Below are 56763 nucleotides of genomic sequence, written 5' to 3'. Positions count from 1 at the left end.
TTCAGCCCGAGACAGTGCATCCCTAACTGTAACTACCTGTAGTAACCTCTGGGGCCTTTTGGGTTCAAAATGTACTGCCCGCCCTCCACTCTGATGTCTTGGTTTGTGGAAGTGAGTGCATCATTAAGGGATGTGCAAGTACTGAGTGTGATGGGGCATTTTACTTCTAGCAACTTGTTATCAATGATACCATCAGGGCTTGCTGCCAGCCATGGGTCTCCTTCACACACCACCAGCCCTCTGTCCATCACTATGCAGCCCCTCTCTCTAATCTGCTCCTTAGAAAGTCTCTCGCTTTCCTTCCCATACTTTGTGGCCACACTCCCCTGGAACTTTGGGTAAAGGTGTTCATTAAGAAACTTAGCCGGGTCAGTTGCCTCACGCTGAGGCACCTTGCTGGCTGTGCTTGCTGTTATGCGCAGCTTGCGTGCATCATGCCAGAGTGGTTCTATGCTCTGTTTCCTTGTGTTTCTCTCTAGTTCCACCACTTGATTTGGGTTCAGTTTAATGAATGCATCATAAAATGCTGTGCACTTTAGACAGCTCAGACCACTACCATGTTCATCGTGGGGCTGAGCTAAGCTGCTGAACACATTGAAATCCTCTCCCTGAGCATCCTGCTCTCCCTGACTGCTGGGGAAATCCTGACTACCTGTCTCAGAGGCTGTGTCTGTCTCACTGCTGTCACACATGACAGAAAAGAGAGCGCAGTCTGGCACAACTTCCTAAAAGAAATGGTGAAAATACCTTACCTACTCTGCCATACAGCATATAGTACTGAGTCTTTTACATTAGACCAACTGGTTGATTTGTTAGAGATAGAACTTAATTTCAGGGCTTTAAAAAGCTTTTTTGGTGAGCCATCTGAGCCATTTAGAGTGGGAAGGCAGAGGGGAGCTTGTAGCTTGATCTTCTTGCCAGGTTTCAAGAAATTGCCCTGAGCTACTGGTTGTGGGTCAGCCTAAAAGGATATTTGAAATATACATTATACACTAATACACATTATAGTAAAAACAATTAAGGAAAATACACATGATATCTGTAATGTTGTATGACTCCCATTAAAAAACAGTATATAATGATAACAATTCTTATTATTAATCAATATAATAATTGCTAAACTATTCACCTTCTTAGTTACCCGTGACCAAACACTTGGTTTTGAAGTGATAGATGGGCTACTCTGGAGTCCATCCTGGACACACTGCTCCATGGTAACCACACCTCTCCATTGCTGCATAGATCCAAACAGACATTTTATCAGCGGGATAAATGGCAGTATTGAAAAAGCTTATCTAAGATCGAAGTCTTATATTAAGATCTTTCATTCAGATGCATGTATGACCCTCACAATGTAAGAGTTCAAATATGTAATTTATGAAGATGCTGGTTATTGTTACGTATATTCAATATATTCACAAAATTGAAGAAACATAAACAAAAGTAAATACTGCATTGATGACCTCAAACAAAATGCAACACTTAAAACAAACAAAAGCAAAACAACTGTTATATAGCGATTCAGATTGAGAATGTATTTCTATTAATCCATTCAGTTATGTATTGGATTTGTTTCATGTGTTTAGAAAAAGAAATAAGCCCTCACGAAGGTAAAAATACCCCTGAAAATCAAATCCATGAGGCCAGAGTTGCATAAAAATGTTTGAGGTGCTGGCGATGCAGCCAACAGATGTTATTTTTAAAGAAGGAGGTTTTGTTTTACAGACTATGATGAATTTACACCACTAATATATGCTTTATTTGAGGGAATTCTGACAGATTATAGTACAGCCACCCATCCGCAATCATAAAGGTCCCACCACTCTGTGTTACCAACCACAGTCCTCTTAAGAACATGTCTGGCCATTGAGGTATCGCTGGAAAAACACTAGGAGCTTGTTATTCATAGACTCACAAAGAGAAACGGGTATACAGTCATTGCTGGAAAGTCTGTTCCAACTAGTAATTTTCTTACCCCGGAAACAAACACAGTCTGAAGAAATCATTGTCTCTCCGTCTCTGTCTGATATTTAACATGCATTACACAGACAAAAAGTGCTGTGATATAGTTTTTGAACAAGTGTCACTGCATTCTCTGCAATATTTTGTAAGGATAAGGATATACGTATGTATAAATATACATTTATATTCATTTCGGACACACTTTTCTCCAAAATGACTTAGAAACATCTGTGCAACCTTGAGTTCTAAGTATAAATGTGATTTTTAATAGTTGTACTTAATTTGGCACAGGTGTATTAAAGTTAACTAAAATGAAAACCATTTGTGTTACTTGAAACTAAAAATGTAAATAAAAATGAGTAAAACCATAAACAACAACAGTAATTAAATTAGCAAAAGCACAAAACGAAATGAATAAGACTTTAACTTAAAATAAAAAGGGAAAAAATATAAAAATGAAGAAAAAAACCTATAATAGTATCTCAGTAATACTAAAATAACACTGATTTGACTGTATTTTACTATTATTATATTATAGTTTCAGAGCTTAATGATTTTTAGCATTAACATGCAAAAACTTTCTTTTCCATAAAACACCACATAGCCATTTCATAAACATTAAGCTTTATTTACAACGTTTCAAAATCACACCAAAACGGACATATTAAACATACATTTTCATTTTAATTTGCACCTACGGATATTTTATACATAATGGTCTTAATATTTTGTGTAGGATATATGCAAACAATTTCCACTAAATTTTTGCAAGTAAATTTAGCAAATAATTACAAAGAAATGGCAAGTAACACATTGAATTAAATCTGAAATAGAAAGACTGAAATAGTATTTTCTTGTAAAACATACATCAATAATATATTTACAACTTCATTTTTAGCGTACGTCAAACATTATAAATTATAATTTTAATTTGTGCCTATGGACAGTTTGTAAATAACGTTCTTAAAATGTCGTGAAGGTTTTTAAGGTTGACGAGAGCTGTGATCTTGTAGAACTGAAATCATTTTTTTTCTCTGTAAGTTGCTTCATCAGCTCTTTGACCTTCTTCCTGAAGTTCTTGCCTACGATCACGTAGAGTATCGGGTTCAACACGCTGTTGCTCAAAGCCAAGTAGGTGAATATCTGATTAGAGATGTCCACTGCAGTTATAAAGTCGCATCCGCTGAAGATGCCAAAGCGCATCAGGATATCCATGAGGGTCACGAGGTGGAACGGCACCCAACACAAGAGAAACACCATCAGCACCACCAGCACCAGGACGGTGGCTTTCCTTTCAGTGTTTTCCGCATTGAAGCGGTCGATGACCTGCTCGCGCAAAGCTCGGATGATCTTCAGCGTGCAGTAGGAGATCACCAAAAATGGGACGATGAAGCCCAGCAAGATGAGAAGAATGTCGCACATGAGGCCGATGTTGGGGTTTGGATAGTTCAGAATACAAGCCGTGATGTTCAGCTCCGGGATGAATTGAGTGTCCCGGAAATGAAGCGTTGGGATGCTGAGGATTAATCCGAAAACCCAGACGGCGATGCAGTTGAGTTTGGCGCACCGCGGTCGCCTCATTCTACCGCGTGACAATGCATGGGCCAGTGCAATGTAGCGGTCGGCGCTTATCAACACTAGTAAGTAAATACTGCAAAACATGTTCATTCTGATGCCTGTGTTGACTAGTTTGCACATGATTAAGCCGAATCGCCAGTTAAACCCATCGATGCTGTTGATGGCCCAGAATGGCAAACACACGACCAACAGGAGGTCAGCAGCCGCCAGGTTCCCCAAGTAGATTTCCGCCACCGTACACGCTTTCTTATGCAGGCCGAAGACCAGCAGGACGAAGACGTTTCCCAGGATTCCCAGCACGCAGATGGTGAACATGAAAGTAGGCTGCATGACGTACAACCAGTCCCACATTTCCCAATGCGGACACTGGGTGTCATTGGTGAGGTTGTTCCCGGAGACGTTCGTAGGGATTGTGGAAAGGATGGATGATGTTGTTACTTGTATGTCGTGCTCCATGTTTCTATGGATATCTGTGGAGAGATGTTCAGTGTCAGTTTAAGTTTAATCATTTTAAATAAAGTCTCTTCTGCTCACCAAGGCTGCATTTATTTTATTTTTAATGAAATATTATTACAATTTAAAATAACCATTTGTGACCCTGGACCACAAAACCAGTCAAAAGGGTAAATTTTTCAAAATTGTGATTTATACATCTGAATAAATAAGCTTTCCATTGATGTATGGTCTGTTAGAATCGGACAATATTTGGCCGAGATACAACTATTTGAAAATCTGGAATCTAAAATACATTTGATTCATGCTAAGTATAGTTAAAATCTATTAACATAATTACTGACAGATAACTCGAGACTTACTGTTATAAAAATTAATTCAACTTTATTTAGCGTACTATTTGTGCACAATGCGCATTTCTTAATATTAAGCCTAAAATGTGTTTTAATGTCACTTTTGAAGAGAATTGTATGATCTTTAAATAATATCAGTCTTTTAAATGTTAAATATTTAAAGTGAACCTGCACTGTAAAAAGTGATAAGTTGACTTAACTTTAAAAAAATTGAGGAAACCTGTTGGCTTAAAATTATCACGTAAATAATCATTTAAAAAAAAAAGTTAAGTGAACATGACAATTCACTTAACTTAATTTTTTTTAATTATTGTTTACTTGATAATTTTAAGGCAAGGGGTTTCCTAAATTTTTTTAAATTAAGTCAATTTATCACTTTTTACAGGTGAAGTATACTTGCAATAGTTCCACTTTAACACAATCAAATATACTAAGCATATCATACAAATAAACTTGAATATCTTTAATTGAACTTCAGCACTACTTCAGCACAATTAAAGTGAATTAAGTACAACATTAGTTGTTCCAATTTAGCAGACTTTAAGTTTACCAGTTTAGTATACTAAAAGTACAATTGCAGGTCATTTTATTAAGTACATATTAAAATGTATTTTTAGTTTACTTAGCATGAAATAAATGCATTTCGAATACATTTAAGTGTATTTATTTTTCACTAGAGAAATAATCAAAATATTGAGAAAATCGCCTTTAAAGTTGTCCAAATGAAGTTTTTAGCAATGCATAATGCTAATCAAGAATTAAGTTTTGATATATTTTTTGTAGGAAATTTACTAAATATATTCATGGAACATGATCTTTACTTAATATACGAATGATTTTTGGCATAAAAGAAAAATCAAAAATTGACCCATACAATGTATTCTTGGCTATTGCTACAAATATACCCCAGCAACTTAAGCATCATTACTCCAGTCTTCAGTGTCACATGATCCTTCAGAAATCATTCTAATATACTGATTTGCTGCTCAAGAAACATTTCTGATTATTATCAATGTTGAAAACAGTTGTGGTGCTTCATATTTCATACAAAGAATCATTTGTAATGTTAGCTGTCGTCAATAAAAAGTGTTACCCCCAGCTTTTGAATGGTCATTTTTGATGGTTTTCAAAAAATATTGGGCAGCACAACTGTTTCAAACATAGATAATAATCAGAAATGTTTCTTGACTACATCACTGGAATGAATTGCATTTTAAAATCTACTCGCATAGAAAACAGTTATTTCAAATTGCAATAATAATGAACTATTTGACCGTTTTTACTGTATTTTTAATCAAATACATGCAGCCTCAGTGAGCAGGGGCGGGGCGGGGCAACATCGACGACGAACCGGCACAGGATTGCAAACACAAGGAGATTATAGGTGCGTTCGACTTGAAGCACGGCTACAGACGGCGATCAACGAGAGTAGCCGCTTGCAGTCAGGGGCAGAGTTGAAAACGGATATGTCAAGCTGGACACTTTCTGCTCCCGTTAGTGACACTCACGTGGTGTTTGCATACTCTATCAAAGATGAAGTGAATAAAATGCAACATTTGTCAAATACACAGACGTTTCAGAAACGTTTTCATGAGCAACAGAAACACTTTTTATATACTGCTTAATACAGTGCCATCTGCTCAAGAATAAAGTTCAACGTAAACTATTTAAATACTAATAAAATGGGTATGTATGCTTTCATCAGTGTTTTATGATAAACGTGACTCAATATAACATTGCGACTACAGTAAAAAAGCTTGTACTGCTCTAAAAACAAGATTTGTGAGCTGTATTGGATTTGAAGACGTTAGAAACACACGTCATTGTTGTCATGTGGTGAATTTGGCCAATCGTGAAACAGCTGTGTCGTCATCAGCGCTCCTGCAGTCGCTCTGGAGAAACTGCGCCGGCTGAGTGAGCCGGCTGCTCTCGTAACGCTCTCGCGGTACTTTGATGCCACACGTGACAGTGACGTAGCGTCGGCGTCGCTTCAAATCGGACAAATTTTCTAACTGGCATGCACTGCTTCAAGTCAGCCGCCGATCGGTCTGCGAAGTGCTGCATGAAGTCGAACGCACCTAATAAAGGGAGCAAATGAGGAGGGTAACGAGTAAACACAGGTGGGGCAAATTAACCAATAATCAGGAAACAAGGTGGGTGGGGTCAAGACGATTGACATGAGAGCACATGGCACATCGAACCAAACAAGACAAGCCATGTGCTCACACAAAACTAAAACACAAGCACACGGCCAGCAAAATAAAATCACTAGTCATGTGCAAAACAGGACACGAACATGCAGCTAATGAGGAGACTCATAAGCTGCATGTTCACAAAATATGACAAACATGAAAGCAGGCATCCAGTGAAAAAACACAAGCAGAACAAGACAAAACAAGAGAAAAAAGCATGCGGCCGAAACCGAACCACATGCCGAACAAAACACACACACAAAGGACAGAGGAGCACACGGCCCGAGCGAACTCGAAATCGCACGCTCCCACAGCGAGAACAAACCTGGAGCGTGAGTGTCCGAACCCTGACACGAAACCAGAACCGAGGCCGAACAAGACGGGAGTGCCGGGATCCAAACACCACGACCCAACATGAAACAGAGCACGCAGACAAGAGAGTGCGCAGCTTGAGCATACTCGAAGCCGCACGCTCACCAGAAAACAAGACAAGAAGGGAGTGTCAGGGCTCCGTCACAAAACCATGAATAAACTACACCGAAGTGACAGAACCCTGACAGTTTCAAACCCATATGCCATATGTATTGAAAGGAGCAAAATATTATGTTTTCACATAAAAATGAAGCCGTGATTTGGAACAGCTTGTGGGTGAGTAACTCCTGGAATCCTGGAAGTGGCATCTACGGTATGAAAGCATTGTGTAGTTGCATAATATTTCCAGTGTAATTAGGGAAACTGTCTGTCAGGCTGCTGATTAGCTGGAAAAAACAGCAGGGGAAGGAAATGAGCAAACTTACAAATTTTTTTTTTTTTTAATAGCTTCACTGATCAGTTAGTCAGAAGTTTGAACCTTTTTAGTCAGACTTTCTAATCGCCGTTAACCAGGGGCCAGTTGCATAAAAGGTTTAGTCATCTATTTTTTTTTTTTCACTGATTGACTGATTACACTTTAGCTAAGACTATCTTAACATAGATGCTACAGGTTTATGCAGCTGGCCCCAGCACTAAGTCTTATTTGTGTCTGTTTATCTCAGGATGGGAATTATGGGACTGTCTGAAACTGCTAATTAATGCTTGAACTAATATACAGAACCATGCAGACGTTTGGGGTCGGTATGATTTTTTATGTTTTTGAAAGTCCCTTCTGCTCGCCAAGGCTGCATTTATTTGATCAAAAAACATTGAAATATTATTACAATTTAAAATAGCTGTTTTCTATGTTAATATATTGTAAATGTTTAATTTATTTCTGTGATCTGCAGCTGTATTTTCAGCATCATTATTCCAGTCTTCAGTGTCACATGATCCTTCAGAAATCATTCTAATATACTGATTTACTGCTCAATAAACATTTCTGATTATTATCAATGTTGAAAACAGTTGTGTTGATGAATATATTTGCGGAAACCATGATATTTCAGGATTCTTTGATGAATAGAAAGTTCAAAAGAACAGCGTTTATGTGAAATAGAAATCTTTTGTAACATTATAAATGTCTTTACTGTCCCTTTTGATCAATTTAATGCACATTTACTAATGTAGTAAATACATCAGTAGTTAGTCAGTGTGCATATGTCCATTTGAATTGATGCTCACAAAGTCATGCTCACTATTGATGTAACCATAGAAACAACTAGCCGCTTTAGCACTTTACATTGGTATTGTTAGCAAAACATACTGTATATATCTCATTATTTATCACTTCATTGTTGATTTGCATAATGCAAATATATCACAAAATGTATTTGAAAAGCGATAAAGAAACATGAAACAATATTAACAGCTGACACATTTATCTTTTCAGGCATTTAGATCGATACAAATAAACCTGACAATAATGTACATTTTGTTTAAGTTATTACAAAATCTGCCAAATATGTAATGCAGTTTCAAAGTGAATTAAAAATGCTAAAACTGCCTTTCTCTTTAGCTTTTCTTTTTGCTTTCCCCCCATGTTCTTCTACTTCGGTAGAAACAGAACATGTTGTTTCAGGACATTCCTTAGAACAAATGTTGTAATAGTTTTTGGCTCTTAATCATTTGATCTGATTAAAATCAAAGAAGAAGAATGCAAGTTATCCAGTGCAGTGGACACATCTAATGCTCACAGGAGGTAAAATGATCCATTGTTTGGCAGACATCAGCTCTACACGGTTTTGTCATTGAAATAGTGCTGTACGTACCTCACTCTTCCAAAAAAGTGAATCCAGATGTGTGGTTTCTCCCGCGGATGTGCAGTTTTCCTGTGTGCCGTGCTTTAGTGAGCTCACGGCATGGCCTGCTTTTTAAATGAGTGGGAGATCCACATTACTCTGATGTCAGACCTGGTCTCCACCCTCCGGCCTTTCCCTTCTGTTTTTACGGGAAAACTCAAAGCAGCTGTCTGGATTGAAATAAATAATACAGCAGGTTTCCCTTTATTGGTCAATATCCAGACAGATATGAGAGTCCAGGGGTGTTTGTGACCCCTCAAGTCTTTCTTTATTGGGTTTAAATCTTGCTTGGCTTGGTTTATTTGTCCATTTTAATGCTCTGAATCAGAGAAATAAAGTCATGACCTTGTGAAAGTGTGTTTATAAACCCACTGACATCCCAGCTGCTGCTTACATCATTATGGAGGTGAAAATAGAAAATTTAGATTTTCAAGTGATGAATCTTTGCCAGAAACTAATCTTCTGTTTTTGCATTGTTTGCTGATTTTACTTTTGCTGTTCAAAACTGAGGTAAACATCTCTTTTAGAGTCAGGGACTCTAATAAGTATTAAACTTCATCTTTAAAATGTGATCAGGCTTTTTTCTGACAATTTTTGCCTGGCAGTAACACAGGTATTTTACACTGTAATTATTTTTTTAAGTTTATTGACATTAATGGAGTAAGTTTTACAATACAATACCATTTCAGTCTTTCTACTTCATAATTTTCTGTTCAATAAAATGTTACTTGCTGTTTCTTTGTAACTAATTGTGAAATTGACTTGCAATTTCTTAGGGGAAAAAAATCTTACAGCATAGCAACACCCTAGCAACCACCCACAACCTACTGAAGAGCATGTAAAAATGTTTCTTTATTTTCTTGATGATAACAGACAAGCACAATAAAGCTGATTGTCTTTTCTGGCTAACGGAACATTCGCAGATTCCTCAAAATTCCTCAATTTTGAATAACATTCATCAAGTAACATTAACAGAAAATTAATTCAATGTTATCCGGTCATGTGTCACTTTAGTCGTGTGTGTGTATGTATATATATATATATATATATATATATATATATATATATATATATATATATATATATATATATAGAGATGTTCTGAACTTTATTGTCTTCATGATGAAAGCTCAGCTCTGATGGGAAGAGTTTGTGTGGTGCAATTCCAATGCTGTTTCCATTTAAAAATCCCAGTGGAGGCAAGTGGACACCACAAAGCCATTATTAAGGCTGAGCTGTGCGTTTACAGACCTCAAGATTAAAATCACTTCTCAAAAGTGTCTTATAGCCCCAAATAAGAGTGTCATTTAGCACTTACTGAACACTTACAGTTATTGCTCTGTTGAGGATATGCAGCTGTCAGACGTTACTAATGTAAATCACACTAATGCTAATGGATCTCTGATAAGGGCTCATTATCATTATGCACATTACTGTATTTGATTTGCTATGTTCAGAAAGGGCATACTGTGTATACACTGTGTACTATATTTTTAAAATAATATATTATGCAGTGATAAACACTGAAAACTGATGTCAAGTGAGGACAAGAAGTTTGGCATTTTTATCCGATTTTGAACAAAACTGTTTTGGCAGTTTGAGCAATAAATAGACAGTTCAAAAGTTTTGTAACATTAAAAATGTCTTTACAGTCACTTCTCTTTCAATCACTTCAGTGCATCCTTGCTAAATAATAGTATATTAATTTCCATAAAAATGTGCACCAGAACAACTGTTTTCAACATTGATAATAATCAGAAATGTTTCGAGCAGCAAATCAGCATATTATACTCATTTCTAAAGGATCATGTGACTGAAGACTGGAGTAATGATGCTGAAAATACAGATTTGATCACAGGAATAAATTATATTTTAACATACAGTTGTGGTCAGAATTATTGGAACCCTTGGTAAATATGATCAAAGAAGACTGTGAAAATTAACCTGCTTTGTTAATCCTTTTGATCTTTTATTTAAAAAAATCACAAAAAGCTAACCTTTCATTGGATAACAAGAATTTAAAATGGGGGGAAATATCATTATGAAATAAATGTTTTTCTCAAACACACGTTGGACACAATTATTGGCACCTTTTTATTCAATACTTTTTGAAACCTCCATTTGCCAGTTTAACAGCTCTAAATTTTCTCCTATAATGCCTGATGAGGTTAGAGAACACCTGACAAGAGATCAGAGACCATTCCTTCATCCAGAATCACTCCAGACCCTTCAGATTCACAGCTCCATGACGGTGCTTCTTCTCTTCAGTTCACCTCACTCATTTTCTACAGGGTTCAGGTCAGAGGACTGGAATGGCCAGCAGAAGCTTGGTTTTGTGCTCAGTGACCCATTTTTGTGTTGTTTTTGAGGTTTGTGTTTGGATTATTGTACGGTTGGAAGATCCAAACATGGCCCATTATAAGATTTCTAATAGAATCAGTCACTTATTGATTTTTTATCTGTTGGTATTTGATAGAATCCATGATGCCATGTGTCTAAACAAGATGTCCAGGACCTCCAGCAGAAATATAGGCCCACAACATCACAAATACAGCAGTATATTTCATTGTACACATGGGGTACTTTTTATCCCTGTGTTCACCAAACCCATCTTGAGTGTTTGCTGCTAAATAGCTCATATTTTAGTTTCACCTGACCATAGAAGTCAGTCCCATTTGAAGTGCCAGTCCTGTCTGATAACTGAATATGCTGGAGTTTGTTTTTGGATGAGCTAGGAGAATTTGTCTTGAGATCCTCCCAAACAACATGTGGTGATGTAGGGGCTGTTTGACAATTATTTTTTAAGGTTTTCTGACCCCGAGACTCAACTATTTTCTGCAATTCTCCAGCTGTGGTCCTTGAAGAGTCTTTAGCCACTCAAACTCTCCTTCTCACCGTGCATCAGGACGATATAGACACACATCCTCTTCCAGGCATTTTCATTACATTTTCTGTTGATTGGAAATTCTTAATTATTGCCCTGATGGTGGAAATGGGGATTTTCACTGCTCTAGCTCTTTTCTTAAAGCCACTTCACTAATTTGTGAAGCTCAATTATCTTTTGCTGCACATCAGAAATATATTCTTTAGTTTTTCTCATTACGATGGATGATTAAGGGAATTTGGGCTTTGTTTTCCCTCCTATTTATATTTCTGTGAAACAGGAAGCCATGGCTGGATAATTTCATGTTCATAATCACCCTGGAGTGCTCAAAATTGTGAATATGAATGGGAGTATACTTCAGAGATATTTTACTCTTAAGAATTTCTAGGGGTGCCAATAATTGTGTCCAACGGGTGTTTGAGAAAAACATTTATTTCATAATGATATTTCCCCCCATTTTAAATTCTTATTATCCAATGAAAGGTTAGATTTTTGTGAATTGTTTAAATAAAAGATCAAAAGGATTAACAAAGCAGGTTAATTTTCACAGTCTTCTTTGATCATATTTACCAAGGGTCCCAATAATTCTGACCACAACTGTATATTCGTATAGAAAAGTTATTTTAAATTGGAATAATATTTTACAATTTTACGGTTGAACTGTATTTTTTGGTGAGCAGAAGAAACATCTTAAATTAAAAATAAATAAATAAATAAAATCTGAATTGTTCCCAATTCCTGACCAGTAGTTTAGATCATCCCAATGTGCCACACATGCAAAAATAGCATGTTTTGGATGCATATTATATACTGCAGAATTCTGAATGGTGCATGTGTCCGATTTTTTTCTGATAATAGGACAATGTCTGGGTGAAATTATGTGGTTCAGAGGATTCAGTTCTGGTCTGTAGATTCAGCATCGCTCCCTTGAGAAAGACACTTAGTCAAATTGAAATGCGGTTCAAAAACAATTTTTCTTGCATAGTCTGATTTATTTATGAGTCAAAAAAGAATGTTCAATGAGAAGAAAGTGCAGGTCCAGGCCCGTTCATTGGGAATCGGTTGATTCATGAAATAGGCTGGTACTTACTAGAATGTCAGATGGAGCAAGTTTAGCATGAAATGAGATCAGAAACAGTATTAAAAAGCTAAAAGGGATCATGATGTTGAATGAAAAGGAAAGCGAGTTGTTGCATTTTGATTGAAAGATTGTGAAGACCTTTTTTCTTTGTGTAAAGAAAGCAAACGCAACCAGATTTCTTTCTTTGTTTTGTTTGATATCATTGCAATATATTGAGCCAATATCGATGACCCTCTGAGATGCGGAGTTTCATCAAAAGCAATAAGTGAAGAGAGTCCGGGAAATACTGGACATGTTTGGAAACTTGAGCAGATGGAAATGATTTACAGAGTTCCAAATCATATTTTCAAGCTTAAATCACAGTCAACATGTTGTGTAAATGTTCAAATGTTGTGTTCAAATGACAATTTCATTACATCCGATGGGAATTCTGAGGTGTTTTGTTGATGAGTAAACACCCCATTGGATCACTAGGGACTGATGGGTCACTTTCACTACTCAGACTTTAAAAACTTGACACATACCAAATGTGTTAAAACATAAAAAAGGTAAAAATTGTATCTAATATATCACCATACTTCTCCAGTTGATTGATTACATTAAAAAAAATACATTAAAACATTGCTAACTTTTTTTGTATTACAGGTTTTGAAATGTTTAGTTTAGATAGGGCTGGGCAATATGGCCAAAAAAATTATCTTGATCAAATTTTTCACTTTAACGAAGTGAAAAACTTTATACTTAAAAAATGTAAATAAACAAAACAAAATTAATATCTTTAAAAAATTCAATTAAGTCAAAAACTATAATAGTGTATCAGTGATACTAAAATAGCACTAAAGTGCTACAGCAAAAATGCTAATTCATCAAAATTACAATCTGCTTTTCATAATACGGGGAAAAAAAGCCAATTTAAACTAAAATGCATGCAGAATTTGAATATCATCCAGTGAAAAGAAACCATAAGTTTATTGGCTCCAATTTGCCTAGTTTTCAGAGTCGTTCCCCACTTCACCCAGCACCCAAAACCACAGTCACATTTAAAGTCCAGAAACATGTGTGCCGGCTGAACGTGCTCATGCTCATGTCTGGACGGCATGGAGTCATCTTAAGCTAGTACTGATTTCTAATGCTGTCTGTCTAACTCAGTAAAGCTCTGCCGGCGCTCCAGACGCACCACACTGAACCAAACCAGAGAACACAGAAGTTTCCACAGCGCACTCAAATGACCTTCGTGAAGGAAACGCTCTTGAACGTAACTGCTTTCTGCCAGTAAAACTCTAATTATGCAGTGCTGTTTGGACGTCTTCCAGGGTCTAACCCTGATTTTAAAATATGTTACCAGGGTGTTTATTTATTATTTTATTTTTTGACGTTGCATGGCAATGCAAAAGTTAAACTAAGTGTTTTTTAAAACCACAGTTTAAAAATAAAATGCTCCATTCGGTTCTGAACAATACCTCAAACAATATTGTGTGCTATTTTTTCTTCTTTGCTCAGAAGTCTCCATTCATTCATTCACTCACTCACTCACTGGATGGTGAAAGAATTGTAATACCATGTTGGTTTGTGTTTTTTACATCCTACCATGGTATTTCAAATTGTTTTTATATTTATTCATTTAGCAGATGCTTTTATCCAAAGTGACATTTTTAATCATCATAAATAATAAGAATGAAAACTAGAAAGAATAGAAATAGAATGAGGGAGCTAGGGTTAGATGGTAAAGCGAGGTGTGCTCTGATTGGCCAGCTATCTAGTGCGTTGTGATTGGCCGAATACCTCAAGCATATGACGGAAATATTACGCACCTTAGCATATTTGGAAACACACAGCGTCTCCACGACAACAATACTACAGCGAGAATAAAAGTTATGCCTTCTTGTTATGCAAATCTTTCCACATCGTAACGTAGATGTGTGGAGGCGTGTTAAAATGAGGTGTTTTAGGAAGGCATGGTTCAGTCTTATAGAAAGAATATCACTTTGGGTTTGAGACTTTAATCTTTGCAAACTTTAATAGACCTTATCTATGCACAAACAGCTTTAACACTCCAAAGAGAAAGGAATTGTGTCACATGACCTCTTTAAAAAGAAAAAGAAAACAAGTACATAGAAATAGAATAGAATATAGAATTGAGAATGCTAGTGTTGGAGGAACAAGTGTTGATTTTGGTTTTATCTATTTTATTATGTTTTGGACATGGTAATGCATAGGTACAACCACACTTAAAAAAACTATATACATTACTACATTAAAACCCCCGTTCTTGTTTTTTTTATTATTTATAACTATTTTGTGCCATGTTTCCTAGTTTTCTCAGAATGAGGTTATTTATTTATTTCAGACAGCATGTTTTTGGTTGTTGTGGAGCCGTATGGCAGTTGTGTTGTGATCTCTGAAGCACCATCTTCATTAGGGAATCTCTTTTGAGTGTCTGTGAGCGGTTCAGATGTTGTAATGGCTGTTCTCTGCTGATTTAGGAAGCTGCATATGGTCGTGTCAGGAAGTGTTTGTGATGGTTATAATGTCACGTCAGTTTACAGACACACTCATCACGTTATATAAGTGAAGATAAACACACTCTCCTGTGACATGATGGAAAACTTCAGCTCACGATTTACACAAGGAACAGTTCACCCAAAAATGAAGACACTGTCATTATTTATTCTCATCTACTCACACGAACACTCTGGAAAAAACTACAAGACTCATCCTTGTACCTGATTTAGTCCTAAACTGTACAGTACTTCAATATAAAGTACATAAACTTGTACATATTAGTACCTTTTCAAAGGCCCCAGTTTTGTACAGTTTTTCTGAGAGTGAAGTATCATATGCAAATAATGTTATTATATTTAACTAATGGCTGTTTTATTACTGGATGAACTATTCTTTGAAGTGATTTCTGTTCATTCAGTAAATCGTCATCACTGTTATTAGAAGAACCTTAATTCAGGATTTGTTTGCAGTAGTTATTATCATCATTTACCATTTTTATTGTGAATCATAGTTATTATTATTGTCATTACCAATCAATATTATACTATAGACTTCAGGTTATGTTGGTTAAAGTGAACTCTTTAAGCATCAGCGCCCCCTGCTGGCTCACATAAGTGTTGTAAGGCACAGCTCATACAGTACAATGTTAAATCTGTAACATCTTCATTAGAAATTTATAATTATTTTGAATACTTTGTCTTAATAATGGCTTTTGTCTTCTCCAGATATTAACTGATGTACTGGAGTGGGGTGTGGATTATTGTGATATTTTTATCAGATGTTTGGACTTTTATTCTGACGGCACCCATTCACTGCAGAGCATCCATTGCTGAGACACTTATGCAATGACACATTTCTCCAAATCTGATGAAGAAACAAACTTTGAACTACATCTTGGATATCCTGAGTGGGAGTACATTTTCAGCAAATATAAATTTTTGGGTGAACTATTCCTTTAACATGTAGAACTGCCAGCACTGATGCATTCTGGGAGGTTTAACGTTTATGTTGATCCACAATGCATATGGGAAGTGATATCATGTATTCTGAGAAACCTGAGAGCTTCTGATTGACTTTAGATTGATTGAGCTGACAATACTGTGTATAAATAGAGCTTGTTAAATAGGAACACATCATCATATGGGCTCATTATGAGGATATCAGGTTAATATTTCATCCAGCTGAGGACTGAATTCATCACTGACGCTGATACAGCCGTAATCATCTGTGAGATAAGAATTAGGCGACAGGGAAACCAGAGGGATGCTGGTTGTTAAGCTTTTAATAGTTGTTCACTTTTCACCCAAAAAGCTACAGAAACATATTCATTCAACTGTGGTTTTGAACAATATATTATACACAAACTGAGCGTTAACTTTCTACACTTTTTATGATCTGGTCATGTTTGTCGAGAGCTTAAGAAAAAAGGCCATGAATAGCGTCAGACAGGCTTTACAAATAAAAGCACAAAAACCTTGTAAGAGGAAAATATAATGGGGGAGTTTCATGCACATTGTGTCTTACAGTTTTACTGTACAGTAGTCTGTATGCCTGTCTGAACACAATCCATTATAAATCAGTGTCTTCAGAAATAAAGGATGAATTTAAGTCACTTGAGTTCATATTGTGCCTGTTCAAACTGAACAATGAGCATATTCCCTACAGTAACTCTTTATTTGCATATCCTTAAGAGTCTGTTAGTGTCCTTAATTAGAGAGGATTAATCACCATGGCAACAGCTGCTACTGGACCAGAGATGATCAAAGCCGGATCAGCGTTTAGATGCTTTCATGTCATATGGGAGATGCCATGGGGATTCAGTTCTCTTTATCATATTGGATTACTCTGATATTTGTTAGTGTGAAAACAACATTTGACTGAATATACGGTTGCTAATCACATGAGCATCTAAATGTACATAAAATGTTGATTTTATTGGATCATAAGTAGAAAACCAATGTGGAGTGAAACTGGCTCTGGAAATCACTGGACCGAAACCAGGGTTATTATTGTTATCTAAAAGTAAAACCATAAAATAAATAATTACTTAAAATAAAATAACTGTAACTCCAGTAATTATTTAAAAAAAAAATGATTTATTGTTTTATTTCATTATTATATATTTTAAATAAAATATTTAATTTTATGTGTTATTGTTTCACGATTGAAACAATTTTACATATTGTTTAGTTTAACTTCATGTACTAAGATAATTAAAAACTACAAAGACATATATATAAATGAATGGATGAATAAATATATAAATGAAAGAAAAATGCCAGAAACACTCAGCAAAAACATTACTAAAACTTAAAATTTAAATAAAAAAGGAAAATATAAAAATAAAGTAATTTTTTAATGTAAAACTAAAATAATACCAATAATGTATTTTTGTCATTTTTAGTGTTTTTATTTTATTTTTTATTAATTTCTAATTCAGCTTTATTTATTGTAGTACATCAGGTTAAATGAAAATGAGAATTGATTCCTTGGAAACTAGCTGAATTTTTTTTTTATATATAGTTCAGTTAACATTTATTTTATTTGAAGTAGCACACTTTTTATGGTTTTATTTTTAAAACGAGGCTCTCTGCAGTTGTATGATTAACTAGCACTTCTCAGAACTGCGTCTGCTGTCTCTGGAGATGTTTAGGGACGTCCAGTTCTTTCAGTGAACTGGATCCTCTCATATGTTCACGACTCAGTTGTGTGTGGAGCTGCACGTCTCTGAATGATGAAGAGAAACAACTAAATAACAGTTGTATCTTCACCGAGAATCTTACATAGCTGTTCCGTCCTCAGAAAGTAAAAGCATAGACGACCCCGACCACCACGATGTTTCCGATGGTGGCGATGATGGCGATCCAGAGCCAGACGGCGTCGCTGGACACACGCTGCGGCGCCTCCTGCTGGACAGGTGCTGATGATGCAGGAGGTGCTTCGTTCACGCTGGCCGAGGAGTTAAAGAGTGAGTGCTCCGCGATGCAGTCGTCCAGCGGAGATGCATCCATGAACGCGCCACTCATCATCGGAAGCTGAAACACACAGAGGTCAACAGGTCACTGGTTATGATTCACAGGAGTTTCAACTGAATTTTTACCTGGATTTTTAAACCTTTGTGTAGGTGGATGCTATTGTGTCCCTATAGGTTGCTAGGGTGCTCCCTACACTGGGTTAAAAACAACCCAACTTAGGTTAGTAGTGTTAGGGCGATTAAACGCATTCAAAAGAAAAGTTTTTGTTTGCATAATATATGTGTGTGTGAAACATGTGTCCCTTTAAATAAACATCAACAACTCAGGTTCATTTAAATAAATCCCCAAGATTTATTGATGGCTTTACAGAGTTGTTTTATTACACAGGACACCTTACACACAAGAGTTGAGCATCAAACCATGCAAAAAAAAAAGCAAACAAATCACACAAAACCCTAAATAAATTCAAGACACAAAAGATGAACCTTGTGATTCACACCATTCATCAAAGTAAATGACGTGCAAAAAAATTGCTCAGCTCTGCTTAAACACTAAGCATACAGTGTCCTTGTACAATATATATAAACAGTGGGGGAAACAAAAAAATACAAAAGACAAAAGAAAACTAGTCCACTCAAAGGGCCGTTCCTATTTCTTTGGCCCAATTACCGATGCAAATACCCCGGTGGACTAGGCAAAAAACCCAAACCACATTTACATGTCTATATTTATATTCATATATTCTTCTGAAATATATACATGCATGTGTGTGTATTTATATATGCATAATAAATATGCACAGTACACATACATATTTTAAACAAAAACTTGTATTTTGGATGCGATTAATCGTTTGACAGCACTAGATTTGGCAACCCAGCACTTACTAAATATTGGTCAGAACACATGCTGGAATCACACACAGAATTTCTAATTAATAAGCAAGAACACCCATAGACAAATATATAAGACAAATTGAATTTAGTTGGGTGAATACAGCATATTGCATACATTTAAACTTGTTTAACAAGCATTATAGAAATAAAAACTGTAACATTTAAAAGAAGCATTTTAATGAATATTCAAACATTCTCTCTAATTCCTTTTCCTTGTCGCCGAAATCTGAGCCGGTGAAGTGCTGCTGTTCGCCCGGGGAACTGTGAACTTCAGACCGCGACCTCGTGTTTCACTTGTAGCTGAAAGATGTCGCGACTGACTCCATAACCTGCCCATAAACAAACAGTACTGAGATTAGAGAACATATGTGTCACGTGTCGGTTTCCGTTTAGTTCCTGTTTGCCCTTATTTGGTTTTTCCTGTCCTAGTTTAGTTAATCATCGTTTATTCCATTCACCTGTTTTATATTAATCATCTTGTTTGCTCTTTTGTTCTCGTTCCTTTATAAGTCCTCAGTTCTCCCTTTGTCTTTGCCTGAGTTTAATGTTAAATAAATGGATATAGCGTGTTGATGCTACTTTGTTCTCCTGGTCGTTTGTTTTATGTTCTCTACAACCACAAGATCCTGTAACAGAAACTCAGGCCTATACAGAAAATGAGGAGGCGGCTGATTTTGGTTCCCTGCAAGGGAAGTCCGGGGATCATCAGTCTGCTTCCGCCACCCGCGACGAAGATGGTTCTGCCGCCCGCTACGATGATGACTCCACCCTTGGCGAAGAGTGTGCCGCCGATCGCGGTGAAGATGGGTTGTTTCATTGGAGGGAGAGGAGGGGTGTATTAGTTTCAGCTGTGAGTGCGTGCCCCTGCCACTAACCCAAAGGCTGGGTAACACAAAAACTACCCAGCAGGCTCAACCCAGTGGTTGGGTAGAAAAAAATAACCCAGCAGAAAAACTACCCAGCACCTGGGTAAAAAATATTCAAAATAACCCAGTAATAGAACCCAACAAGATGAACCCATTCGGCAAAAAATCTTTGACATTCTCACTCTTCTGCTCACGTCACTAACCCTAACTGAGTAATGGTAGTAATACTTTGTTACTTAGAAAATACCACAAGTAACATCATTGGGTTTGCGATTTTATTTTATGAGTTGCATGTGAGGAATATCTGTATACAGACTGACCAAATATTTCTCAGAGCGTCGTCTTGTCTGTTTTGAGTGGTATAGTTAAAGGAAAACTCATGACAGCTGTTGCACACGAGAGCATGTTTGTGGCCTCAGGCATGTTTCTCAGGGAACTCACGCTTCATTAATGTGCCATAAATATTTAGAAAGTGGGAAGTGATGGTGATTTATTGAGTGAGACAATCAAAGCCCAACAGCGCCGGTCACTGGAGCGATAAAGAACCTCGTCTCACGTCTGCTGTACATACAGTATGAGTCAAAGGAAGTGTGATCTTTTAAAATAACACAGAAAGCCTTTCCTCAGAAAAGGTTTGGCTGGTAGATTACTGTAACTACACAATCTGATTATAAGCAGGAATATTTAAATACATTTTTGAACAGTAATAATATTTCCTTTATAACTTTTGTTATGAAGCTTGCTTTTAGCTTTGCATTTGCAGTACTAAGTGAAGCCAAGATCAGACTTTAGCAGTGTAGTATTGACAAGACATAGTGTTATTTCAGTATTTTGATTATTGAGATCAGATACTATTATACATTTGAATAATAGATTTACTTTTCATCTTTCTTAGTTTTAGTAATTTTTTTTTTTTTTTTTTCATTTTGTTGTTTTATTTGAGATTTTTTTTGTTTATTAATCATTTATTTAAAAATATTTTTGTAAAATATTCAAGTACATAAAGGTAAATGAGAAATTAGTTTAGTAAAATAAGATTGTTTTGAAGTATTTTATTTAATTTTTTTTTTTTTTTTGTTCAAGTAGCCTAATATATATATATATATATATATATATATATATATATATATATATATATATATATATATATATATATATATATATATATTAGGCTACTTGAACAATAAATATAATATATTAATATTTTATATATATATATATATATATATATATATATATATATATATATATATATATATATATATATATATATATATATATATATATATATATATATATATATATATATATATTTTATGGTTTTAGTCAACTATAACGACCCTGATACACTAACTGTGCTCGTTTGTCTCAGGCTAATGATGAGGCTCTTCAAGACCTCTGTGTTTACACATTACAGCGGATGTGAACCGTTCACCTCGCTGCTTTTACAGCCCTGTAACTTATTGATTCTGCCACACAATCGATAAATGCATGACTAATAAGGGTTGTGGAGTGCTGGACGAAATACATTCTAAGGATAGGATAATAGGTGGTGTCGTTTACATGGGCATACATTTCAGAGACTACATCCTCAAACAACATTAAAACATTTTAACACTGAGCTCAGATCATCTGGCTGTAACAGATTCTCTGTTGTTCTGTGTGAGATGGAAAAACTACAGATTGCAGTTACATCCAGATGCAAACTGACTCTGCTGTGAATTTATTGTTTGTGTTTTTACTTAGTTAAATTTTTTTTTCTTCATGGCAGTTTATTAGTGTCGTACCATTTACAATATAACAGAATGTCACCGAATTTAGCTAAATTTGGATGAATAAATGGAAAGAATGCATGAATGAATAAATAAGATTTAAATGTAAAGTTTATTTTCCAAAAAATGAAAGGAATTTCTCAACTTCAATTTGAAAAGAATACTGTTTAATGCATTAATTTGATCACCACTATGATGTTGATAAATAACAGTGACCTCTGGGACGGCTCATGCTGCTGACTCACTGTAGTACAAACTTCATTTCATTTCCTATTTCCCTATTCCATTTCCTGTTGCGTGAAAGACAAACAGTCAAAGTGCAAAGAAAAATGAAACTGTACATCAATGAGAAATGATTTGCAATACAATAATTCAACTTATTTTATTTCAGTTAGTGGTTAAAGCAAAATTTCTCGTTTAACTTGAAGTACTAAAATAATTAAAACTAAAACTAAAATGTATAAAAAACTATATAGACATATTAATAATAATAACTGAATAACCGAAAATATAAAAATAAAATGAAGTCATAATATTAACAGAAACTATAAAAGTATATCATTGATACTAAAATAGCAATGGCTTGACCAAATGAATGATGGGAATGAAACTTGTGTTCTGACACACAACAGCAAGCAACATTACAAACCAATGTGTTTGCTTTTTAAGCATGCATTATTAATAAAAGAAACAATATTTTATTTATGCACAATTGTACTCATTAGAAGTGGAAAAATTCAATATTAAAACTTGTTCTTATAAAACACACCCACTCGGGGTTTTATAATGTCATTTCAGTATTTAAGCCTTTGAAGCTGGAAAAGAAATTTGACTTGTGCGTGAAGAGACGGACGGCAGTGGAAAGAGCTTTAAACAAAAGCTTCATTACAGCCGTATGACAAATGCATTTTCAAATCCACACTCCATTCAGCTCTCTGTCATGTTAATGACTTTTCCTGATAGAATTGACCTACTTCTATACTGAATTACTCAAGTGGGAAATACAAAGTATTTGGACAGTGAAAGCACATTTAATGTCCGCGTGTAGTCAAATATCAGAGAAAGGGTTTCAGAGTGATTCAGATGGTGCACCATAGTAATATCTGAATGTTTGCACTGATAAATTGTTTACATCTCGCAATTCTGACTCTTTTTCCTCTTTAATTCCGAGTTTACTTCTTGCAAATAGTTTCCTCCACAAAAAAAAATCTCAGTTCACAGTTCATTTTGTTCTAAAATGGCAAGTTTATGTCTTGCAATTCTGACATTATAACTTGCAATTCTAAGAAAAAATTAAGATGCAAACTCAGAATTCTGACTTTTTTCCTGCAATTCCTAGTTTACACCTCACATTTCTGACTTTTTCCCCCTCAGTTATCTCTTGCAATTTTGTTTTTCCCTCCACAGAATAAAAAGTAAAAAGGTTTATTGAGGCTTTTTATCTCACAATTCTGACTTTTTTTCATCACAATTGTGAGTTTATGACTTTTCTCAGCATTAAGTTTACATTTTGCAAATTAGTATTTTTTGTTTCTGCCACAGAATAAAAAAAGTAATTGCACCTTTTTTGTTCTTCACAATTCTGACTTTATAACTCACAATTTAAAAGAAAAAAAGAGAGAAAAGTGAGGATAAGATTGTGAGGAGTTTGTCTCACAGTTTTGCAGTTCTGAGTTTATATCTCACAATTCAAACTATTTTTCTTGCAGTTGTGAGTTTTTATGCCACAAATCTGACTTTTTCAGAATTGCAAGTTAATTACTACAAAAAAAAAAGTCAGCATTGTGAGATTTCTTTTTAATTTTTTATCCCATGGTGGAAAGAAGCTACATAACAAATACTACATCACATACTATATGAGTTTAAAGCTGTAATCTCAATATGCTGCTGTGACTTTATAAAAGTGCTTTGGTTTCAGAAGAACATGAGCCTGTGGTATAAAGATGTTCTCCAGACGAACGGCCGCTGGTGTGCTGGAAAGCCCTGAGCAGGTGTCCTGTTCTCCTGCATGGGCTATTAGTGAACACACACACACTGAACCTGATTCCCAGTGTCCTGCTCACATATGACTGAGGGTTTGTTTCAGGGGAAACAGGGTCATTTTGGGGCAGCAAGATCTAGACAGAACATGTAGTGACATGTTTGTAGCATATAACACCGAGCTGTGTTTGGATGAAATACTACCATACCGCTTAATGCATACTGCGCATTATTTCATGCACAGTGCTTTATATGTAAGCAATATACATTATGCAGTAAAATGCTGTAATTTCCATGTACAAAGTAATGCTTTCCATAGAAAAGAGTACTGTGACTCCATAGGGAAAAAAAAGAAAATAATTTGTCTTGGTGACAGAAGCTTCCAGTACACAGACAGGATGACACGTGACAAGACACAGATAACAAAATAAATATGTGAAAACATTTGCACAGAACAAAAAGACAATAGACAATAACCTGTATGTACAGATGTGCTATGGGCTAATTTAATACTTCTCAGATGTTTCTCCTGAGAAAAACACCCCAGTAATCTGACATGTGTGAGTTTTAGAAAATATCTCATTTATGTCTCAAACTCCGCTCAGATTTCATACGGAAGTCTGTAATAAAAAGTCAAAAATATTTCTTATCAAACTATCTGCTCTACAAATTCATTGTAAAGCTCTATACTCTTACTAGATGACAAATATTGACTCCTTTTGGACAATTGTTTTAAAATAAAATGTTGTTTAAAATGAATAAATAAATAAGTTAAACTTAGAATAAATTAAATGTTGACAAATACAATCATGATAAATGTTACAACTGAAAGATTTAACATTTATTTAAAAATGTCAAGATTTAAATTACAGTAATGAGAACTTGTGTGTAAATTTGCTTACTTTTTATTAAAATGCATAAGAATAAACTTTTGTTACTTGAAGTACGGTAAAATAAAATATATTTAAAAAATAAAACTGAAATAAATAATAAAAACTATTTGGACATATTCAAAAAAGACAATAACTAATGGAAATTACAAAAAATGGAAAATTACTAAAACTTTAAATAAAATTAAAATGAAAACGGAAAATACAAAAATACAAACACAATCAAAATATTTAAAAGAAATGGCTTGTGATGTTTAGTCTGTACCTGAGGTAAAGTTGGCAAAAGGTTGAGGTTAAAAGTTGACAAAACCTTATGCATAGTAATTATACAGTCTTTCTCTTCAGGGAAAATGGACCAAAAAAAAAAAAACCTCTAAATATCATTGATCTTAAACAGAACATAGCTAATTGTATGTCTGCTCATGCTCACATTTGGGTCATATTTTTCATAATCTGTGATTGACAAGCCATCTTTAACAATTATCACATCATTTCATTTGCAGGCGGTGTAGTTTTCAACTTCACTTGATCAACGGCAGGATCTCCAGTGAGGCGTTATGATGTTTGTGACAGGACACTAGAGGAAGAGATGGAAACAGACCTCCAGCAACAACATGACCGACTTCCACAAGAAGAAGAAACGAGGTTTGGGGCTAAAAGTGATATTTTCATGAATGCACATTAGCTCAGTCAGACGGAGGGCACCGATGCATGTCTGTGAAGCATCGAGAGAATTTCCAGGGAATAATATCAGTTTTAGAGCTTCATGCAGATGAATTTTGATAATATTGCTTATGTTTTGTTTTTTATTTCCTGTGCATCATCAGTGAAAATTAAGGATACTCTGAATACATTTTGGTTACATTTAGAAAACGTTTTGCATAATATTATGAGTGTTACTGCAACACTCTTTGGCTCAAACGGTTTCACTGCATCAAAAACATATAAACTCAGAACTGCAAAGTATAATTCTGAGAAAAAAAAATCTTATTGTAATTGCACCATATACAATCTCAATTGTGAGAAAAAGTCAGAATTGTCAGATAAAGAGTCAGAATTAGCTTTCTTTTATTTTTTTATTCCTTGACAAACGTGTCACAATTCTGCCTTTCTTTTTACAATTTTTAGTTTATATCTGAAGATTCAGGCTATATTTAATCTCAATTAAATTTTATATATATATATATATATATATATATATATATATATATATATATATATATATATATATATATATATATATATATATATATATATATATTATTCCTTGGCAGAAACAAGGGACAAGAAACTAATTTACATCTCAGAATTCTGAGTTTCTATCTTGCAATTATGAGTTGTGAATCATGATCAGAATTGCATGAAAAAAAGTCAAAATTGTGAGATAAAAAGGCAATTATTATTATTTTTTCCCTCCCTGCAGCGGAAATAAGCTTCCATAAAAAAAAAAAAACTGAATGTAAAATGAGAAACAGATTATTGAAAAGTAAAAGTGTAGAATGGGGGACTTGATTGGACTGTGAAATGTCTTTTATGGCACGTTAAAGTGTAAAAAGGCAAGATTGCAACACCATAATCTGTAATCAACAACACTGGAACAAAGAAGATCCTGTGAAGCTTCTAAACATGAACTTTCTCTTCATTATTCATGTGTGTGACGTGGTATTCAGCTCTGCCGTGAATCAGATGTTTGTCCTTCAGTTTGAGTCAGCTGTGTCTCGATAGAGCTCTTGCAGATTCAGTTCAATCCACAGTTGTACCAATCAGAAGCTGATTAGAATAATAACTCTATATCCCGCTGTCCTTACAATAACTCAATTTCCTTCAGTTTGTGTTATGGGCCGTTTCATGGATGTCCGTAAAGCAGGTGATTGACCGTTCAATCACAGAGCAATCTAAAGCTTTCCATACAAAAGATTACTGTGGTGCGACTACGATTCTGCAAATTAGATGCTTCTCAGAGATGTGTGGGTTTCAGAGGAGATCGCACTAATGTTTCAAATTTGCTCAAGAGACCAAAGTCTGAAATAAAAATCAGAAGTCATATTTCTCATCAAATGATCTAAAAAGCTCTCTAAATTTTGCTCATTGCTCTATTCTCTAACTGGATGACAACTATCGGTTCATTTGTGTCTACTTTTTAAATACATTTTATTAAAAATAAAAAGGTTATATGATTTTATAACAAATTAAAATGAGTATAAATTAAATTCAGTAAAACAAATATTATAATGATTAATGTTTTACAGTTTAAAGATTTAAAATGAAAGATTTCTTCATTAAAGTAATGAGAATTTAGGAGTAAATGTGTGTTTCACAAAAATAATGTCAAACTGTTTAAAAGTGCAATAAAAAGTCAGAAGTATCAATATGAGCTATTTCTCATCAAAGGATTAAATTAGCTGCTCTCCAAATTCAATTTATAGATGGAATACAACTAGTGAATTATTTGGGTCTATTTTTTAAGAAGAAAGCTATGTAATGATTTTAAAATTAGCATAAATTAAATGCGGTAAGGCATAATGTGTTACAACTTTTTTTTCCAAATTTTTTTTCCAAAACTTATCTTGATAAATATGTTACAATTTTAAGATTTAAAATTGATTTAAAAAATGTAAAGACTTTTGCATTACAGTAATAGTAATGTCAAAAAAAAAAAAAAAAAAACTTTAATTGGCTGATTCGGCCTAATTTTTCTTGACCAAAATTGCGTTTATTTAAACGCAGAACGTCTTTACAAGCACATCAAACGGGAGACGTTTCAGACGCACGCTCCAGCTTCACTTCAGCGGCAGGCATGAGTCAAACGAGCGCAGAAACTGTACTGCACTCGAAACTGTTCAGTGTCATTTCAAAGCGGGAAAGAAACTACAGTACAAGCATGCAATGCCATAGTTATGTTGTCAGTTAAATCATGAAGTTACCAAAAAGGCGATTGCCTGAAGTCATTCGAGAACATGTCTCTGAAATGCTGTGGTTTCCCAAACTGTCCTGGAGCAGCTCAGCACTGTCCCCCTAATCTAACCCACCCGATTCAACTTGTAAACTGGGTCAGAATAGTACAGAGATGTGAGAAAATACAAACACGATGCGTGTCAGATCCACAGTGGCGGTTCTTAAACAGCCAAAAAGCCTAATAACCCAGCTGATATGATGTCTTTTCATCAAAAAAAAGAAGAGGAAATCAATATCTTTTGTAGCTTTAAGGATTCATCTACAGTAGGTCTATATTTAATTTAAAATTATACTCCATTAAACTGTAATGTTGAATGGCTAGTCAATGGATGAATATTAGGAAAAAAAATTAAAAACAATTTCACGGAGACAGTAGTATTAGTATTAGTGATACTGGCCTTCAGTCATAAATAATATTCCATTATATGCTACAGATATTAAAAATATACTGTCTTTATGTTGTTTCTACATTAATTTAAGGATTGAATATGAAATTATTGCAATAAAAAAAATCATTCTAAAAATTTTAATGTTAGGTGGAATTAATCGATTAATTTCAGAAAAAATGTGCGATTAATTCATTATTTTTTTTAAATCGATTGACAGCACTAATATATATATATATATATATATATATATATATATATATATATATATATATATATATATAATATTTATTATAAAATTTATGGATATTTTAGGAGAACAATCTGAGAAAAAGTTGACACTTAATGGAGGCGTTACTCAGATTTCCATTGAAGACATTTGAGATATGAAAAAACTTCTGAGATGGTGTTTTGAGGTGAGGCTAAAATAAGAAATAAATTATGAATGTGATGTCTCAAGTAGTTGTGTATGTGGACATTCCTCTAGAGCATGGATAGGTAACGTCGGTCCTGGAGTGCCGCTGTCCTGCAGAGTTTAGCTCCAACCCTAATCAAACACACCTGAACAAGCTAATCAAGGTCTTCAGAATTACTAGGGCTACATGCAGGTGGTTTTTTTTCCAGGGTTGGAGCTTGACTCTGCAGGACATCAGCATTGCAGGACCGACGTTGCCTATCCCTGCTTTAGAGAACCAAACTAACCTCATGTGTTTTAATGCATCAATCTCCAAACATATTAACATGTTTAACTCACTTTAACTAACTTAACTCAGCGTGCCATGCATCGCAAAGGATTTCTTGTAGCGCTGAGGAAGCTGGGGAGCAGAACTTGTGTCTGAAGCATCAGTAGAACAAGAATTACAGTGTCTCCAAACAACACGCCACTGAAATACAATTCATAAATGACTATGCCAGCGATTCCTGCTCTCCTAGTGCTCCGTTCTCAGTTTTTCAAGCACTGGATTCATGAGCAGGTCATAAATAATGTTGACAGCATGAAATGCATCAGAGTTTACAGTACATGATGACCCCTGTACAGTGACACAAAAATGCATTCAAAATGTGTGAATGTCAATGCATTAGATACAAAATGTGTCCCTGGATCACAAACCCAGTCGTAAGTAGCACAGGTATAGTTGTAGCTATAGCAAACAATACATTGTATGGGTCAAAAATAATGCCAAAAATCATTAGCATCGTAAGTAAAGATCATGCTCCATGAAGATATTTTGTAAATTTCCTAACCTATAATATTTTAAAAAAACTTTATTTTTGATTAGTAATATGCATTTCTAAGAACTTCATTTGGACAACTTTAAGTGTGATTTTCTCAATATTTAGATTTTTTTGCACCCTCAGATTCCAGATTTTCAAATAGTTGTATCTCAGCCAAATATAAACCATACATCAATGGAAAGCTTATTTATTCCATTTCAGTTTCAGTTGTCAATTTCAAAAAATGATTGGGATTTGGGGTGAGAGAATGGATGAAACGCATTTGTCCGTGTTTCTCTCCGTCTCGAATCGTGCTCACGGAAAGCACTCGAGAAACAGTATCTCTTCCGCTGCTCGGTACGCTTTTTTTTTTTTTGTCTCAAGCAATAGACTGTATGACATTCACATTACATGATTTGACAGATTTTTGTAGAGAGGGTGACAGCGCACCGCATTAAAAGAAATTATCATGTTGTCATAACCGCTGACCAAATTCAAAAACAAAACTAAAATTAAATATTGTGTCTTTGAGAGCAAGGGGGCCCTCTGGTGTTTCGGAGGCCTGACGCAGCTTGCGTATTCTGCGTATAGGGAGGATCGGCTCTGGTCCAGGGTCACAAATATAAAAAAGTTTATTAGCTGAAAAGAAAGATGCATAAAGACACTTTGCAATCAAAATATTTGAGAAAAATAAGTTTGGTAAAAGTACAATAGATTGAATATGAATATCATTTGTAAGTGTCCAGATACTTATTATAGGCCACTGTGTGTTTTATGACAAACACTAAACACATCTTCACTAGGGTTATTATTGTTTAATAAAATTAAACCAAAATATTTTTTGTTAACTGAAATTGAAATAAAATATAAATATTAAATGAAAAACAGAAATGAAGCACTAAAATTACTAACTGGAAATAAATAAAAAACTATAAATAAAATCTAAATTAAAACTGAAGCATACAATAAATTAAACATAAATAGTATTTTTTAATTAATAATAAAAATGACAAAATCACGTAACATTGCTAAAACGTTTTTTACAATTGAAAATGAAAACTTAGCATAAAATAAAATAAAATAAGTATTTATGAAAAATGAAAACAATGAAAATGAAAATTAAATGAAAAATTTTGTATTGGGAGCTAAATAAAATAAGCACTAAAATTACGACCTAAAAATAACAAGTAAAACGGAAAAAAAAGAGAAAAAAATGACAAATCACATAAAATTACTAACAATTTAGATAAATTCAAATGAAACTTGAAAATATAAAAATAAAAGCTATTATATATTATACCAATAAAAGTGTATAAATAATACTAAAATAACAGATCTTCACTGAAAAACAAAAAAGGTGTAGGATTTACTTTGAAACAGTTTTCACTCAGAAATTGCTAGTAAACTTCACAAATAATTATAAAGAATTGGTGAGTAATATATTGAAATAAATGTGACCTTTTGTAATCAAAATACTAAAATGGTATTTTCTTGTAAAACATACTTAATCTATTTTATTTTTGTAGCATTTATGCTCCATAATAGTAATCTCTGTATGTGTTTATACCCACATGTTATTATTCAGCATGCACTTTCTGGATTTGTGGTGAGTAAAGTGTGAACTCGTGACTGTGCTGTGTGTGTCTGTGTCGAGCGCTCGCGGCACTGAAGAAGCACAGAGGAAAGTGACTCTGGAGGGTCACTGGAGCCGCGCTGATGCCGCCGGGGGCCCGTCTGACACTTTTGCTCTAAGATTCATTCCTGCTGTTTGAAACGTGAGCCGCCGCCGCCGCGAGACTTTCTCTGAGCGATGATGTGGGACACTTCTGATTATTCAGCACCTGCTGTCCGCTCATGTTGGAGCTGGTGTTGATGGCAGATGCATTTACTCAGTCTGATATGGAGTTTGTGAACAATAGTGTTTTTCACAATGTTCGATTCATGAATTATTTCTTGCAGTAGGTATGCTGCGTTCATTTGCAATCGAAAAGTCATCAAAAGATAAATAGTTGCAATTGTTCGACTGCTTCTGACGTGCATTTCAACAATTACATGATACACAATCAGCCTGGTCTTGATAAAACACCTCTCTTTTAGTCAAAATGCCCGAAGAGTCTAAAAAAACAACCATTTTTCTTCATTGATATGTGATGTACCTGAATAAGGAGTGTTCATTCATTTACACATTCTTTCTTCTCTGTGAAGGATGCTAAAAAATTACTTTCAAATAAGACATAAATGGTCTTTGCAAAGTGAGTTCAAATTAACTGTTGAAATAAAAATGATTTGTTCTTACAATAGAAAAATATTTCATTGAGAAAACTTGAAGACTGTGACATACTCTGACCCATAAAATAAATATCTTCACTGAAAAAAAAAAAAAAAATGGTGTAGGATTTACTTTGAAACAGTTTTCACTCAGAAATTGCTAGTAAACTTCACAAATAATTATAAAGAAATGGTGAGTAATATATTGAAATAAATGTGACATTTTGTAATCAAAATACTAAAATGGAAATGTTGGCCCATATTGATAGGATAGCATCTTGCAGTTAATGGAGATTTGTGGGATGCACATCCAGGGCACGAAGCTCCCGTTCCACCACATCCCAAAGATGCTCTATTGGGTTGAGATCTGGTGACTGTGGGGGCCATTTTAGTACAGTCAACTCATTGTCATGTTCAAGAAACCAATTTGAAATGATTCGAGCTTTGTGACATGGTACATTATCCTGCTGGAAGTAGCCATCAAAGGATGGGTACATGGTGGTCATAAAGGGATGGACATGGTCAGAAACAATGCTCAGGTAGGCCGTGGCATTTAAACGATGCCCAATTGGCACTAAGGGGCCTAAAGTGTGCCAAGAAAACATCCCCCACACCATTACACCACCACCACCAGCCTGCACAGTGGTAACAAGGCATGATGGATCCATGTTCTCATTCTGTTTACGCCAAATTCTGACTCTACCATCTGAATGTCTCAACAGAAATCGAGACTCATCAGACCTCATTTCCAGTCTTCAACCTTCCAATTTTGGTGAGCTCGTGCAAATTGTAGCCTCTTTTTCCTATTTGTAGTGGAGATGAGTGGTACCCGGTGGGGTCTTCTGCTGTTGTAGCCCATCCGCCTCAAGGTTGTGCGTGTTGTGGCTTCACAAATGCTTTGCTGCATACCTCGGTTGTAACGAGTGGTTATTTCAGTCAAAGTTGCTCTTCTATCAGCTTGAATCAGTCGGCCCATTCTCCTCTGACCTCTAGCATCAACAAGGCATTTTCGCCCACAGGACTGCCGCATACTGGATGTTTGTCCCTTTTCACACCATTCTTTGTAAACCCTAGAAATGGTTGTGCGTGAAAATCCCAGTAACTGAGCAGATTGTGAAATACTCAGACCGGCCCGTCTGGCACCAACAACCATGCCACGCTCAAAATTGCTTAAATCACCTTTCTTTCCCATTCTGACATTCAGTTTGGAGTTCAGGAGACTGTCTTGACCAGGACCACACCCCTAAATGCATTGAAGCAATTGCCTGTGATTGGTTGATTAGATAATTGCATTAATGAGAAACTGAACAGGTGTTCCTAATAATCCTTTAGGTGAGTGTATTTTTGGCATTTTGTCATTATTGTAATGCAAATAAATAAACAAAACATAAAATAATAATAATAATTTTAACGTATCTTCGTAGTATTATATATGTATTTTTATGCATTTATTTTATAATGAATTAATATTAATATTAATTTGATTAATTTATCTATTTTACTTTTCATTATATCATACAGCATTTTTTTGTTTTGCAATATTTGTTTATAGTTAATATATCATTATATAACATTTAAAATTTTTACATAATTTTTTTTAAAAACATTTTAACATTTTATTTAAATGGACTTTAAAAACAGACCCAAATTTCTTAATAATTGTCATAGTATGAATATATAGGTATGAAGTGAATGTGGAGCAGTTCAGATCTCATGTTGAAAACTGTTTGAGAACATAGCGAGACTGGCTTTGGTATCTTGGCTAGTCTGAGCACAGTTTGGGACATGATCTCTCTCCTGAAACTCGAGAGGAGACGTGAGACTTTGTTAACCAGAATAAATCCAGTAAATATAAATAAATAAATATACATAAGTATCAATATTAAATATCAAAAACGTAAGCCAGTAAACTAAGCCAGTCTCTCTGGTACTGGTTAAATTGTAACGAAAGGCATGAAGAAGCTGTCAGAAGAAGTGAAATCACGTCAGTGGATGGATGAGGATCTTGAGCTCTAAACTCACATGTTGCACCGCTTTAAAGTGAACAGGTTGATGTTCATATAAAACTCATATCTTTAATGCATAATGCCAAACATCTCATACCTGCGCAGCCATGAATGAAAGATCCATGATGATCACGTGTGTGTAATTCCTGGACGAAGTGATTCTTCAGTTCCTCAAGGGATTTTCACAGCAGAAACGTCTCCAAACATCCTCCGAGTTCATCCTTACAGATCCATCATTAAACACAGAGATCATGAACGACTGGAGATGGAGAGAGCAGAACAGAGAGATGAACACAGTGTTGTAGCTGTGAGAGACTCTCTCTGTGTGTGTGTGTGTGTCTCTCTCTCTCTCTCTCTCTCTCTCTCTCTCTCTCTCTGTGTGTGTGTGTGTGTCTCTCTCTCTCTCTCTGTGTGTCATGTCACGTCATGCGTGATCACACTTATAATGCCTGAATGATTTCAGTTGCTGTTAAAATTGTCAAGAAAATGTCCCAGTCTTCAGGATCAAAAAATAAATAAACTGTTCTTAAAATGTTTTTTTTTTTTTTTTTGCATGTTGACAATTTTTTGACAATGTTGACAATGTCCCCGAACACATATATGATATGATCATATAAAAATAATGTCACAATACAATACTATTTAAAGGGGACCTATTATGCCCCTTTTTACAAGATGTAAAATAAGTCTCTGATGTCCCCAGAGTTTGTATGTGACGTTTTAGCTCAAAATACCCCACATATTATTTTGTATAGCTTGTTTAAGTTGCCACTTTCAGGGTACAAGCCAAAACACGCCATTTTTGTCTTTATCCCTTTAAATGCAAATGAGCTGGTGCTCCCCGCCCCCTTTTCAAAAGAGGGCGGAGCTTCAAAAGCTTATGCTTCCGCCAGCACACCGGCAACACACAACAATCTCAAGCACTGAAACTGTCAGAAACTCTCAAGCGATTGACTCATTGCTTTCATTTGCATTGTTTGACTACCACATTCCTATTTATGATAGTTCTGGTAGCACATGAACGCAGCATCAGTGAAAACAGGCAGAGACGATGGTAGCTTTAACAACATTAGCCTTACAGAGTGCCAAGAAGCTCTTTCAGAAAGGCAATTTGAAAACAAAATGTGAAGCGCTTACTTTGTCTGGATCTGACGTTCATGCACGAAGCGTTGGTATTGATCCCTTTTTCAGAATCAGACTTTGCGAAAATCCAGCATGCAAAATGATTGGCATGACTTTATCGATTTTTTTTTCGGTACGTTTCCTTCGAAAATGAAACTTAACCACAGTGTCCTCAGATGGAGGGAGTCTATGGTGCTCCTATGTAAGTTAGTGCATCCCAAAACACAACACTTGAATTGCCTCTTTGGCGCTGACATTGTATGTCTCCAGTAATGGCGGACTGCTGCTTCTCACTCAGGCTTGTGTTTATGCTAATAGGGCAGAGAGCGTCACAAATGGGCGAGACTTTTTCCCTAAGGTGACGTGTACCTTGGGAGAAATCTGGAATCGCTTGTTCTGAGAGACTGTTCGTGATTTATTGGGATTATAAAAAAATGAGTGGGTGGATTTTTACCATTACAGGTTGGTTGTTTTCACACACTGCAACCACACAACTGTTCAAACACCTTTAAATATGATTTTTGCATAATTGGTCCCCTTGAATGGTTTTTCACTGTGATCTTCATTTATATAATTATAAATATATTGCAAAAATATAATTTCCTATTTTTTTCCTTTTGATTTTGGGCTGAATGCATCAGTTTCAGTATTTTGAGGTGTGAGATGAGTCTGATTTGGAGATTACTGAAGTCAGGAGAAGCATCTGAGGAGCAGGAGACTCTCATTTTAATGGCATATATGTCAGGAGAAGCAGCCGAGATGCTGGAGAGATTTGGTGATGTCTCAGGTGATGTTGAACGTCATCATCATCATCCTGTACTGGAGCATCGTGTGTCGAGATGTCATCCGCAGTCACCGCTGATCAGGTCTGGATTCACTTCACTCGGCTCGGCTCGGCTCCTCAGGAAACTCCTGACTCAGAGAGTCCAGTTTTCCTATGCGCTTCACATTTACAGCACTTCAGCTTCACAATATGTCGGTGACTAACATGTTGAGTTGATTTCATGCCTCAGCGCTCTGCTGTCACGTCCTCATCTCACATCATACTTCAACTTCAGCATCATCTGACCAGTTTTTTATTCATATTTTGAATTACTCTTTATTTGTATATTTTCCTTTTTAGTTTTGTTTATTTTTTTATTTCAAGGAACACTTTTCTTATTGTTTTTATTTTAGTTCACTATAATAAAAAGTTAAAAAGTCGTGACGTATTGTCAAGTATGGTGACCCATACTCGAAATTGGTGCTCTGCGTTTAACCCATCCAAGTGCACACACACACAGCAGTGAGTAGTGAACAAATGCGCGCACACACACACACACACACCGTGAACACACACCCGGAGCAGTGGGCAGCCATGCTGCAGCGCCCGGGGAGCAGTTGGGGGTTCGGTGCCTTGCTCAAGGGCACCTCAGTCGTGGTATTGAGGGTGGAGAGAGCGCTGGACATTCACTCCCCCCACCTACAATCCCTGCCGGCCGGGGACTCGAACCCGCAACCTTTGAATTACGAGTCCGACTCTCTAACCATTAGGCCATGACTTCCCCAATAACCCAGCTTAGAAGTTTGCCATACATATTTTTTAAAAGTTTCAGATCATTCAGAAAACATTCGAAAGTAATACTCATGATGTTTGACTAAAAATGTTTTTCTAGATAATGTTTAGTTTACTTAAAGACAACAAAATACCATTTAAACAAAATAGTTTCTTTATGGGAGGGGTTGTTTGATTTCCGTTGAGCTGAACAAAGCAGGTTTAAACCACGTTTTTCGTTTAGATCAATATAAAAAAGTACTCTAAATAAATGACACATCGTTTCACTCTTAGTTTAGTTTAGATTGTGTCATTTTGACGTCATAACGTCCTCATATGATTGAGTGGTTTTGTGTGTTTTACAGGACGTTGGTGGCAGGGACTTTAAAGTCACTCTGTTTCTCAGCTGATTTCCCAAAGGACACTCAATTCAATCCCATTAGAAAGAAGAGAATAAACTAAGACCAGACATTCAGCGATTTCTTATTTAGTGATATTTGATGATTACACACACATCCTGTATTGTTTATAAAATTCAAACATGGTTTATTTTTGTAACTGATGCCTTTGTGATTATAAAGTGCTGCACTTGCCTTCGTGTGATTTTAAATGACATTTAGCTAGAAAAATGAATACTAATTGATCCATTTTTAAGACTTCTAATTTTAGAAATGCTAACAAAGACATAAATAAGTGGAGGCTATTTTTATTTAGCCATATTTGAGAAATTAATTCCATCGCTATATTACTGTAGCTCATCTGTATGAAATGTGTATTAAATAATTTGTGTTAAAGGAATAGTTCACCCAAAAATGAAAATGAACCTTCAGTAGATGAGTTTGTTTCTTCATCAGATTTGGAGAAATGTAGCATTGCATCACTTGCTCACTAATGGACGCTCTGCAGTGAATGGGTGCCGTCAGAATGAGAGTCCAAACAGCTGATAAAAACATCACAATAATCCACATCACTCCAGTCCATCAGTTAACATCTGGAGAAGACAAAAGCTGAGACAAATCCATCATTAAGATGTTTTTTAACCAAAATATGAGTCCATAATCCATAATAACGCTTCTTCCAGTGAAAAATTGGTCTGGTCTGAATCTGCACAGATCAAGCACTGTTTACAAGCCAAAACTGTCCAAAACAGCTCTAAACAAATATGTGGCTGAATTTTGATGTGAGAGACAACAGGAGATGGCCTTTTTCACTGAAGGAAGCGTTATTATGGATTATCGACTTGTATTTTAGCTGGAAGCAATGGTTTGAAGTGAAACACGTCTTAATGATAGATTTGTTTTTGCTTTTGTCTTCTCCAGATGTTAACTGATGGACTGGAGTGGTGTGGATTATTGTGATGTTTTTATCAGCTGTTTGGACTCTCATTCTGACGGCACCCATTCACTGCAGAGCATCCATTGGTGAGCAAGTGATGGAATGCTACATTCCTCTAAATCTGATGAAGAAACAAACTCATCCTGATCTCGGATGGCCTGGGGGGAGGACATTTTCTGTAAATTTTAATTTTGGGTGAACTATTGCTTTAAAGACGAATAATGAATGATGCCTCATTTTGAACTTTATTTGATCGCACCTTGTTGAGTCATTCCTCTTCACTGTCTGTTTTGCATCCTCAAACAATGTGACATCCAGGACGGCTGTCTTGTAACATTTTCATATTTAATGCGCTGAGCATCATGATTTCAAGAGTGCCGGTGTTTGCTCTCAGCCTCGCTGTGAAACTTCTGTTCTCTGTGCACTTTTAGTGTTTGCTGCACTGCTGCATGAAGCACGTTTACGGATGCCTGGAAAAACCAAAAAAGTTCTGCTGCTTTCTAGTCTAGTAGCCAAGTAGGTGAACCCGGAAATGTTGAGTACACCAAAGTTTTATTGCAGAAATGTGAAGTATGGGTCCCCAGCATACAGAAACTACCGGATGCTAATTTGCATATGTTGAGCAATTTGCATAATTTGCATAATTAGCATTATTAGCTTAATCGTCCATTTTGACCACATATTTTGCACTGAATGGCCAATTTCTACAATATGTGAGTGGTTTTAGAGGTTTTAGAGGATGCTGATTTCATTTCTGGCATTTTCAGATTTCAAAGAGCTAATTTTAGTACATATTTTGATTTATTTAGGCAAATTTTGATTACTTTCAGTCATATTTTTAGGTTATTTTTATGGTAAACAAAATATTTCAGAATCATGAGTGCTCTTGTGAATGTCGATGCATTGTTTTCAGGGTGTAGAGAGGCTGAATCCCCTCCTGACACTTTTGAAGATTCAAAATTGCTTTTTGGATAAACAATGAATCTTTGTTAGGCTGAATGTTATGCATTTCTGGATGAAAAAGCAATGCGGGTATTTGACATAACTTGGATCCTGCAACTGTACGATACATATTAATGGGGTAGCTCTTTAAGACACCCAATGAGATGACATCACCTAAGCCCATCACCATGTGCGATCAACGAACTATGTACAAATATACACTATATACATGCCATATAAGACAGGCCCTGCAAGTCGCTAGGGCAACGGCCGAATGGCAGAAGGGCTGCCCAGGTTGGTCCGCAAGTCGCAAGATCCAACGGGGACCTAATTAAAACTTCGCCAGGCGCAAGAGTTAAAACTGAATCTGGGCAACCCAGGTCAGCCCGCCAGACGCAAGGCTAACCAAGAGGGCTTCACCTTCGCACCATGCCAAACATGTAAATATTCAATATATACATGCCATACAAGACAGGCCCCGCAAGTCGCTAGGGCCATGCCAGAATGGCAGAAGGGCTGTCCAGGTTGGTCCGCAAGTCGCAAGATCCAACGAGGACCCAGTTAAAACTCCGCCAAACGCAAGAGTTAAAACTGAGTCTGGGCAACCCGGGTCAGCCCGCAAGACTAACCAAGAGGGCTTCACCTCCGCACCACACAAAGCACACACTGGCTACCACCTTCAGGCAAACTGCTATGCCTCACAATTAATTAACAAAACGCAGCCTCATCATCTTCACTATCCTCTTCTGTTCTGTCATCATCTTCTCCAGACCCTTCATCCCTCTCTTTGTGTTCTTGGTGTTGTGTAAGTATGTTGCAGCATATACCATCATTGCCTTTGCAGGAACAATAACTGGTACAGGCCAGACCTGCAGCTGCACAGCTGCACTTTGCTGATGTGCAAGGTTTCAACCCGGCTTTGCAACCACAGCTGACAACATCTAACAAAGCAGGAGGAGCAACTGGACTTGAATCCTGGGTGGGCATAATCAGTTCCTCTCCTTCCTTTAGACCCATCTTCTTGTCCCATCCAAACAAGGTGATATCCACAGCCGGTGGATCAGGCTGGTCAGCTGCTTTCCATAGCAGCACCTGTAGGTGGGCACGTCTTCCATGAAGGCGCATATTGCGCTCTGTAGGAGGTAGTGCCTTCAGTGCTGGGGGCCTTTTGCGCTTTTGGTAAATTTCATACCGGGCTCCATCCAAGGTTACAGAGTTCCTCTGATTGTACAGAGCCAGAAGCCCTTGTTGCTTTTGTGATCTGTAAATCTGTGGCTTCTGTCTCTCCAATACAGTGGAGAAGCTTACCAGGTACGACTCTCATGGCCTTGAGTGCAGACACCTTCCCCTTCCCGACAGGATATGAGGTGGTATCACATCCCGAAAGAGCATGCATGGCCAGAATGGAACCACATTGGTCACCCAGATTCTCTGCAGTTGCATTTATGCTGAGAACAGTGCCATTCCATTGTTCCATCTGTAGGTTAGTTGTGATACCAGCCTTCCAACACCAATAAACCATAAGCACAAAGACATCTGTGTCATCACTGATAATGTGAACAGTTGAAGCCCCATGTCTGACAGCATCTAACATGTAAGATATAAGTGATATATCGGCCTCATCATGAGTGTCAATGCTGTCAGCTTTACTGACCATCATGATCTTACTTCCTACATTGAAAGTACACAGGAGTTCGCTCAGCCTTTGTTTGTTGTGCTTGTTTTTCAAGACTTTGTCTCGACTAGGTAGAGGTGTAGTCAATGAGAGCTTGTACTCTGTGGAGCTCTCTCCTGCTCTTCTATGTCTCTCATGGTCCTTGGCAGACACCTGCAAATATCTGTCAAAGATGACAAAAGTTTGGGTGTCGTAACAATTAAGCCGACGTCCCATGCTGGCAGCAAGATCTGCCACTGTCCCAGACGATGGCCAAACCACGTGATAAATGAGCTGGGATGCATCCACAATGACAACATCTGGTGGCTGGGGATTGCAGACTGGAAATCGCAAGAAGTCTGAATTTTTAAAAAAGAAGAATACAACAATTTTAAATTATGGTAACTAATTTTAGAACACCAGATTCACCCACAAAATGGATCTGAATAGAAATTCACAATGTACTGAACAATACTGTCATTATAACTCTGTCCACCTTTTATCTTAATGTGAAAACATAAGTAATGCCAACATTAAAATGTCAACATTAAATCCCTTGACTGACTTTTGTACGAATATTAAGGCGATATAAGAATATAAAAATATTTGCAAGGTGAATTTTGACTTTAAAACTAGACTATAACTACAACAGCTCACTGCTACAGCTTATTTGCATAAAAACATGACCGGACCTCAAGAAATGTAAACAAATTGAGGTTATCAACATTCACATCAAAGAGCAAGAGTTCTTGTGATTCTGAAATGTGAGAATATTGTGTTTACCATGAAAATAACCTAAAATGTTGTCCGAAATTAATAAAAAATGTGTCTAAATTTATCCAAATTTGTTATAGAATTACCGTTTTGAAGTCTGAAAATGCCAGAAATGAAATCAGCATCCTCTAAAACCACTCACATATTATAGAAAGTGGCCATACAGTGCAAAATATGTGGCCAAAATGGACGATTAAGCTAATAATTCTAATTATGCTAATTATCCAAATTGCTCAACATATGCAAATTAGCATCCGGCAGTTTCTGTATGCTGGGGACCCATACTTCACATTTCTGCAATAAAACTTTGGTGTACTCAACATTTCCGTGTTCATAATGGGGCTCTATGGGCTGGCTACTAGACTTTTCTCCAAACACATAGATTGTGCTAATGAGCAGAAACATCAGCCAGTCCAATCTTGACCTCAACCAGTGCATGTTAACCCACTTCTGTCATGTGATGTTTCTGAACAACATAAATATTTAAGGGTGAAATATTGATTTGATCTCTCCTATGGCTCAGATGCACATTGTGGGCAGTCTGATGGAATCAGAGCTTGATTTATGAGCAAGCTTTAGTTTAGCGCTCTCTAAAGGCCTGTCAGTGTGTGTTTGCAGATGTCTTTTTGATAAGGTCGTCTCACACAGGTTTGCTCAAGTAAACAACCAGCCTGAATGGGAACTCGAAGGTGGGCAGCTAAAATCATTGTGTTTTCATAAATTAAACCGCTGCACTGAAAAAAATAATGGAATTTGAAACAAATTTCACACTGAAATAGCTAAATAATTACAAAGAAATGGAAAGTAACACAATGAATAAATTAGAAATACTGAAAAAGTAGTATTTTCCTGTAAAACATTTTCCTAAAATTTTCCTTGTTTTATTTGTAACTTCAAAAAAACAAAATCACAATTTTACAAAACTTTGTTACTTAAAGACATACAAATACAACAAATCAAAAACTTTAGTTGAGTGAACAAAATATAATGTACGCAAAAATGATCAATGGATTAGGGAAAGAATAATTTAAATACACTGTATACTGAAGTTTTACACACTGATAATGAAAAGATTGTCTTTGTTCATGTTATCGGGTGGGTGAATGGCGATGTGCGGCGTGTGAATGTTTATCTTTCAGCCGCTGGAATAAAAATTAATCAATGCATGCATTATTAGAGAAAAATCATGTTTCTACATACTGTCTGGATGAGTTTAGCTGACTGCATGGAAATTTATGCACAAATATTGTTGTAATTTTCATTAAATTGCCACTAAGGAATAATATATATATATATATAATTTTTTTTTTTTTTTTTTAAGTAAAACAGATCATTGGAATATGTTTTAAGAAAATACAATTTTCAATGTCGTTTCTTTGTAATTAATAGTGAAAACTGTTTCAATCCCACTCCCACACCATATTTTTCAGTGTACAAAATGTAATAAAGTTCATCAAATAATAATGCTTGAATAATGTTAATTTATCAGTCTAATAAAACACTGATTTAATTAATGACTCTGTAATTAAAAAAAAATGTGCATAATAATTCTTAAATAATTTTAAAGCACTGTTTTATCCTACAAGGAATGTTGTAATCTGGTTTGTCCACTAGATGTCAAGAGCACTTTATTTATCAATGAATCAGGATTTATGTGAATGTGGCATTTATTCCAGATGATGAGAAACATATTCCTGTGTTTTCCTCCTTATTTGACATGAGAAATGCATGTTAAGAGCAAGCAATCACAATCAAAATAGAGGATTTGTTTTTGCCACACTGCAAAAATATTACTGTATATAGTACAATTCCCTTGTATTTACTATGAAATACATAAAGAGATTTAAATGATGATTGCATTGTCACTTGGCCACAGCTGGCAGTTTTTATTTATTTGTTTTATAAAATTCAAATTACAAAATGAACAAAAAACTTTTCTATAGTACACACACTGAATAAAACTGATGCAGACATAATTTTCTCTCTTAAATTATTATTCAGTTTCACTAGTAATTATAAAGAACAGCAAATGGCACATTGAATATAAACATGACATTTTGAAGTAGAAAAACTTAAATCATATTTTTCATCATTGTAAATACTCCAAAAGTTTTATTTTATTATTAACTTTGAAAACTATTTGTTTACAGTGCACTGTTGGAATTGCTGAAAATAATAGTATACCTGGTCTGTAAATGCACAAAAAGACTTTGGAAGACATTTTGATGAACTAAACATACAGAAGGTCCTCGTATCAGACTTTTGAAATCATTAGTTTGATAGCACAGATATACTATATTTATATTATGAAAGAAATCATGTAGTATGAGCCAACTCCTGTAACAGCTGATGTCTTTTATTTAGATTTTTATTATTCGTATTTTTAGCATTCATTTTATTTTTGTCATTTCAACTGATTTTTTATCATTATAAAGTTTTATATTTATTTTTGTATTTATTCATTTTTCCCCAAAAAGTAAATATATTTTTGCCCAACTCTATATAACGTTTTATATATAAGTAGAAAAACCAAAATAGCATTTCCTATCTAATATACTCCAATAAATTTTTTTAATTAATAAATTAATTATATATAAATATATATATATATATATATATATATATATATATATATATATATATATATATATATATTACAGTGTACTGTTGCAATTAAGTTTTCTTGCTCAAATGCATGAAATGTTTGAAGATGAGTTTATTTAGTTTGAGTTTGTGTTTCTGAGCATGTTGCATCACTCTCAGTATTGTCTGAACAGCTGAAATATTGATGAGGCCAAACAAACAGGTGGAGTGATTTCTCCATCGGCGAGAAGCGCTCCAGCAGAGGGCAGTGCATCACACACACACACACACACACACACACACACACACACACACACACACTTTAAAGTAGTGATGGGAAGTTCGGATCATTTTACCGACTCGGACCTTTGAGTCTCGTTCAGCAAAATGAACGAATCTTTTTTCGAGTCATTTCGTTCATTTTAGCTAAATATAATTCAAATGTTACGTGTTACTTTCCAAACACATCTACTACTAATGTGTTTATCACACTACAAACAATACAAAACCATAATGCTATAAGAAACAGAAAATATTACTTAATTGTTTACCTGGGTCTTTAGTCTATGATTTGCGCACCACCTCTTATCTGACAAATCTTCGGGTTTGAGTCGTTAGTTCATCACGTGACAGCCCCATACGCTTAACCAATGCAGCCTGAGCCGGAAACAGAATTGATTAGTTCATCTATCGAGTCTTGGGTTTGAGTCGTTCGTTCTTTTGTCACGTGACGTGACAGTTCTGGACAGAGAAATTAGTTAATTTACAACCTTCCTTACAAACGGGTGCATAGTCATTATTATTATTATTATTATTAGTATTAGTATTATTATTATTATTATTATTTACTCTTACAGTTATGTGATGCTTTTCTGGTCTCAAATTATTGCTTTTAATTTCTGTCACATGGTTCTTTTCCATAACACCATGTGGTGATAAAGATAATAAGCAGTTGGTTATGCTTTATTTATTTATTTTTTTGGAGTCTAATCTTCATAAAATACAAAACCTTTTTGTATTTATGTCTTTTGAGTTAACCCTTTAGATTGGACTATAGTGTTACTTACTATACTTTTGTAACATATGACACTTTAGACATTAACACTCTGTACACACTCCTGCATTGTTTTTTATTGTTTATTTTTGTGCCAGAAAAAGCTATAGCAAAGAGGATAACTATTCCAAAATGAATTTAAACTATTTAAATAAAAAATACAAGAAAATTAAAATATACTAAAGCCACAGAGCCTTAAAAAAACTAAAACAAAATACTGCACAACAAGCTAGGCTTTTCTATAATACATAAAACAAATAAGCTTTAAAATAAATAACACTTTTGTGCCAAAAAAGCTTTCTAGCTAAGAGATTAACTAATCCCGAATGAATTTAAACAATTAAAAAAAAAAATTATATATATATATATATATATATATATATATATATATATATATATATATATATATATATATATATATATATATAAAATAAATAAGCTTTAAAATAACACACTGTGGCTATATTTTAGAACATGCTTTAAGGCATGTTTGCATTCAAAAAAATTAACAGACCATTTTTATTTCTTTTACACATATTTTGATCATTTTATGATAATTCTTAAATATGATCCACCATACAAAAAAATACAGTTTTACTTTATAGTAGCCTATTTGATATGTATTGATCCGGCAAGTGGTCACGTGATGAACGAACGACTCAAACCCGATACTCGGGAGGTGAACTAATTCCAGTACAGGACCCATAGAATGTTGTGCAATGCGCATGCGCGACTCCCCGAGACGAGACGACTCGTTCTTCACATTAAAGAATCGTTCAAGAACGACCCATCACTACTTTAAAGCGAGAAGACGTGTTTACAGTCAGAATCAACAGTGTGTGTGTGAAAGCTGAGCCTGTGAATCACTGTGACACTTCAAAGTAAAACGCTGGCTCTCTCAAATCTGACTCATTGTTCAAACAGAATATGTTTAAGAGCGTCGTAAACGCGGCTGTCATTCTCCGCGTCTCGTCTCCTTTGGTCCCTGCTGACCTCGTTACAACGTGGCTTACAGCCAAAGCCAGTGTCACTTTTATTTACAGCTTCATATCGCAAAATAAAGGTGATTTTCCAAGTTGCATGTGATTTCTGCACACATATCCACCAAAGCTTTAGGAATCGTGTGGTTTTACTCCAAATGCATGTTGTGTTGTTGAAATTTACTGACAAAAATGAATATTGTCCTGAAATGACAGAGAACATGTACTGGTGCCGATCAGCAGTGATGATTGTCAGTGTGTGAATTATATAATGCAATGATTTCAGGAGGCTGAACTTATTAAAATGAATCTCTAGGTGATTTTTGCGGTATAATGTGTTGAGGTTTATCTTGCATAACACAAATTGGGTTTTACCAATTAAATGCAACATGAAATCAAAATGTTGTTAGGGTTGTTGAATACATATACCACAGTACTGAATAATGAATATATGGTATTCCAATGTATTGCAAAGATTACCATGAAATTAGCATTACATAAAACTGTATTACCTATTGTCTGTAAATGCACAAATAGCCTTTAGAAAAATATTTGCTAATTTTGATGAACTTTTCTCTGCTGTTGATTTACGGAAAGTCATCATAGCACATATATCAATTAATGTAATATCAAATATCAATTTGATACCACAAATGTTAATACTATGCAATAATCCATGTATGAGACAAAAGCTCCTGGAAAAAAAAAAAAAGTTTTTTTTTTGTCATTATTATTTTTATTAACTTTTAAAATGCATTATTATTATTATAATTACTATTAATTTTTATTTTTATTTTGTCACAAAATATAAATATATTTTTGCCCAACTCTAAGAAATCAAGCTCAACTTCCTGTGCCGCTCCAGTGTGAGTAAATATTAACATAAGTAATCACTAATAATCACTGTCCAAACATCACGCACAACACAAGAGCTCCCATAAGATTATGCAAACTGTTTCCATAACTGCTTTCATAAGCCTCCTCTGGAGCTCGAAGCCAGACTGTCATTTAGTCAAGGTCACTTAGCTTGAGTTTAATGGATCAGACGAGTCAGATGTGTGATCAGCCAAACATCTGCTCTGCAAACGTCTTTGGTCTGCTTTTTGTGTTCAGCATCTGTGCGTCTTATTTAAAGTTAATCAACACGTGTCAGACTTTGTGCATAACTTTACTGACAAATGACTCGACTAGAAAACTACTACTAGATACCAGTGTTTACTGCTCAATCTGTCATTGATTTGTACTCTGCAAAAAAAAAAAAAACTTTCCTATTTAATATTTTTGTCTTGTTTTCTGAAAAATCTATTAAAATGAAGCAAGTTTATGAATAAAACAATAAAAATGGTCTGCCAACAGAATCAGAAAAATAAACTTAATTCAAGAGAAAACAAGTTGTTTTTTCATACCCCATTGGCACATAATTGTTCTTGTTTAAAGTATAAACTCACTTTATTCTGATGCATGTTTTTTTCAGAAAATAAGATTTAAAGGAATGTTCACCCAAAACAAAAATAGTATTTTCTGCTGTTTGGACTCTCATTCTGACGGCACCCATTCACTGCAGAGGATCCATTGCTGAGACACTGATGCAATGCTACATTTCTCCAAATCTGATGAAGAAACAAACTCATCTACATCTTGGATGACCCGAGGGTGAGCACATTTTCAGCAAATGTTCATTTTTGGCTGAACTATTCCTTTTTGCTTCTCCAGTAAATGTATCCTGATTTAGTTCTGATATTTGTGCTGGAAAACAAGATGAAAATACTAAATAAGTAAATAATGTTGGCAGTGTTAGCATCTGTCAGGTCCGATGTAACAGTGATCCATGTGTTTGTTTTCTTGTCATTTGTTGCAGCAGCGGCCGATCTCATCATCAGTGTCAGGGGTCAGATTGACAAGGAGGAAGGAGGCGACGATGACGCTGAAAGGAGAGAGTGAGAAACAAACGAGAAAACATGATAGGAATGCGTCTGGAAGAGGGTCAGTGCTTCTATTTTTGGCATCTTAGAAAATGAAGAATGTACTTATGACAGAAGGATGATTTTAGCTCTAATATTTGTTGTATATTTGCCGTTAACATTAGCTCACTTACAGCACACAGTCTTACAGTAAATCAAGACACATCAGCATTTTGCTCTTAGCATATTTGTTTTTGTGACTTATAGTGAGAAATATTCCATGAGCACATTCTAGATTTTTTTTCATGGTAAATTCATGGCTCATTTTTATTTTTAACACATTTATTACTTTTCATTCTGCATTTTATTTATATATAAATATGCATTACTATTTAGGGTCAGTAAGATTTTAAAATGTTTTTGAAAAATCTCTTCTACTCACCAAGGCTGCATTAATTTGGTCAAAAATACAATAAAAATTGTGAAATATTGTTATAATTTAAAGTAGCTGTTTTCTATATGAATATCTGTAAAAATGTATGTATGAGTGTTGTGATCAAAGCTGAATTTTCAGCATCATTACTCAAGTCTTCAGTGTCACATGATCTTCAGAAATCATTCTAAAATGCTGATTTACTGCTCAAGAAACTTTTCTGATTATTATCAATGTTGAAAATAGTTGTGCTGCCTAATAATTTTGCATAAACTGTCATACATTTGATATTTGATGAATAAAAAACTCAAAAGAACAGAATTTATTAGAAATAGAAATCTTTTTTAACACTAAAAATTTCTTTACTGTCAATTTAATGTCCTTGCTAAATAAAAATATTAATTTATTTCAAAATCTTACTGACCCTATCTATCTATCTATCTATCTATCTATCTATCTATCTATCTATCTATCTATCTATCTATCTATCTATCTATCTATCTATCTATCTATCTATCTATCTATCTATCTATCTATCTATCTATCTATATACGTATAGCATATTGGAAGATCTGATTGTTGCTAGGCAACACTACACCCCATGCATCCCATAATTACACAGAATGCAGTCAGCTACAGCTTTTGTTAGGTGTAAGTTGAATAGTTTTCACTGTACTATTTAATCTAACTTTCAATCTTCTTCCAAAAAGCTAAAAATACAACGCACTTTATTATTCATATCTCCCAGATCGTCTTTGTTCTTTTTTTTTTTTTCCTGAGGTTTATGTTGGATTTGGGATCGGTCATGGGTATCAGTGTCTCTCTGGTTTAGAGCAGGATTTCAGTGCTTGAATAAGTTTTGGGAGATGAAATGTGCACAGAGTCCATGAAATTTATGTAAGACAGGCGGCTCACCACCAAAACAATTCACTCCCTTAACTCGACCAGAGTGATTCAATGGACAACCTGTAATGTCCTTCTGATGAAAACCAGAAGCTCCATCATCTCACAGGTGTGACACAACCGGCCCTGAGCCAAACGTGAAAAGATGAGATGAGTTTTCAATATAGTACAAAAGATTTCCAATACAACTCCCAGAGATGAACAGCATTAGGTCCAGAATATCTCCTCCTTACACAAGATTAGACACGAGCACAGAAGAGCAAGTGATGTTTCATTTTCTTAATCGCATTGTTTGTGTTTGTGGTGACGCTGATCCCTGGAACAAAGTAAAAATACCTGGATGACCCGAAATCAATTACACTTTGCAATTACACAGAATACAAGATCAGCGTCTAACACGAGACTCTTTGCATTATGTGTCTTTTTGTGGAGTTCAGTCTCAAATGTTGTCATTCTCACTATAAATAATGTTAGTTTTGTGAATTATTTATTTTATATGGAAGCTTATTTCTATCATGAGGAAAAAAATTATTGTGACTTATTTGGGTTTTTCTCCTGCAGTTGTGAGTTTATATCTTTTTTGTAGAATTGCAAGGTATGAAATGACAAATGCAAGGAAAAAGTCAGAACTGGGGGATAAAAATTCACAATTTTCTTTTTAAATGTTTTAAATAAATAAATAAATAAATAATAAAATAAAACATGAGAACTGTGAGATTTAAAAAAACGTCTTAGGTTACTTATGGAACCCCAGTTCCTCGAGGGAACGAGACGCTGCGTCTGGAGACGCTTTGGGGATGCCTTCAGCGTAACCGGCTCTGAATACAAGTGAAATCTGTCCAAAGGATGGGCAAGACGTCATGGGCGAGGTGACATAATGACCAGCTGGTATAAAAGCACGTGTGGTGAAACCGGCGTCAGCTTCTAGAATGTAGCAAGCGCTGGCAGGGATGCCGGAAGTGTGGCCTTGAGACGCAGCATCTCGTTCCCTCGAAGAACTGGGGTTACATATGTAACCTAAGACGTTCCTTTTCAGGAACTCGAGCTGCGTCTGGAGACGCTTTGGGGAACGAGATATCCACACTGCCAGACTTACCAATCCCTGCCCAGTGTGTATCCATGCGGAGCACATCTAGAGCAAGAGGACGGAAGAGCCTGGAGTGGCCCGCAGGTCCAGGCCGTAGAACCTGACAAGGGTCAGGGGCGTAGACCATCCCGCAGCGTTGCAGATGTCCTGTATTGGGACACCTGCGAGGAAGACCTTGGAGGCCACCACACTCCTAGTGGAGTGAGCCTTGACTCCTATCGGCGAGGGGAAGTCAGAGGACTCGTAGGCAATGTGAATGGCATCTACAATCCACCGACTGAGGGTCTGCTTTGAAGAAGGAAGACCTCTCTGAGGGGGACCATAGCAAATGAGCAGTTGGTCCGCCCTTCTCCACAGGGCAGCTTTGTGGATGTATGTGTCCAGTGCTCGCACTGGGCACATACAGTTAAGCCTTTGCTGGTCAGGCTCCCGAAAGGGAGGAGGACTGAAGGCCTCCAGTACGTCAGGCTGTGGCGTGATGGAAGGAACTTTAGGGATGTACCCTGCACGAGGGTACAAAAAGGCTTTGGCCATGCCGGGCGTATAGTCCAAGTGAGTAGGGGCCTGCAGATCCCCAACTCTCTTTAGAGAAGAAATTGCCAGAAGAAACACAGTCTTCAGGGTGAGATGGCGAATCAAGATCTCCTCAATAGGCTCGAAGGGAGGCCTACAAAGAGCATCCAACATGACAACCAGGTCCCAAGGAGGAATCTGGGACCGTACTGGGGCCTTAGCCTCAGTGCACCACGGAGGAAACGTGTAACTAGGGGGTGTCTACCCACTGTCCACCAAGAGAGGCGTGGTAGGCCGAAATCGCCGCCAAAAAGACCTTCAAGGTGGAGTGGGTTAACCCTGCAGAGAGTCGAGCCTGCAGGAACTCCAGCACTGTACCAACCGGGCAGTTAACTGGGTCGAGCTGGCGATCTCTGCACCATGAAGTGAAGAGTCTCCACTTCAGGGCGTACAGTTTCCTCGTTGAGGGAGCTCTGGATTGGAGGATGGTCTCGACCTCAGTTGAGAGACCGGAAGCTATGAACCGTGCCCCCTCAGGGGCCACACCCACAGACTCCATAACTCCGGGCGGGGGTGCACAAGGGTGCCTCCTGCCTGTGAGAGGAGATCCCTCCTGACGGGAATCTCCCATGGAGAGCCGTCGAGGAGGGAAATCAGGTCCGAGAACCACACTCAGCCTGGTCAGAACTGAGGCTACTAGCAGCAGCCGGACCCTGTCCTGGCGCACTCTCTCCAGAACTCCGGGGAGCAGAGCAATCGGGGGGACGACGTACAGACGAAACCTCGGCCACGTCTGTACCATGGCATCGAACCCCAGTGGAGCTGGATGAACTAGAGAGTACCAGAGGGGACATTGCGCTGTCTCCTGAGTGGCGAAGAGGTCCACCTGAGCCTGGCCAAACATTTTCCAGATCTGCTTCACCACCTCGGTGTGCAGCATCCATTCCCCGGGCCACGGCCCCTGTCTCGACAGGATGTCTGCTCCCACATTGAGATGCCCAGGGATGTAAACTGCTCTTAATGAGAGAAGGGACCACACGAGGATCTGGTGCCCCAACCTGTACAGGGGGTGCGACCGCAGACCTCCTTGGTGGTTGATATATGAGACCACCGCTGTGTTGTCAGTGCGCACCAACACATGGTGATCTTTTAGGTCTGGGAGAAAGTGTGTCAGAGCCTGAAACACGGCCAGCATCTCCAGCCGGTTGATGTGCCAAGCGAGATGGTGACCCCTCCACAGACCGCGGGCAGGGTGGCCACTCATGACCGCTCCCCCAACCGGTGAGGGACGCGTCCATCGCTAGCGTTACGCGGCGACACCGAGCTCCCAGCACCAGGCCCTGAGACAAGAACCAAGGTTGTCTCCACATGTCTAAGGCACGTAGGCACCGCCGCGTGACCTTGATCATGCGAAGCGGGTTTCACCTCGGGGAGAACCCCTTGGTCTTGAGCCACCACTGTAGGGGTCTCATGTACAGCAGGCCAATAGGTATCACGTTGGACGCAGCTGCCATCAGACCCAGCAGTCTCTGAAACTGTCTCTGTGACTGGCCTTCTTTCACTCTCCTGACCTCTGTGAGGATCAACTCGATCCGAGCAGGGGACATACGTGCCTGCATCGTGGTCGAATGCCACACCACACCAAGATAAGTGGTTCTCTGTAATGGAGAAAGAACCCTCTTCTTGTCGTTCATTCTTAACCCCAACACTTTCATGTGAGCGAGAACCCATTCTTAACCCCAGTGAATCACTTACCATTTTGAATCAGCCTGTCAAATCATTTACTGAACTGGATCAATCAGGGCTGTTTTCCAAAAGCATCGTAAGCCTAAAAATAGATCATTACTACTGGCACTGTTTGAAGAATACGATGTATTAGCAGTTATAGCCTAATATTTATGTATCTATTGTATTTCTAAGCTAAATGTTCTGTGTTGTATGTGTGAAAGTCTTGCAGAAACAGTTTAGCAAAGTTTTTGATTCAGTTGTTTGTTCACGATAATAATAGTCTCATCAGTTGTTTATCGAGAAAGCTTCTGCAGAATGAGGACTTTGAAAGTTTTCTGTCTGTTTGGCATCTGGACGCTCTTTATCCAGGTAAAACAAAGCCTGAGAAAAAGGCTCCTGGGCTCATTTGTATTTCTGCAGCTGTGAACCTTCAGAACACATTGTTTACTCGCTCGACTGCATCATCGTTCAGCTGTTTTTAGATCTCTCCCCTCTGTCTTTCTTTCTCTGAAAACCTTTGTTCCAGCACACCTTTAAAAATCCCCAATTATTTTGACACACGTATGACATTAAGTGGTTTGTTGTGGTCTGTCCTTTATATTAGATTTTAGATTTGACAGTCACACAACTTTAATGACTTCATCTTTTCATTAAAACATTAAAACTCACTCTATCATGATAGCTCAAACACAAGGCAGCAAATTTTTTAGCTCTATAAACTACTTGTCGCCAGGCAACCATGCTGAACACCCATCCCATAATTACAAAAACTGCAGTCAATTTAACAAGAACATTTTTCAATAATTTTATCAGTCTTTACTAAATCAGCAGTAGCAATATTACATGTTCAAATACATTAAAGAGTTTTAGACAAGAGCGCCTATGTACAAAGGAATATTACTGTAATACTGAACCTATACTGTCCTCATATCTGATGACAAAGAAAGATATTAAATGATCAGCCATTCTCATCTCCTGCTGTAAATATAAACCTTGCGTTAATTTTTCAAAGAGAAGCTGAACGATAGGAAAGACCCTTAAGACTCTTCATATTAATAATATACAGTCAGATTATTTAAACAGACAGGCTAGAGAATATCTTGCAGAAATACAGGCACTTTAATGCACTGATATCTGGATTCCATATACTTTCTGTCTTATTATCAGACATATACTTCACTGACATGATGTACATTCATTGATTCTGCAAATATTCTTGTGCTTTCATTAACATTAGTACAGTCTGATGTTGGTATTAGGACAAAATATAGAAATAAAAAACTATTTGCATTAAATACATTAAATTAGTTCCTTTAATTTAAAAAAATAATATGCTTATGTGGCCTTATATGCTTCTGTGCATCAATAAGCAACTAAATATGATCTGAAATGATGCAGATATGAATGTGTGGATCATTCTTAAGGCAACACTGTCTGCACGTCTGATGAACAGTCTGTCTGTTTGAGTAAAAGATTTATCTCGTTCAAAACTATGGGAAACAGTAATATATTTAAATCCACATACATAATAAACACCTTCACGGAAAATGATGTCTCAATAAATCACCCCACGTGTCCTAAAACTGCTTTAACCTGCACAAAACAGTACTGAACAATATCTGCCAATAAGCATTGCATAATAAATAGTTAAATAATTCAATTAAATGCACTGCAAAACTAGCCCAACCACATGTTTTACAGCCAAACTACAGAATGCTGTACATGTGTGTACTGTATATTAAAATGCTCATGACCAAATTCAGTCTATATCAAGATCTATTTCAAAGCTCATGTCTAATAAGAAGCTATTTATTGTAAACAGCAGTGTTTTAAATACAGTATAAACTTGAAAGTGTCGCCTGCAAAAGTTTGTAAGAAACATCATTGTGTGTTTACTATTAAAAAACACTGTTGGATCTGAATGAGAACGTCCTGTGGACTGAGCCATGCATAGAAACGCTCCTGTTTCGCTGGATCCGGGACGGATGGGAATATGGAAATAACGTGCATATTTACAGCTCATGTGCTTCCTGGTATCGTCTGTGTTTGAAGGGAATCTGTTCTCTGTGTTTTTCCCTCCGGACGTGTGACTCTGTCGCAGCAGTGTCTGAATTCCCATGATCCCCTGGTGGAACGGCCTGGTTTCCGTGCCAGAATCTCACTGCCAGTCATAGTTCCAGTGGATCTTACAGAGTGGTGTAGATGTAGACAAAGATGATGACGACGAGGTTGAGGATCGTCCCAATGATTCCCAGCATGGCCAGAATAGACTCTTCCTTGCTTTCCTTGTCTTGAATGCCCTTCTCCTCATCACTCAGAGCAGTGTTTACCATTTTCCTTGGAGAAGTCTGCAGTTTTCCTCTCACACCAATCTGGAAAAAAACCACACACCAGCTGACCATCAGTAGATATTTAGACAGTGAACATCTACAATAAATGCATTTAACAAACTAAATTAACATATTAAAAGAATAAATAGAATTAGTATGCATAATGGTCAAAAAGCAACCTATACTGTAAATAAAAAAATAAATTAAAGTTGTACAACTACAATTAAGTACTGTATTTATTTATTTATAACAAGAAAATACTATTTCAGTATTTCTACTTAAAAATATAACATTTATTTCAATGTATTACTTTCCATTTTTTCATAATTGATTATGGAGTTTATTAGAAGTTTTAGAGTGAACATTGTTTCAAAGTAAATCAGCTACATCCTGTGGTTGCACTATAGTACAATGATGGTATTGGTTGCTAATTCCATTGTATTTTACATATACTATGGTGCTAAATGATTATTATATATATTATGGTATTAATATTATGCTTTAACAGACTGTAAAGAATACCCCGGTATATGTGCAACAAACCATGGTAGTACTGTGGTGCATTGTCCAATATTTTTTTTTTTTTTTTTTTTATATTTTTATATATTTTAAATTTTTAAATAAAAATTGTGTATTTTAATGAATTAAATTAATAATTTAAATATTTTTAAATAAAAATATATATTTAAAAAAATTTAAATACTAGCAAAAATCTAATTAATAATAGAATTGCATATTAACGTAATGGTCACTGCAACATTTCTCTGTTCAGTTGCACTGGTTTTCCTCAAACTTTTAGAGTAATGATTTATTCAAGGGGCATGAGAGAGATTTTTCATCAAAAATATATTAATTTCTATCGTCCCCTGAATAAAACATAATCAACCGCTGAAAAAATGTGCTTAAACTTAGGAAAAAGATGTAGTATGCACATGTATTTAGTGTTGCTGACCCTGTTTAGCATTTATGCTTTCTAATAATTAATGGATAAATGCAACAGATATTATAAGCACAATGTATACAAAGTTGTCTGCAATCTGGAGGCAAAGATTATTAAAAGCAGCAAAAAAAATAAAACATCAACTCATATTTAGGTATTTCTTCAAATTTGGGCACTTTTGGTTCAGAAGAATCATGCATTTCTCTCCTGCACACACAAGAGAAGAGTAGCTTTGGAGGCGTCTGATGGCAGATTGACACGCTATACTGCTGGATGATGTGATTTCAGGATCCCTGGAGACTCATTCATGGTCCAGATTCATGATGAATGCAGTCGTTCATGTGCTTTGGCATTCAGTCGGTCCATAAGGGCTGTACAACAGAGTGCCGAGCCTTTTGTCATGAATGTTGGAAAGGGAAAGACACAATAGATGCCCTAGTCAAAATATCCTGCAGGAATTGCAGTTGATTGGGAATGATCTTTCCTAGAATCTTATTGGATAGTGCGTTACAGTATCTCTAAAAGAGCCTCATATTGGAAAAGTTTTGCAAATGAAAGGAAATCAGTTTTTCTTTTACTTTTTGCTAAAGGGATTTTTATGCTGTTGACGGTCCTAATGGGAATGATGTTCTATAAAAGGTCTAGTTTTTACTGTTAAACCTGTTTCATACAATCTACTCCATGCCTTCTGTCATCTGATTGATAGTTTAGAGTTTTTTATTAAGTCAAAAGTCTTTTAGTCTAATTGTTCTAATGTCCAGCTTCAGCTGGTGCTTCACATGTGTTTTTCTGGCAACACTTACTGGACTGAAGCAGCTCAGCTTTACTTGATTCTCCATCAATCATTTTGTAGAAAAATCAGTGCGTCTCAAATCTGATCATCAGGATCTTTTGAGGAACGTTTGCTTCCAGAAGCTTTACTTTCACTGTTCCTCAGCGGAGGAATGATCTTCACAAGCCTCCAAAACATCTCACATCTTCTGTGGAGCGTTTATTTCTTCATCTCTCAATCAGCATTGGATTGCATTGCATTATATGTTTGGATCATTTCAGTCTTATCTTACTAAGACATATTATTGGAGATATATAGTGATGACTGATATGTATATAATTTTATGTATCCGCTCTACTGTTATAAAGAGCTCATTGATTTACATTACAAGCATCAGAATTTCGTCATATAGCCTAAATATCAGCATCTGCACCAAATTGCATATTTTTGCCCGGTTTGAGTCTATGAATAAAACTGAGCTATTATTTTTCCTCCATATTCTCACTATTTCAGACTCTATGAGCCAGAAAAGCCTGATGGATTAAATATGATGCTCAACAAAAAACATGCATATTGTCTAAGGCTCAATAATCAGTTTCATAAAAAACAAACAAAAAAAACAACTTTTTTTCAGATCGTTTTGGAAGCAAAATGACACTACATTAAGACTTTAGTGCATGTTGAGGTTATTGTGTGTGCGCGATGTATAGCAGGCCACAGATCCTCTGAGAGTGTCATAAACAGGTTTTCC

The 56763-nt window shown here is 36.1% G+C and overlaps 3 protein-coding genes across 3 annotated transcripts; all 3 read right to left on the bottom strand.

The window, feature by feature from the left end:
• Positions 1 to 2578: 2578 nt before the first annotated feature.
• Positions 2579 to 4004, bottom strand: LOC306886423 (B2 bradykinin receptor-like). The gene has a single exon (XM_079443514.1). The coding sequence runs from the start codon at positions 3994 to 3996 to the stop codon at positions 2926 to 2928; it is 1071 nt and encodes a 356-aa protein (XP_079299640.1). The 5' UTR covers positions 3997 to 4004; the 3' UTR covers positions 2579 to 2925.
• A 14012-nt stretch (positions 4005 to 18016) lies between these two features.
• LOC306886497 (uncharacterized protein C14orf132-like) lies at positions 18017 to 33551 on the bottom strand (the record flags this gene model as incomplete). Its single annotated transcript, XM_079443640.1, has 2 exons — positions 18017 to 18253; positions 33525 to 33551. 2 exons carry the CDS (start codon positions 33549 to 33551, stop codon positions 18017 to 18019), a joined length of 264 nt encoding a protein of 87 aa, XP_079299766.1.
• A 20605-nt stretch (positions 33552 to 54156) lies between these two features.
• tunar (TCL1 upstream neural differentiation-associated RNA) lies at positions 54157 to 54333 on the bottom strand (the record flags this gene model as incomplete). The annotated part of the gene is made up of 1 exon (XM_079442897.1): positions 54157 to 54333. The coding sequence occupies exon 1, from the start codon at positions 54301 to 54303 to the stop codon at positions 54157 to 54159; it is 147 nt and encodes a 48-aa protein (XP_079299023.1). The 5' UTR covers positions 54304 to 54333.
• Between the last annotated feature and the right edge of the window lie 2430 nt (positions 54334 to 56763).

Source organism: Barbus barbus (genome assembly GCF_936440315.1).
Source record: "Barbus barbus genome assembly, chromosome: 20".
NCBI lineage: Eukaryota > Metazoa > Chordata > Actinopteri > Cypriniformes > Cyprinidae > Barbus > Barbus barbus.
Note: the sequence above shows the minus strand (reverse complement) of the source record. Positions and strands in the feature narration are given on the sequence as shown.

Excerpts from the sequence above, each read along its gene's own strand:
- LOC306886423 (XM_079443514.1), bottom strand. The coding sequence starts at position 3,996 with ATGGAGCACGACATACAAGTAACAACATCATCCATCCTTTCCACAATC.